The 63438-nt window shown below is 36.0% G+C and overlaps 2 protein-coding genes across 2 annotated transcripts; one reads left to right on the top strand and one right to left on the bottom strand.

The window, feature by feature from the left end:
* Window positions 1-19131: 19131 nt before the first annotated feature.
* LOC106053809 (2,4-dienoyl-CoA reductase [(3E)-enoyl-CoA-producing], mitochondrial-like) lies at window positions 19132-32488 on the bottom strand. Its single transcript, XM_056035842.1, has 7 exons — window positions 32354-32488; window positions 27537-27751; window positions 26248-26305; window positions 24453-24687; window positions 23057-23229; window positions 22420-22566; window positions 19132-21060 (listed from the first exon to the last, which is right to left on the bottom strand). Exons 1-7 carry the CDS (start codon window positions 32438-32440, stop codon window positions 20938-20940), a joined length of 1038 nt encoding a protein of 345 aa, XP_055891817.1. The 5' UTR covers window positions 32441-32488; the 3' UTR covers window positions 19132-20937.
* A 238-nt stretch (window positions 32489-32726) lies between these two features.
* Window positions 32727-37942, top strand: LOC106077343 (bolA-like protein 3). Its single transcript, XM_013238111.2, has 4 exons — window positions 32727-32871; window positions 35226-35412; window positions 36638-36726; window positions 37177-37942. The coding sequence occupies exons 1-4, from the start codon at window positions 32839-32841 to the stop codon at window positions 37240-37242; spliced, it is 375 nt and encodes a 124-aa protein (XP_013093565.1). The 5' UTR covers window positions 32727-32838; the 3' UTR covers window positions 37243-37942.
* The last annotated feature ends 25496 nt before the right edge of the window (window positions 37943-63438 follow it).

The raw sequence follows: 63438 nt of genomic DNA, 5'->3' as shown, positions 1-63438 counted from the left end.
AATTATTCCGTTTGTTAAAAAAAAAAAAGGTAGATAATCTAAGAATTGAGTCAATAGTCTGTTTTCTACCTAAACCTTAATTTAACTAGAGGCGTAATGGCTAACCCTGGAATAGGCTTCGTTGGAGCATTTTAAACACTAGTAGATCAAGAATTTTTGTGTTTGGGGGGGGGGATTTCTTTTTAAAAACCTTAACCTCCAGTACATGCTAACCCTCTGTATAAACACACACACAGAATATATTGTTAAGCGCTTCATACCAGAAGGGAGCGACAGATTATATTATATAGATCTTGAACTAATTTTGTTCACAAACTATGATATATGTATACAAAATTGGACCGTCCCCCCCCCCCCACACACACACAAAGGGTAGATGTAGATGCAATCGCCCCCTCCCCACCCACCGAATCAGTCAACATACCAAAAGTGTTAAGTTATCAATAAGAAAAAGCTTCAGTCAGCTTCTAACTTTTGCCTCTTTCTTTTGAAATCGGTTTTCGTCGTTGAGATCGTCACAGTAGCCGTTGTCACGTTTCTTGTCTTGAAAGTCACGCGTGTATGTCTTGTCATCACAGTCACAGATTACGTTAACACCAACAGCGCCTTTGTTGCAATTTTTAATAAGGCCACAGTCTTGATTGAGTAATAGTTCGTTGTTCTTTTTTACCATGTTAGCATCTGCTTGTCTTTCTTGTTCAGCATGGTATCTATCGGTTCTTCTGTACTAACAAGTAGCGTATGTCATATAGATATGTACCTAATTATGTTAACAAACTGTGATTTCTACAAAAAACATTGTACCCCCCTCCTAATACACACCTAGGGTTACGCTCGGGAGGGGAGGGGGGTTGATGCAATCGCAATATCGGCCAACATACTAGAGAAGGGGGCGCTACAAATTGGTGAAAATATAAATAATTATAGTATATATTATTAACATAAGTAAAGAATTTGTATACAAATTGTGTGATTTCTATATTAAAATTTGCCCTCCCTCCTTTTGAATCGCCCCTCTCTGGATCCCACAGTGCTTTTAAGGCAGATAACACTTTCTACAATGGACTAAATGAATTTCTATAACGGCGAGTGTAAAATGGATTAGTTCGTTGCACCCTAAATATTTGGTTCCTACATTTGCCATTTTTATGAGGTTGTTTTTTATTTAGCAGCTCACTTATGGAAAAGCCTTTCTTTTTGTGTAGTCTATCAGTTCGTCTGTCCGTATGCCTAAAAAGTGCTACTGAAATTACGATTTCATTCGCGTTGAATGTTCGCCCATAGGCAAAACCCACTTATCTTCCTATCAAGCGGGGTTCGAATCCTTCTGAGTTGTGTTTGGTTCCCACCTAAAGGAATCACGGAAACCTCCCAGATTTGCTCCTCCCCCCTTACCAAACAGGTGCACAGAATGGAGAAGAGTGCACTGAGAATGCTGTAAGCATGAAAGATGCCGCAAGGTCATAGCCATGAAAATAAACTGTAGGACATTACAAGGAAGTGCCACGTTTGTGAACGTTTATTTAGACCAATTTACCATTTAAAAAAATAGGAAAGCGTTATATTGTAATTATAATGAATTACACCTTAGTAGGCTACAGAAAGAAAATATTCAAATAGTTTAGTCTTTCGACAATTATATACGTCTATAAAAAGTATGCACTTGGGCGGCGGCTTATACTTTATTCTTACGTTGGCTGCCTGTCCAGGTCTGATTTGTTTTGTTAGCATTTACAAAGGCTAAGAGGGTGGGGCAAATTTTCAAGAAGGAGCGTGCAAAATGAAATTCAACATTGCATAGTAAACACAGGGGCGCCGGGGGGGGGGGGGGGGCTGTGACATCGATTTTGTGGTTCATTTTGTACACCAATGATTTTCAATCCGATAGTCCTTTTTGCTCCTTCACAAAATTCACTAATTCTCAGAGAAAATAGAACACATTGAAAAATACTGTAAAGATAATTTTTTTTGTTATTAAATTAAAACGAAAACCCAAAGAAATGATAATCGATTTTCGTTGGGAAAAGAAGCAAAATGATATTGTTTCTGTAGCTGGAGAGACTATTGAAATAGTGCAAACTTTTTTCTTGGTAACATCCTAGACAATAAATTTTACTGCAAATACCGATTATATCAGCAATAAAAGGCAGCAAAGATTACGATTACTGAAAAAACTGTCCTCGTTTAATGTTAGCGAAAAGGCCTTGGCTATGTTTTATTACGATCACATCGGCAATATTATAAAGTTTTAATATCACTGCCTGTATTATAAAGTTTTAATATCACTGCCTGGTATGGCAATCTGAGCATTAAAAATAAAAATAAACTTCACAGAATCCTAAATGCTGCTGGTAAAGTCATTGGAAAAAAAACAAACCCATCAGTGGCGTAACTAAAGGGGGGGGGAGGGGGGGAGAAATTTAAAATCCCCCCGGGCCCCCACCTAGGGGGGGCCCCCAAATGGGTGTCCGAAATTTATTTGTAAATACATAAATTAATATAGTAAAGTCACTATTGCGGAGCAGGCATGTTTGCGGAACAGCTCGTCGAAATTAGTTAAAATCTACTTTATTTTGAAATGTTCTGCTAAACTACTGTAACGGTACTGCGCATGGTCCATTTCTCTACATTTCCAATATAAGGGTTTTCCTTTCACAGCAGAAAATTAATTTTGACTCCAGGTTAAAGTTGACAGGTGTGGAATCGTCCATTATTTTTCACGTACCAGGAGAACCGCATAGGCCATGGCTTAAGGCTTTTTAAAAGTGATAATGACACATCAGCTGCATGATACACATATTTTTCGGTTTATAAATGGATGAGAAAAAACTTCATTTCATAGCTATCTACCAGGAATTCAATTTTTAAAAAATTAGGAGGTGTTTATCCTGTTTTTACCTTTTTAAAGATAGTCACAATTGTGGAACACTTTAGATGTTATTTATTTGACCTGCGCATTTACTGTCATTTAGCTGAATATTTACATAGTGATTTAGATATCGGAATTTAAATATGATTTTGTATTAGTATACATAAATTTAAAAACATTTAGAGAATAATATTACATATAATATGTAATGTATGACATGGGCGTAGCCAGGATTTTTTTTCGGGGGGGGGGGGGGGGTGGTTTGGGGGGGATTTTTTTTCTCCCCCCCCCCCCACGCGAAATTTTTTTTGCATATGTATTTATATGTGTGTATGTGTATGTACATGATCTTTATTACATTCTGACCCTTCATTCTTTTGGAAGACGTTTATTGTGCCCTAGAATAGTGGAAAAATTGTAGATTCCCCGCCATTATTAGCAATGGGGACTGGGGGAGTGCTAGGAGCTCCCCCAGCGCGGGGCGAAGCCCCGCCGCCAAGCACTATTTCTGATATTAAAAGCCAACAAAATGCATATTCTGAAGTATATACACTGCATTTTTCTGCTATTAAAAAGTTTTATTTCAAAAACCTAATGTGCTATTCTTACTGACTTAGACCCTCCCGCGCCGATCTGCGCATTTGCCGTCAAGCTGTTTCCATAAAAATCTGTCACTGGTAATGTCTAAAGCCTCTTCCCACCTGCCATGAGTACCTCCATGAATGAGTGGCGTCAAGTTGTACTAGGATATCATTGCAACTCTTCTTATGCGTAATTCATTTTGTCGGAGAACATGTCCCGCAAACCTCATGCGTCGCTCTCTCACAATCTTACTAAGGGGTCGACTCCCAGTTCGGCATGGAATTTCCTTGATTTAGACCCGATCTCTATAACTGACTCCTAAAATCTGTCTTAGCCATCTTTGTTGAGCCACATTTAGTGTTTTTCAATTTCGGCAGATGACTATTCACTGCAGTTTATTAATGGAGCCATGCCACTGGTAAAAATGTGTAACCTTTCTTGAATGCGCTCTTGGAATTAGGTTACTGTAGTTTGCTTTAGATTTTATATCGAAAAGAGAAGTTTTATCGTCAAAATATCTGTTGGGGGTTTTCCACCTCAAAATGCTCTTTAGGGGGATCTTAAACTAAAAACCATCTGGAGGGGTTTTAAACTTTAAAAAAAAAGCCATCTGTAGAAGAGGGGTTTAAACTCAAAACCCCCGACTGGATTGGCTACGCTCAAATAATTTTAGTGTGTAATTTGCTTTTTTTTTATATTGAAGAGGTATTTTTAGCATTAAACCCCTCTGAATGTGGGTTTAAACTCAAAACCCCTTTCGGCAACGCTCATAGCATTTTGAGTGCGTAATTTGCTTTTTTTCTTACACTGAAGATGTATTTTTTAGCCTCAAACCCCCTGGCGGGGGGTTAAACTCAAAACCCCTTTGGCTACGCTCATAACATTTTGAGTGCGTAATTAGCTTTTTTTTATGTTGAAGAAGGGGTTTATCGTAAATTTTAGAGGGGGTTTTAGAACTAAAATCTTCCTTAACTGTGCTCTTGGAATTAGGGGATTTTCGTTTGCATTTTTTTGGTTTTGTTTTATAGAAGAGGAGGAGTTAACTGCAAAAACCCCAGGTAGGGGTTTAGAACTCAAAACCCCTGGTAGGGGGTTTTAAATTCAAAACCCCTGGTAGGGTTTTTTAAAACTCGAACCCCTATGGTAGGGGTTTTAAACTCGAACCCCCTGGTAGGGGTTTTTAAACTCGAACCCCCCTGGTAGGAGGTTTTAAACTCAAAACCCCCTGGTTGGGGGTTTTAAACTCAAACCCCTTTGGTTGTGCTGGGGCAAGTGATGGTTTAGTATTAAAATCTCACCTAAAATAAACAAAATCAAAGCAAAAAATCAGTCACTAAATTCCGATCCCCGAAGGGGGGGGATTTCATTTCGGGGGGGGGGGGGGGTTGAACCCCAAACCCCCCCCCCCCCGGCTACGCCCATGATGTATGATAACCAGACGTCCAGCAAAACGAAAAAATCATAATACCATATATAGGCCTATATCATAATATTAATATAACAAAAAAGAATTAAAGAATATTGGGATAAAAAAACTTGTAAGGAAAATATATCAGAGTAGTATGACGTCAATTACAATTAAAGAAGAGGTAAAGAATCAAAAAGTGATAATGTGTGTTTTTAGCTTTAATAAAAATAAAATTAATGTAAAGGATAAGGAGTTCAAGTATTAGAGTAATAAAATATATATAGGCTTTGTTCCGACATTTTTACCGTGTTCCGCAATTGTGACTTCTTTAAAAATCCTGTTCCGTATTGTGACTAACCATATCTCAGTCGAATTGAATGTAAAATTTAAATATCTGTTGAAAAACTAAACAATGCGTCTATTTTTATCGGAAAATGGATGGGCAATGCCTAGATACTTTTAGTTTTTCCATAGGTCTAACCATTACGGAGCAAAAAATTGAAAACTAAAAGTAGCTGCAAACTGTTCCGCAATAGTAACTCTACTCTATATTTGATTGACAAATAGTGTCAACGGGTGTCTTTTTTTTCAACATTTATGGATTAAAAATTTATCACAAAGACTAAACCTAGATCTAGGTCTATCAGTACGTTGACTTTGTTGACATTTTAAAAATATTTTTTCCCACAGAGATCAAAGTTTTTTTTAAAGTTAGTTTCACATTTTAAACTTTGTTGCCACGAATAAAACCGCATGATATACAGCGAATTCCAGGTATCTTGTTACCTTTACTAATAATATATCTAAATGGCGAGTATTTTATGGCTACACTAATTAACCTTGAAGCAAAATTTACAGAATCGAGTATAACAGATCCAAAAGTTATTCTTAATAATGCAAGAATAGTCCATTATTCGGGTTTGGCGTCTATAATTTCAGAATTAAACTTCACACTCGAGTTATTACCCCTCTATTCATCTTTCCTCAATCCAAAGGAAACTCTATTTTTATTTCCATCTAATCCTTTTGCTTTAAGAACAAAACATAAACAACAAACAATAACGTAATATCATATAATATTAGCACATCCGTCCTTTTGAAGTTATTATCACACCCTTCCTTTTAAAGTTCTTAAGAGTGATATCTACCATTTGCGGGGCCCTATGCAAAACGGATCGCGCGGGGCCTAGTCTGGGTAGGGATTAGCATAATGTCAATATTATTTTTTTTTGAATTAGAAAATAGGCCTACTTTCGTCTTTGCAATACATTTTTATCAAATGAAAGCTCGCAATGCCACTTTTATTTATTGGCACCCCAAAATGTCAATTTCGTCTATTCTTCAGGAGATTTGAATAAATTCAAAAAAAGTTCAGGACTTTATCGTATATTTTGCCTTTTCATGAGATTTCCTGGAGGCCCTGGAAAATCAGGAGGTCACGAAAACCCTGTTATTTTATATACGTTATAATGGTTTAATTTAATAATGTACACTTAGAATTAGCGCGTGTCCTATGAAAGCGCGGGGCCCACTGCGACCGCATAGGCTGCAGTGGCCTAATGCCGGCCATGTCTACTAGGAACTTTAACAATTCGTCCACTTCTGGTTGTCTTGACTGGCACATGTTCTCTAGACGTTGGTCTATAACTGTATGTTTCGTTTGTTCCAACAGTTTGCAGTTCATTGTCTCCATCGGTATCATAGTACCCAGAGATGTCTTCATCGAAACTCTTATTCAAAAAGCGTTGATTTCTTCTGTATGTTTTTCCGTTTGTCTTTATGATGTAAGATCTGGGTGCTGAATGTTTTTTATGACAACTGCTTTCTGCCATGTTTGACCTAGACGAACTCTCCGACAGAATAATCTTTAGGTAGTCTTGCTTTTGCATTGTATTTCACTTTGCTTTTCATCTGTCGTTCGTTGAGTAATGTCTCTGCATTTTCAGCTACCGATGGTTTCAATAGTTTGGGATCAGTTCGAATGATTCCCTGAGTCTTCTACTCGTCACCAGTTGTGATGGTGAATACGGCAGTCCACTTATCGGAGTATTTCTATACTCGAGCATAACGAGATATGGATCTTTCCCACTTTTGTATGCTCTGAATCCTTTTGCTTGCGCACAAAACATAAACAACCAACAATGACGTATTACCATATAATATTAGGACAGAATCTTCTTCATGCAGTGGAAAATTAAGAATTTTTTGCCTATCTTGAATTCTGGTCAAAGCTCTTGCTCCCAATTAATATAGTTCGGAAGAAACTACAAAAGTCTGGACTGCATATATGGAAAGCTGCTAAAGAAATTAGTACCCTTTCATGCTTTCTGCAAAATGATGAGAAACTGACAAAAACCCAATCCATCAAAAAAGCAAAAGCAAAAAAAGTGAATACTATGGATTCCCTGTAATCCCTGTGGGAAGCGTGGTCGAGAGGCTAAGTGCGCTTGAACTTGGCTTGTCTTGGCTACCTAGAAGGGGACTCGAGGTTCGACACCCGACTCGGCCAGAGTTGCGTTTACTGAGCGCCTAAAGGCAGAACGGAAAACCAACTCCTAGATTGGACCAAAGCGCTCTGAGCATGCTATAAGCATGAAAGTAACGCTATAATAATAATAATCAAAACAACCAGAAGAAAGAAAAGACTTGATGGGAAGTTGAGTTCTAATGTAGGACTGTCAATAGAACTGCAATTCAAACGTGTTGCGACAGAAGTGCTGGACAGATTTCATATGGAGATGAAGGGCAGATTTCAAAGGCTGGAAAGAAAATGGATACCTTTGGGTTTCTTCTTGAACCAAGACACCTGTTAGGTGAAGACCCGCTTATGACAAACTGTGCTACTTTTCCTGTTTGTATGATGAAATAAATGGAAAATCGCTTTTTCAATGATGTCATTGATGCACGAGCACTTTTCATCAACAAACCAGTAATACAATCACCAATAGACATATTGAGGAAACAGGCTTCATATGGGAATTACGTGTGCTCAAACTTTGCAACCTCCTCCGAATACTGCTAACTCAGGCCACTTCCATTACGTCATGTGAGAGATCATTCTCAAAGATCAAGTTCATCAAAAGCTATCTCAGGAGCACAATGACACAAGAAAGGCTTATCATGGCTTTAATGTCAGTGAAGTCACAAATACTAGAAAGTATCGATGTAGTTGATGTTATAGATGTCTTTGCTGCACAGAATGCACGACGTGAAGCGATATCAATTGAGATTTGTCACTTGTGCATTATTTAACTAATAAACAAAGCTTTTATTCACTAAAAGAGTCTTGATTACTTTTTGTTAAGTTTACTGATATACTGAACCAATTTGATTTGGGGCTTATATATTTTTGCGTACATTATTCCATGTCATATGTCGAAGGTCAAAATGCAAGGGGCCCCCAAAGAGGTCAATCCCCCCGGGCCCCCAAATCCCTAGTTACGCCCCTGAAACCCATTTGGGCAGCTGTTTGAGATAAACATCCAAAAAAAAAAAGCTAAAAAGATTCTAGAAATAAAAATCACCCTTTGGGTCAGGATTTTGTGATTTTACCATCACAAAAGAAATACAAGACACCGATAGCAAAGACAAACAGACACAAAAACTCTTTTGTTCCCCTGGCAATCAAATCATTAAATACAAACAAACTATGTAAACTTTTCACATGTATATTATGAGTGAGTCTGGTGTGAATGTACATTTTGTTTTTTTAGCGGCCCTCAAAAGGACAAAAGACGCTAGTCCGTCCGTCCCGTTTAGATCTCAAAACTAGAAGAGAAAATGAAAATCGGATCATTCAAAGTTCTGATGCAACGGCTACTTTTTTCTTTTCCGAAAGTGAACCATCTAATTTTTAAAATTATATGTGTAAGCAGATTTTTCAAAAAAATTAAACCACTTTTCAATGAAAAAAAACTTCAGGGGAGATAACTTTTTTTTTAAAGGTCATGGACTTCTTCATTAATAAATCAAGCTTCATTCATAGATTCGGGCATTGGTACAAAACAATATGCATCACAATGGTAAAATTGTCAATGGATCATTATAAAATATATTTTCCATTTATTAACCAACAAAACTTGAGAAAGATGGGGGGAAAAAAGTTGGCTTTTAAAATTAGGATAAAGTTTAGATCTATTTGAGAAAAGCTGTCAGTAAATCATCAAAGGCAAAGACACTTTCCCTACTAGTTCATCGTTCACAAAAAAATAGAACAATCTCTTCATTGTGACTGGAACGTGTCTCACAGAGTCAATGGACATTTGATTTCTCTCGGTCCATCAGGCCGCGACTGCTCGTTACTTCAAAAATAGTTTCTTCAAAGCAAAGTTCTCTCATCCTGACGCGGTTTGAGTCGCAGGTTTCACGTCATGATCATTGAACAGGTGGTTATGAAAAAGAAAAGACAAGTTGTTAACTTTCTGTCCAGTAAAGGATTTTACGGTACTTGTCCTGACTGAACATCTTACACGGGTGACCCGACAAAATAGCGCCGACAAAATAGCACGAAATTTCCCGATAAAATAGCGCTAGACAAAATAGCGCGGACTTATATATGATGTGTAATTATTACTAATTTAATGTCCTGATATATGATGTGTAATTATTACTAATTTAATGTCCTGATATATGATGTGTAAGTATTACTAATTTAATGTCCTGATATATGATGTGTAATTATTACTAATTTAATGTCCTGATATATGATGTGTAAGTATTACTAATTTAATGTCATGATATATGATGTGTAAGTATTACTAATTTAATGTCCTGATATATGATGTGTAAGTATTACTAATTTAATGTCCTGATATATGATGTGTAAGTATTACTAATCTAATGTCCTGGACAACATTTCAATTAATGTCTCTATCTTTTTCAATATTAATAGATCTGAAAGCATGCCATATTTGCAGAGAACGAGAGTACTTTAAATTTCATATCATTCTCCTTTGTCACCAATGTTGAAAATGCATAACTTGCTAGGACCTTTGAAGTAGCCAACATCATGGTGACATTTTGTCACAAAAAGGCAATGAAATAGCAGCATACGTAGGCTACAGGTACAGACAAGATAGATACAAGATAGGCCAGATGTTTTAGGGAATTGGTATGACTATTGGGAGGACAACTTTATTGGTCGCCAGAGATAGTTTGTATGTGTGTATAAATCTGACAAGTATCTTTGCCTGTTTTCAAAGTACAGTTTTGGAATGTAAATAAATGATATTTTGAGATTATTCATTTTAGCTTATAATATTTTTTGCTTACTGTTTGCATATTTATGTTTTAAGATATCTAAATTGTTTCCTGCAAAATCACTGAAAAATAATGATAACATTAAAACAAAAACAAAATATTGGTTCTATTCATATTTTACGATATCTCAAGAATTTCTTATAAAATCACTGAAATATATTTTTCAGCACTATTTTGTCGGCGCTATTTAGTTCGCGCTATTTCGGCGCTATTTTGTTTGCGCTATTTTGTCGGCTCTATTTTGTCCGCGCTTTTTTGTCGGGATACCTCTTACAAGTCAATAACCCATTCCTTCAGGTACCCTACATTTGACAATACATTATATTTTTTTTTACTGAGTCTATTATTTAAACCCGAAGATATGAAGGATTAAATTCTATTGCTAAATAATTTGCCATTGCAGTATACGTCAGAGTCAAAGCCGGATATTCGCTTTTTTTTTTCTGGAGGGAGGTCAATGTTTGTCTGGCAGAAGACGCCACATCGAAAAGGAGGATATTCCTGATTTAGCCAGACGTACGGCATATAATCATAAACCTGCCTTCTGATAAATATAAAAAGTTAAGGCTTGGGTTTAGAAGGTAAAATAAGAGTAATAAGAAGTATAAGACATTCAAATGCAAGGATTAAAAAAAAAAAATTCATTTACTTTAGCACATTGGAATGATGGAAAACTTTTAGTTTGCAGTAACAAAATAATTTTTTATCTCTCCTGCCTCAGTCCAGTTTTTAGAAACTAGACCAGGGGTTCTCAACCTGTGGATCGCGACCCCCTTAGGGGTCGATTGACGATTAGCCAGGGGTCGCCTAAGACCATCGAAAATATGGATTGTTTTTGTCTATTCTTCTATTGCTGTGTGGATGGGGGTCGCCGAAGAGTGAGATTGTAAAAAGGGGGTCGTTGAGCTTAAAAGGTTGAGAACCGCTGAACTAGACCATTGCCTCTGCAGACCGGTAGGTCATCTACAGCGTTAGGAAGTCAGATTATCAAATAGCTAACAAATTGTGTCGTAGCACAAAAAAAAAGGTGGTCACCAAGTCAACCGAGCCTCTAAACTGATAGGTTTTGGTTTGTCCTCTCTGTTTCAATTAAAAATAACATGTATGTTTGTGGTGTTGCCGCCATTCCATTGCCCTAGACTGTATTCGTCAGCCAAATGACACAGTTTTACCCGTCGAAACCTAAATTTAGAATCGAACAAAAGGCTGTCACGATTCGCTCGAAGTCAATACACAAGAAAAAGAAAAACAAGATCAAATCAAGGATCAGAAAAGATGCTGGTTACAGGGAAGCGATTGATCTATTTCTGTCTCTGTCTATTTTTAATCTTCTCTGGCGTGAGCTATTTATGTCAAGAACTTGTACGCAGTAGGACACGGGTGGTAGAGTCATAACTATTTTCACGGTTGTTGTGATAACAATTCAAAATTACATCTGACTTTTTTTTTTCATTGCTTATATCAACTCACTTTGTCTGTCTTGTAAAAAGTGTGTACACGTTATTTCTCCCAAACCCATTCTCGGATCAAGCTGAAACTTCGTACAATTATTCATTGACATAGACGAGACATGAATCAATAAAAAAAAGTATTCAATTAGACAATTAATGAGGTTGCGTGTCAATGTGTTATGCGCCAGGAGGCCCATTGACTCCGACTTCAGCCTGCTTTTCTTTCTGGGTGTGCTCCCATAGCCTTTGATCATCCAAGATCATCTGCAAGGCAGCAGGTGTTTATTTTCCGAGTTTTCTCTCCTGGATGAACTGCTATCCCTAGCTAACGAGCTTCATCTACCCGGGTTTAGAGTTAGAGCGCCCTATACTCGCTTTTTGCAATCATTCCCCTGTATTTCTGAGATGTTTTTAGTAAATATTCTAACCACTGGAATACTTCACCTCATCCTCCATGACTGCAAACCAGTTGGTCCACGGCTGTTTATTTGGTATTCACAGCTAACCCATATACATAAGGGTCCTTCCCCTATCCGCCACCTGGGGACGCGCTTGGTAGAAGGTGGTAGCTCCCCCAAGAAAACTATATGGAGAACTCCATGATTTGGAAACCACTGCGCAGTTCATCTCATATAATGGTCTAGTCATATGCAACATAAAAATGAGGACGAAGAAAAAGAAGACAATTTCTGGTAATTTATTATTTTGTTTAATAGCAACAAGGAAAACAAATGCTTCAGTATTCACAGATATGGCTCAATTTGTTGGGTTTAATCTCCTTACATAATTGTTAACGCTATTTCACCCTCACGCATTCTCCAAGTGAATACTTTAAACAATTATTTATTGTACCTAACAAAACATGAATCAATAAACAAAATTAATTAAATAGTCAATTAATGATTGGTAATTAATTGTTGTGTATGGTATTGAACAAGGGAAATAACGCGTACATTATTGGTAGATATAGTTGTCAAAACGGATTGCTTCCCCTTTAAAACCTTTAATTATGTTCAAATAAAAACAGATCATCCCGACTAACGTGCTGTAGAATATTGCATTGCAAGCCTATAATAATACGTGCATGTTCGGACAGGAACTATAGATTAGTCTATTCTAGTTAATTACAATAATAGCATATCCTTATAATTGTCGGTGGAATCATTACTTACTAAGTTGCTACTCATCATATGTTAATTGATTTGAAGGTGTAAAAATTGGCTAAAATTTAGCTACTCAGAATTCAAAAGGTTACACTTTCATGGTCAGCCATCAATTCCTAGGCTAGTCTATTACAACATTAACTTATCGTTCCAATGTACTTCAGTCACCAGAGGCAGCACTAATTCTTCAGTTACTATTTAGATTTTCATTGATTTGATGGTGCAAAAAATGACAAGTATTTGGTTACTCAGAATCCACGGGTTGCATGTGCACCACCTTGCACCAACCTGCGGGCGCTCATGCCCCTTGAGGACACTTTGAAAAAAAAAATACATATGCGTAATTAGGATTTTTTTTTTCGAAAAAAAAATAAAGGGTGGAATTAAGGCGGAGAAAAAATGTTCCATTTTTGTTTATCTTTTCATCCATTAATTATTATGAGCAAAAGTAATCCATTTTACTAAAGTGATCAGCTTCCAAAAGGAGGAATGCAGTGATACAGTTATGACTTAAAGTGACGCACTATAAATATTTCATTACAAAATCTAATTGAAGAAAAAGCAACAAAAAAAATTTAAAAAAATTCAGCCTAATTAGAATAGACGAATACTAAATATAATCATGAATGATTTTTAGATCTTTCGTTGCAGTTGCACTAACCGCATGGCCACCTTTTAACGGGGCCCGAGTTCGGATCCCGACTCAAGCATCTAAAGTCTGAAAGCAGCATGTAAACCTTTTTGCAGACTCCTCCCTCTTTCCATTTATCCCCAAAAAGAATTGGAGCATAACGCACGACAACAACAACAACAACAACAACAAACAACTAATTGAACACTTGTTTATTGGAGGCCAAAACGGCTTGGCTATTTAATGCAGGAGGTGCCACTTCCTTCTTAAATTGGCCAGAACGTACAACATGTCAGAAAGGGAGCACATCTATTTATATCAGTTCTTTATACTATTAGTAGATCTAATTATACAAATATAATATGATCATTTAGGCTTACTGTACCAAATGAGAACCTTTCTAAGGATGAAAAATGTCTTTAATTATCCGATGCTTTGCATGAGATCCTGTTCAGTGGTTCTCGTTTCAATAAGCCTACCTGTACCAGAATGTGTGTCATGTAACGTAAGATAAGTAAGTCGTGTCTGAATCACTGGAGGCGGTCTGGAGGTCATTAAAAGCGCCAACAAATTCTAGCCGTCTGGGAATATTTGTATTGATCGAGAGTGCCGTGGACTGTTTCTACCGATCAATCAATTCATCAATCAGTATTATATACGAGCGCACAAAGTACATCAGTTCTCGCGTGTAATTGTCCTAGAGATATAGTTTTACACCTAATGTATTCACTTTTTTTAAAAACCTAAACTCCCTTTTCAGAACTATCACCCAACACTAATTTATTATTGATTTTCATGTTGTCGTTAATTTCCTTAATTACGCCATGCACTTTTAATACAAAAGAATAGTGTTGTGAGTCGTGATCCCCCCAAAGCCATTTATATATTGGTCGAAAGAGGTAAGAAAGGACGAGAGTGTCAGTAACTGAGGCACATCCTTTGCTTGAGTTAGAATGTGGGCATTGTAAGGACACAATAGCAAGACGCGCTGAAGTTGGGGTCTAATCGGGTATTTCCTGACGCGACAGATCCTTGAAAAAGTGAGAACGGAAATAGAGAGAAAAGTATGAACGGACGAACGGCTTGTAGTATAGAGACCACGAAGACTGTGCTCTTATTTTGTAATACATTGTTGTTCAAGTGAATAGCTGAATTTCTTCACTGTATATATATTGTTTTCTTGTTTCTGTTGGAGGTTGTTTTTTATATTAAAGAACTCGCGTATAACATCCACACTCAACTATAACATTGATCAACCATCAACAGCATCACAATATCCACACTCAACTATAACATTGATCAACCATCAACAACATCACAATATCCACACTGGCTTCTTTTTTTTATTATGTAGGGTGGTAGTTCAGACTTGTATTGGCACCGCGCAAACTAATCTAGATCGATCGAATCAAAATGGTCTTGCTATTTCATTTTAACCATCGAAAGGCAAAATGTTGACATTGTGTATATCCGATTTCATATTATGCAGCTTGCAAAATTCAGATGTGTCGACTACTTTTTGGTGAAAAATTTTCTGCGTATACACAAATCTATTCTGATTCAACTTGTCTGCTCAGAGCTCCTCAAAATGTGTACAATTTTCTTTTATATTCCCGGACATAATGTCAAGATCGTGTGCTGGTCAATACACAGTGAACAATAAAGAGAAATAAACTCTGCCTTGACTCAGTGAGAGCTATTCTTCTAAAAAAGTACGATTTGAAGAAAATGTCCTGCATGCAGTTCCACTCGAATGTTAGCGCGAATGATGAACTACTGTGAAAAGCCATTTCTTCTGAGAAATATGAGATGTAATGTAAGGTCTATGTAAAAAGTCTGTATTACATCTTATGATTGACTGAATGTCCAGTAAATAGAAAAAAAAAAGTAATTTTAGGTCTATGTAATAAGTCTGTATTACACCCTATGATTGACTGAATGTCCAATAAATAGAAGTCCATTTTGTACAGCTTACTGCATGTCGAGTTTGGTCCCCCGGATTGGTTCCGCCTTTTTGTTCTTCTTTGTGGGTGTCTGGTAACCCTTTTGGAAGGACTCAACCCCCTGTCACCTCAGCGTGGCACCTCCGTGGAAACATTTAGTAGTGGAACTAGATAGGCTAAGAATGGGACGCGAACAAGCCCCCTCCGGGATACCTTGGGTGAGCTTTTTTTTTTATCTGTCTCGGGGTGGTGACGGAACAAACAGCCCGTTGACACAAGTCCAAAAAGTCCGTCAGGCCGTTCCACAAAGGTGCCGACATCAGTGTCCCGTGAGTTGGAGTGGAGGTCCCTGCACGGAACAGTAACGGTTACAGTACAGGAATATGAGGCAAACCCCCCTTGGTTAGTGCTGCCCTCGGCCACTTATAGCAAGTGGGAACCAGGAACGAAGCGCGGTGCACTGTGTACGCGGTACGGTCCTCTTACTCGGTCCATGGCCGTCACTGCTGGGAGCACTCAGACAGGACTTTGGCGAAGAACTCCCGTTCCAAGCCTGTTCGTTGGGTAAAAGCCTTTCAAACGATAAACGGGATAATTGCGCCTTCAACGCCGATTCCCTACTGGACTTTGTTGCGTACTTAACTGTCGCAATAATTATAATAACCATATTGAAATAATTTGGCCATAAGGCCTTTTCCCATGAACTACTGGTGTCGTATCCTAGCAATATACTCTATGTGTTACTAGCTCTTCCCTTTCTTTTCCTGGTTGGAAATGTCTTTTGTAGAAACGCGTTTACTCAATTTTATCAGAGTGTTATATAGGCCAACCTGTACTTAGCAAAACAATATCCTAAGGAAAGTCTTCCTATCGAAAATGGTGGGGGAGTGTTATAACATGTATCTCTAGGCCAGCACTAGCAGAGCGTCATTGATTTCTCATCAGCCTTCTCGTCTGGATATGCTAGAGTGCATTTGCATGTGGATGTGTACATGTGTGTGTGTGTGTATATAGATAGCAGTCACTTGCATACTTTGGACTATTGATTATCTTTGTTAAATTTCTCCCAGCAAAAGCAAAACCACCATCTATAAAATTTAAATTAATTTTTCCAAACTAAGCAGTAACGGTAATCCTGTGGGATATCTTTCAATAATACGTTAGTCTTGATATCCATCCTTAGTTGTGCTCAATGGACTGAAAAGTCTTCACTTTCCAGAGACTTAAATGGACGCCAACATTGAAACTAGTCACGAGAAGCTGGAAATGATAACGTTGGCTGAGGCGATGTGGCTGCCTACCAATTGACCCAGACTGTTATTGTATGCTAGTCTCTCTTGGCCAGGATTAAGTTGAAACTGGTGAAAGAAATAGCCAAGGGCTACAACTGCCAGATTGGACTCGAAGTGGGGACGTGAGTACAGTGCACCCAAAGGACATTGTGACATTCAATTAGAAAGAATCAAACACGCGAGGGGGGAGGGGACGGTGAGACATTGAAAGAAAAAACAGATCACGAATTCAACTTAAATGTCCAAGGACAGAGCGTATGTTATGTCATTATTTCAGGTCCACTGTGTCTCTCAGAACGAATCCATTAAACAAATAAACTAGAGTTTTTGTTTGTTACTTATCGCACTTTCAATGCCCCCCCCCACTACAATTAATGTAACATTTATAAAGTATTTGTTTGTCATGTGGACCCAATTCTCTAGTGCGTGATGATGACTACAAAATTGCTTTCTTCTAGCCCGAATGACGACGGATCTAGTGAAGAAAATTGTTTCGTAAAAATGCTGGGACGAAAGAAAACATTTTTGTACTTCCGTGTAAGAGCAAGTTATCTCCCCACACACATGGTCTTTTCATGGTCTTATTGCTGAGTATATTTGTTCAACTTATTGACCAGTGGTCTTCAACATTTTTTGGCCTACCGTCCCATTTTCGTATTTTTTTCTTTTCAAAAATCCACCTGCGCCTTCTCATAGAAAAATTCTAATTAAGAAACGTAAGAAAGATGGCTGCTTGGACGTGCGGTTTGCGCACTGGGCTGTCGTTTGGATTTATCTATTGTCCCGGATTAAAACCCTGCCCGCACCTATCCCCTTCGTCCTGCGGGAGGTTTGGACTAGGAAGTAAACTATCTTCAGCTCTGAAGGAACATCCGAAACATTTTAAAAAACAAAACATAAAAAATTTGAAAAGGCTACTATTTTATTTATTAATTTTCACGCTATCAATAACTAAAAAAAAACAATAACAGATCGTTAATTGTAGAACTATTATACAACAATTATCTGAATAACTTACACAGTGATTTCATACGAAAATTACATCGTCATGAGTCAGTCATGACTTTCTTTCAAATGTTTCATTATCAATATCATCATCAAACTCTATTTGGATGAGGGCTTGAGAGGCTCAAATCCTAAAACCCTGCTGTTTTGAGTAGTACATTGGCCTACATGTCTGCATACAGGTCGAGAATCTGGTTTTACAAACCTGTCGAGGCGGAATCCTGAGAAGAGTCCCTTAGAAATGTATGACTTGAAGACGAAGGTATTTTCCTTGCTACAACAAATCTATTTCTTTGCTTACGTACTTAGGTAGCCAAGTCAAGCCAAGTTCAAACCCTCTTAGCCTCTCGACCACGCTTCCCACATAAATTATATTTGAATGTCAGCTTTAGCGTTTTTTTAAATTAATATTTACATATTAATATATTAACATGTGCAGATAAAATAAACTATGTGCTAAAAAGCCTATTACCTAGTTTGTTTATCAAATGATAAACATTTACGCGCGCAAGAACTTAAGACAACAAATACTTCGCCACCCCTCCGATTACAGTAACAGTAAGAATTTAAACATAAAAAAAGAAGAGATTCCCAAACTCAATTTCTAACGTTGTTTCTGTTCTCAAATTAGAATCAAGCTGTCATTTTCTTCATCAAATTTTTTGTTTTTGTTTGATTTCAGTTCAGCTCGAGTTTCTTCTTTCATCTCTGTGGCCCACATTGACGCCCACTACCGTCCCCTTTTGGCTACCAGCGTCCCCGTTGTAGACCACTGTTATAGACCATTAGATATCAAAGACTATATACTGTGTATTGCATATTAGGCATAAAGTAGCCTAATTAGCTTCCAATTATCCAACTTTAAAAATATATTGTTTATTCTAAAGCCTACATGCAGTTGTGAACAATGGATGAAAGTTTCCCCAGAACAACGACAGGATCTCAATGTGAACAAAATATCAGCGTCATAAGAAGTTTGATAAAACATAGATTCATTCAGTAACCTTGAAACCAAACATTGAATCCACATCAACGCTATTTATTCTTTCACTTTTTTCTCTGTGTGTTGCGTGTTTAAGAAGCGTAGTTCTTTGTTTAGATGTAGGCTTTGACTGTATGCAAACTGCATTGTTTATTATAATTTGAATCAAACAAACTAGTAACCAAAACTCTGAAACTGAGAGTTACTAAAAAACAAGTATATTTTAGACCTTTTTTCAAACTAACAATATTAATCTGTGAAAAAGAGTGACCATGTGGTTAAACAATAAAATGTATAATATATAATTTATAAAAATAAGTCTTTTGTAAGAGAAATAACTGCAAAATTCATGCCCAATATATCTTAATATTGTGAGGTTTATGTCAACTTTTTATGTAAAACAAAACTAATTAATTACCAATGATTAATAAATGATTAATTTTTTATTGATTGATAAATAATTGTGCAAAGTTTCAACTTGAGCTAAGAATGGAAAATGGGAGAGACCACATTTGTAACAGGCAGGCAGAACTAAAAGACAACATGTTAAGCTATATAAATTGTATTTGAATTTTTTGTTTATGACTGGTCAATATTTACACTGTGTAGTCAAAATAAAAGGAAATAAAGCATACAGTATTTAAAAGAATTCAAAAGACAAAATAAAATTATGACAATAAGAAGTTGTCTTTATTTCTATTGGTCACAATTTAAAGCCACCAACTGAAGACTATTCAATGGAATAAGTACATTGTACTTTATACAGGCAAGTCTCTACATTGTACTTTATATAGGCAAGTCTCTGCCTTGTACTTTATATAGGCAAGTCTCTACATTGTACTTTATATAGGCAAGTCTCTACCTTGTAGAACTGATCAAGTTTGTGTACACAAAAATATTTCTGAAACTTTGACAATGGATGAACAAGGTGTGCACAGTCATAGTTCTTTATTTATTGTCAGCAATAGTCTTTGAAATAGTTTCTTTCATTCACATCAGTTTTTTCTCAAATTGGTGGAAAGAAGTGGGGTTAGTATTCCACTCAATAGCATGCCTGACCTCAAACTGTATCAGCTGTGTGGAGAGGGACAGAACTGCTTTGTAGGGAACAACATTCTGACCATAACCAACACCCAGGCTCTCAAAACTCTTATGACACCAGACGAGTTACCTCACAACTTTTAAATATGAGGATATATAAAAACAAAGTATCATTATACAAATACTTTTTAGAATATATCTATACATTTCATTATTGATAATATTTGTGCCATAAAATATTCAATAAAATAATCAAAGATAGTAAAAAATAAATAAGATGCAAAAAGGAAAGTCAAAATTGTTCATGTATCAATATAATTAAAGTGCAGTTTCTTTGAATCTGAACCAATTGTGACATGAGTTCTTCATCTCAAAAAGATCATTAAATCACAATTGTTTTTTATCAATGATGTGGAAAAAAGTTGCCAGAAACCATTAACATTTAGCTTCTAGTATCAAAGTTTCAGGTTTTGATCATAGTAGGGACACTGGACACTAATTTATAAAGTGATTAATTCAGGGGAGAGAATCAGTATAAATCTTCTTAATTTCTTTGGTCAAAAAATTAAAAAAAAGGCAACAACTGATAAAGTCAACATTAAAGAATTTGAATGACCTTTTTTAAAAAAATGATTCAACCTACATATACAAAATGTTAGATGTCAAACTGTCATAGAATCAAGCTTACAACAAAAGAATTTCAAAATGTATTTTTAGTATGAGTTTCTTAAACATGAGGTAGATTTGGGGAAATCTAAGAAAGTATCTCACAAACTACAACTCTTAAAAGCAAACAAAATAATTTTTATGACTATATAATAACTCCATCAATCAAATACTACACAAAAAATAAATGACAAATGTACAATGAATTCAATCTAAACATAATCACAATTATAAGAAATCACAGGCAAATATTGGTTGGCATATAACAGTTTATATCAAAATATAAAAGAAATTGAGATATATGTTATATTAAATTTTAATTATGCAACTTTTCATTAAATCAAGACTCTTTCTTATGTTAGATGACATACATTTTTAACAGATGAAGACTTGACATAGTGTTACATGAAATCACTTTTTACCAGATCAAGATCTAATGTAATTGTTAATGTTACACAACTTAGTAACAACTTCATCCATTTTTCAATTGTTTTCACCAATAAATCTTATTAAGATCATAAATACATCATTATATTTTCTCAATTTCAACAACAACATGTGTGTCATCATCAATTAGATTAAATTCATTCATTCAATCAATTTGGGGGACATAATGTTGTCCACTAATCTTAGGCTTAGGTACAACTATGATCCTTTAACAGATTTAATCATTGCTTCCAAAGTGTCCCATTGCTCATTAGTCAGTGCTTTCAAATCATTAAACATACCAGCACTACAAGGGTACTCACCACCATTCAGTCTTATAACCTGCACAGGAATAAAGATTCATTTAAAAGTTAGAAATACATTCTTTTTTAAATCTAAAAAGGATAAAACTAGTGGTACAGCATGGGTTATGCAATAGAAAGTTCTTTTAAGTCTATGGACAGACCAGATATTTTTACTACAGATTTAAAGACATATCTGAATGAAACCAAATTTAACTAATGACATCAGCATAGGAAAGTATTGTAGCTAGTGTGCAGGCTGCATAAAACCCTGATAAAATATCAGCTACAGAAATTCTTTCTCCAACACGTCTACAACACCATTTTCTGGTAGTAAGAAGAGAGAATCTCCAAAAAGGTAAATAATGATTTGTTTTCGTTCAGATTCATCCAAGTAAAAAAAAAATTATGGGTCAAAATGAAGTCAAATAATCAAGAGGCAGCACTGGCAAATTATAATATCTGAGGGACATTCAAGGTACAGATGGTGCACGGAGATCAGAGATGGACGTGTTCATTTTTTAAGATCATCTTTATGCATCTCTGTTGCTGACTTTTTTTTTCACACTTAAGTTTTTATAATGAGCTGCAATAGTAGGAAGATATTAGACAATCTGAGACTAGATAGTTCAGAAGAATCACATTAGCTGAGACATTTTAAAATGTCTTCTTCAAAAGTTTTTAGTCGATATTCTTACATATGACTCTTGCGAAAAGGTCTACATTTTACAAGGTCTTACTAGAAGATGAAAAGATGTCTACTTTTGTTTAATTTTTGATTAATTGGTAATGGTAGAGTTTTACTAATGTTCAGACATGTTTTGATAACTACAATGAAAATAAAACTTTTTTTTTTCACCCCAGTCCCCCTCACCTTTTTGTGAGAACATCACGCCCCACCTCACTGTTTTTGTGAGGACATCACGCCCCACCTCACTGTTTTTGTGAGGACATCGCGCCCCACCTCACTGTTTTTTTTGTGAGGACATCACGCCCCACCTCACTGTTTTTTGTGAGGACATCACCCCCCACCTCAGTTTTTGTGAGGACATTGCCCCCACCTCACTGTTTTTGTGAGGACATCACGCTCCACCTCACTGTTTTTGTGAGGACATCGCGCCCCACCTCACTGTTTTTGAAGTGCTGGATTAATGCTTGTTAGCAGATTTTTTTTTAACTGACTAGACATTGCAATTGTTATTGACCTTTCTTCTTTAGCTTTTAGTCTAGCTTTTAAAACCAGTAATGCCTTCATAATTCTGATAAAGCATTCTACATGAATACATTTCTATGTCCTTTTTTATGTTCAAAGAACTTTCCACCAATGTGTTAGAAAACAATAAGATTGAAGATTTCACAAAGGTCTTTAGATTTAGTATGTTCATCTTAAGAGAAATACCTGGCCATTTATCCAAGATGAGTAATCACTCAATAAATAACATGCCAGGTTAGAAAATTCTCCAACTTCACCAAGTCTGCCAACTGGAATCTTTTGGATCATTCTGTCTGTGAACTGACCAGTGGGATCAAGTCTACTAAAAGCACCCTGTAATAAAAAAAAATATATATGAATTTCAGTTTACATATGCATCTAAATATGTCGTTATTGGCTAATATAATGTAGTTGTGATATTTATTTTTACACATGAATTGTGTTTATGTTGTCTTGACTCTTTCACTTCCAAACACTTCTGGTAATGCTAGTTTTTCTACTCTATCCTGCTAAGCATTCTATAAATGCCATGCTAAAAAAATACTTGTCATAGGCTATTGTAATTATCTGTTGGTACTGCTAAAGTGGTTTCTTTAAAAAGAGAAAAGCTGGGTTACTAGTCCAATGTCCAGCTGGCTATAACTTAATTCCTGACTTGGTCAAGAAAATAAATGTCTCAAACAGAACTATACGGTACAATGTATTAGTGTTGAGTATGTTCTCAATAATTATCTACTATGACACCAAAAATAATATTTTTGTAACAGAGCATCATCTAATTTCTCTTTAATCTTAGTTTTACAAATTTAGATGTATACTTGACCTTGGTTTCAATGGGTCCTGGAGAGATCACATTGAACCGCATACCATATCGGGCCCATTCTACTGACAATGACTTGGTCAGTGCTTCCACACCAGCCTTAGCACAGGCACTGTGAACAACAAACCCAGAACCACTGTCTGCAAAGTCTGCAGAGACAGCAAGGAAAACTGCACCTAGAACGAAATGCCTATTTGTTAAAACAAAATTACTAACAAATCTAGTACCGTTAGCTCTTTTCTAAATAAAAAGATTAAACATCTACCATTGATTTTTTTGTATTCATTTAAAGTGATACTTTATAAGTGAACTGGCTTGTCCTTCAGGTCACAATAAATATTGAAATAGTTATAAAGAAATTTATTTATTTGATTGTTGCCTCATTTAAGCACTTGCATATTTTTTCTAGTATTGCTAGTAATGCTAATTTTATACAATAACTTTTATGCCTGATATGAATGAGAGAGATGGTACTATTTATAATTTCTGGACCTACATTTTCTATAAAAGTAAAGAGAAGTATACCTTTCAGACTTTGCAATCTATAAGGCAGATGATGTAAAGCTCATCTGTTTCTATAGCAGACGGTTTAACAAGGGTGTCACGTTACCAGCTAATGACCAACTGTCGATACTTTCCCCAACTAATGTTAGGTACCCATCAGAGTAGGGTGGACTCAAGGGCACAGTAAAAAACCCAAAATTCAAAATCCCAGTATTTATCAAGATTCGAATCTGTGACCTCTCAGTTTGGAAACCAAGTGCTTTACCACTCAGCTGCCTTGGCCACTAATTTTCTATAGCTTACTATAAAGAAATAATTGTTAATGTTTCATTTAGGAATTGGTATATTTTTTCTAGTATTGCTAATTAACAGCAATAACTTTTAAGCAGGTTAAGAGTTAGAGGTGTGCTACTGTTTATAACATCAGGGTCTTCAGACTTGTTTTTTTCCTGAAAGTAACTTCTTTTCCTCTTCAAAGAAATGCTATAACATTGAAACATAGACGTTTTAGTTTAAACCAATTTATATTAAATTGTCAAACTTCTCTGATGGACCATTGAGTCTAGCAGAGGTAAAGGTGCCTTGCAAAGGTGATGTCATAAAAGTATGTAAAAACAAAAAGTAAAGCTCATGTCTTTCCTTTCTATTTAAGACACATTAGTTTTGTTTAAAATTGATGGGTTCAAATTTTAATCTCTAACTGGAAGTTGTGTTGCAATATGCTTGGTGTCAACATTCAACTCATTGATAGGATATTGAATTTGTTATCTATTGTAGGCTTTGAAACATTATCAGACTAATTAAACTATTTGCTGGTCATTTTTTTTATTTCCCGTTTGAAACACATAAATCTTCTTTAATCTACATAATATCTTTAAAAAAACATATCAATCACCTTTCTTAGCCTTGATAAGTCGTTTGCCTATATCTAATGTAATGTAGGCTGTTCCATTCAATACAATATTGATCACTGTGGTGAAGGCATTTGGTGATAGACGCTCTGATGGAGTAATGAAGTTACCAGCTGCATTGTTAACAATCATATCAGGGAGACCATACTTAGATTCTATGCTATCAAACACAGATTTAATGGCTGCTGGGTCTCTAACATCTAGCCGGAAATAAGCAACCTGAAAAAAAAGTCTTATGATTTTAATTTTTGTGGTTTCCATAAACTTGAAACAAGATGTATTGAAAGCATGCTAGAGGGTTTTGAGGAGTTGAGATTTGGAGGAAACTTCCCTCTAATTCATTCAGTTCACCTTGTTGGTCTTCTATCCTTATCAATGAGGATGACATTTCTGTGTTTTTGCAAGCAGCTGTTGAAGCCTATTTGAGCAGAGAATATCCAGCTACAACTTGGAATGAATGTAGCGGTGACAGATGTTTGTTTCTGTTTCAATGTTTCTGTTCTACCACTGCTTCATTTGGTTAGTTAGTCTAAGACCAATTCTTAAAGTGCTAAACAAGATGTGTTCAGAGAAAATGTTTGATTTTAATATGATTTAGAATTATTTTCTTTGGCCACCTTGCACTCTTGTCCCTTTGCTTAGATGGCTGAAGAAAACTCTCTTTGCAAGAATCTTATGTGTGGCCTATTCATTAAGATGACATAAGGATGATAAACACATTATAGAAAAACACTCTGTAGTACTTCTGTGTCTGACAGTTCATTTTATTACCATTTGATGATTACAATTTTCCTGCAACAGTTCAAGATGACGTGGTTAGGCTCCCAAGCAAGTCTCTACTGTCCACACCTCATCTTTTATAAACTAATAAATTGCTGCCACATACTCTTCCATACAATACTGTGAAGTTGTCCTAAAATGCACTAGCCTTGACAACTTGCAGGCAGATCTATTTCTTGACTGGTATTTCCAATAGGGGAAGGATCGCAATCCATAGCATTTATCTTCTGTGAGCTGACAGACAAATGACTTAATAACCTGTCTTTTTTTCCTATGTTTAGGGTGACAACAAAGTTTGATCTAGAGCAAAGTCAACAGTAAAACAATTTCCACATTCTTGATGATTAAACCTTTGATCCACCTGGAGTAGAAGAAGCTGACATGAGTTCAGAACATTATATTTACTCCAGCAACTTCATTTTCCCTTAATGCATGACCTCAGAATAGTGGAAAGCATAAGATATTACACAAGATTCAATAGTATGGGATCAGGACAAAACCCTGTTTGACTTCATTGAACTCAAAATGTCTCTTTAACTTGAATGCCATCATGGGTTCCAATACCCAATAGCTGTTCAAGATACGAATGTGATTTCCTGATTTATGATTGTAAAATATATTTTTTCCATACTATACGCACATAGATTTGCTGTTAACATTGCACTATACTTATCAACACAAAATATTTGTGAGAAATAATGAACTTGAATAAGCAAATCCCAATCATGCCTTTATATAAAGGAAAGTGAGTGGCAGCAGGTATTACTAACACTTTGTATTTGACTAGATCTAGAAGCTTTCTAGTCTCAATAGCAAACTTAACTACAAAGATTGTTTTTGAATTGTACAATTTTGGCTCACTTAACATAATCCATTCTACCAGCTTTTTTTCATATATATATATATATATATATATATTTTTTGTTTTTTTTTAATTATTTTTATATAATGAAGATTGACATTACTTAATTTAATATATAAATGTTGATAACTGATTACTTCATTTCCAGATGATTGTGAGATTTCTTCGGAAGTTTTTTCAAGCTGCTCTTGGCTTCTGAAAACATAAAAAAAAATGTTTGGAATATTAACTCTTTCTCTCCATAATTATTTTCCATGTTCAGACAGAATTGTTCATTTAAATTAATTGTCATGAGGCCATCTCATGTCACAAGTATGCAAAAAATTAATAGCATCATATAGAGCCTTTTTTTTTTTTAGCACCCACTCTTTAAAAAAATTGTTTTTGGTAAAAACACATTGAAAATGAAACAAATCTTTATGTTTTCTAAAGGGAAACTATTCAAGATTAAATTATAAGCAATTAAAACATGTTGGGAGGAAAGAAAAAAAACATCTGACTATTTAAACATCAACAATAATAATAATAACAATAATAATAATCTTTATTGTCCGTATGGAAATTTGTCTTACAATTTGTGCATTACACCAAACAAAAAACATTATAACTATAAGAAACCAAAGTGTACATTCACACCAGATTCACTCATAATTTACATGTGACAAAGTTTATATCAGATTGCTCTTATGTAATGAATCGATTGCCAAGAAAAAAAAAGAGTTTTTATGTCTGTTTGTCTTTGCTATCTGTGTCTTGTATCTCTTTTGTGATGGTAAAATCACAAAATCCTGACACAAAGGGTGATTCTTTATTTCGAGGATCTTGTTAGCTTTTTTATAGATGTTTGACTCAAACAACTGCCCAAATTGGGTTTGTTTTTTTCCAATGACTTTACCAGCAGCATTTAAGATTCTGTGAAGTTTATTTTTATTTTTAATGCTCAGATTGCCATACCAGGCAGTGATATTGAAACTTAGAATATTGCAGATGTGAGCATGATAAAACATAGCCAAGGCCTTTTCGCTAACATTAAACGAGGACAGTTTTCTTAGTAATCGTAATCTTTGCTGCCCTTTTTTGCTGATATAATCAGTATTTGCAGTAAAATTTAGTTTATTGTGTTGGATAGTACCAAGGTATTTAAAGGTTTGCACTGTTTCAATAGTCTCTCCAGCTACAGAAACAATATCATTTTCCTTCTTTTCCCAACGAAAATCGATTATCATTTCTTTGTTTTTTTTTACATTTAATAATAAAAAATTATCTTTACAGTATTGATCAGGCTGAAAGAATGGGGTCAAATCAACGATGGTATGGTTTTAGGAGAGAAAGAGTTAAGTGTCATTCATTACTTTAAAACAAGATAGGACATAGTCTAATATTAGTTTAATAGACACAAATTTATAAACAAATGATCTTTATTTACCTGCTTGCAATTATTACTTTGGCACCTAGTTGAGACAGATTCAGAGCAAGCCCTTTTCCTAAACCTGTTGCTCCACCAGTTATAAATGCCAGTTTGTCTTTGAATGTGCCAGGGGGTAACATAAGTGAAGTCTTGGCCGGGAAATATTTGGAATGTTCTACCAAACATGATACTGATGTGCTGAAATGTTGATTTTGAGTTTTGCCTGTATCTACCTGTAGTACAAACATTCAGCTAACACATTTCATATATATCTTAAGCTAATAATATAAATAGCTCAAATAATATTTAAAGAAGTGTCAAATTTAGTTTAAATATAAATGTATATATTGGTACACACACAATTTTTGGTTGGCTACCTGGTTTTGTGGTATGCACTTTAGACTGACATCCCAATGATTCTGAGTTGGAATCATATCAGCCTTTAACCCCTACCATCCTGTAGGATGTTTGAGCTAGGATGTAATATATTCCTTTTATCTGAAGGAATGGCAAAAAGATGTAAAACAAATAATAACACTCAGCAACTTAGTAACTACCAGGGTTGAAGAATGGGCATTTGACAAATCTTGAACTAAATTTAATACCAGGAGTTTTTATAATCAACACTAACTAGATCTATTGAAATCACTTAAAAAAGCAATGACCAAGTCTGTTTAGTAATTTAGTTTAATTGAAAAATTGTAAACTCTTTACACTTTAGGCTATAAGTTTAGATATATAAACTATATAGATATAGTCTAAGTATAATATAGATCTAAATCCTAAATCTAGATCTATTTCCTATGCCTACTATAGGCTACTATAATACATATAATTTATATTATTATATATACTAGACTCTTTATACTATATATGGTCTCAAAGGTTGCCATGGTCAGGGGTGTCAATGGGGATAAGCTCCCATTGTGTATAAAATACTCCTACTGGCATGCGTCTCAAACAGCCTCTGACAACTAAGTCCAGCACCTGGCCTGCTCATGTGGTTTAGATATTAAGCCCAGCCAAACTGCTCTTACTAACAGGTGAAGGGGTGAAGGCCGATACCTGGCGCCACAAAACCGAAAGCTTTGTGCAGATGAAGCTCGTCAGCCTAGTAAGTAAGGAGAGGGGTACTATGACTTCAAACCCCTGCTGCCTTTAGGTACTGAGGCTTCAGGAGACAACCTCGAGGAAAATTCAGGAGTGAAGCCCCTTAGGTGCTGGGAATAGCAACTATGACATTCCTCCAGCAGCTTCTGCTACTATGCTGGTGCCAAATGTAATGCGAAACGTTCCTTTGGATCTCATAAGCAAGGTCGAAAGAGGGACCATGACGCATTGGCTACCCATGACCCTTTTATCTAAGGCCCAGGAATGCGCCCCAGAAACTCTGGTGCTGCTGCAAAGCGGCTAAAACAACACAGAAGACAACAGTTACAGGTTATAAATCCAACTCATATATTTTCTTTTCACCATCTGCGTCTGTACTCGGCAGTGGATTTTCTTTTGTCTCAAATGTGTATCCCATGACCTTTGTGAGTTACCTCCAGCTGTCTTGTTCTGAAGCCACATGCAACCAGGTGCTCTCTTCTATGTCAGCTAAGGCAAGTTGGCGCCTCTTAAAAATGAGCATTTTAGCATGTCTTGTGCCAAAAACACGGAGCACTATTTCCAGACTAAGCACTTCTCATACAAAAAAATTCCTAATAAATAAACTAATTACTTTAAATACACAAATCTATATATATTATTGAAGAGAAATGAATGAACTAATACAATCTTATGGAATTTATTTGAAATATTAACATAAAATTTATTAAAATAAGCCAAGCTAATTTGCATAATTTATGCACATAAATTTTCAAAAATGTTTTTCCAAAACAGAACAGAACTAAAAAGGTAAGAGTTTTTTAAGAAGTTTTAGGACTGAATAAGCCTTAATACTTGTGTTTAGGGAAACGAGGCACATGGAGACCCTTCAGACACTTCTGTCACATTATTTTACTTCTTTTCTCCCAACCCACCCAGGTACCATGGAAACAGACACCATCTTTACCACAGTGACAGCTACCTATTTTTGACCCAGGGATCTTTTTTTGAGTTGTTTTTTTTTGTCAGAAATTTGCCATTATATTTATTAATCTCCCTGACAAACATTTAAACTAAATTGATAGTAAAAAAAAAGAGCATCAAACATTCTAAGGGTTGCTAATCCCTTGGTACACAAATGGGTTTTCTCTATCCAGCTCCTCACTCTTACCTCTAAACCCTGTTACCACGAAAAGACATTGTCAACACATACTAGATCTAGATTTAGTACTAGTGTACACTTAGATCTAAAGCTTTCTGAACCTCAATAATGCACTGATTTTTATTATTATTATATTTCATCAATATCACTGACTGACGTTAAAATTTTCACCTGTCACTAGCTAACTTCAAAAAATCAATACAAACACATTATCGCATAAAAACAGCAAAGGAATTACAGTCTACTAATGTGTAAAAATAGTAAGAACTAATCTGATTTGCTGATACAAAACTGGCTAGCCAATCCTGTGGTTGGAAACATCGCGGCCAATAGATCGGCTGCTTCGTCTTTTTCGCCAAATAGCCTAGGACCGATAGATCGGCCACGCCATCTTAAGAAGGTTAAAGTGTTTCCATGGGGCACCTCTGTTATGTCGACCACCTTTTAGTTCACTAAAAAAAAAACTGCATTTGGCATACGTTTGTCTCCCATACAGTGAAAAGAAAATCTAAATCAACCACCTGCAGACAATGGTTAAATGCTTGCCCTGGGGCTGCACAGCCATGGGAAATACTGCATTCATCACTAATCTTCGGACTCAAAGACAAGCCTAGGCTTATTAATATATTTATAGTATATATATGGCACAAACACATAAAGAAACTAGTTCTAACAGATTATAGATCTACAAATCTGTCAAATCTAGGCTAGATTTAGAATAGGAGTAGCTAGAATGTTAGATATAGATCTAGCTAGATAATACTAATAATACTAATAGTATATTACTATATAATTAATATATAGTTAATATACTTCTTCGTTATTTATACTATAATTATAATATTATTAATATAGACCAGTGTTTCTCAAACTGTGTGCCGTGGCACACTAGTGTGCCGCCAAATATTTGCAGATGTGTCGCGGGAGTTTTCAGAACGCCACACGTGAAGCGTTACACAGGTCAGCCTAATATTAAATGTTTATTTTACGTTGCAACATCACCACTTGTAACGTCCAGTAATAGTAGTCCGCACTCTCCCATTTTCTCTGCCCTGCAAAATCGTATCGCTCCATTTTGGCGGAAAGGGGTGTTAACCATTCAGGTTATGAAATTTTCCAATATACTTATATTATTACAATGACAAAAATGTAGGCCGCCTAAGCAGACGCACAGCAATTTGCAATTTTTGAATTGGTAAGGATAATAATAATCGATGCGTTTCATTTAAATTTTTTAGGTGTATGCTTATAAGAACAAGTTACCACTAAGCGTTATTCATTGTTATCCATGGAGAAATATGTTAGCAAGAATGAAACTACGAAAGCATTAAATGAAAAGCAAGGAACCAAACGAAGGTACAAAGAAGATTACATCGGATATGGTTTCATATCTTCTGGACCTGAAGATGCTCCATTGCCATTCTGTCTGATCTGCAATGCAACTCTATCGAATGAGGCGCTTGTTCCAAGCAAATTGAAGAGACACTTGGAAACAAAACATCCAGCTGTAAAAGCGCTACCGAAGGAATACTTAAAAAAAAAACATCAGGGCTCAACAAAATAAACAAGCCAAGAAACTTACGAACTATCTAAAGCTGCCAGAAAAGGGATTGATTGCAAGTTATAAGGTTGCTCAGTTATTAGCAAAGCGCAAGAACGCGCACACAGAGACTGAATCAGTCATTGCACCAGCTTTAGCAATAGTTGTTGAAACTATTCTAGGACCCGATGCCGCTGAAAAAGTTATTAAAGTTCCTTTGTAAAATGATACTATCTCGCGCAGAATTGAAGACTTATCGTCAGATCTACAAGATCAAATCTGCGATCAAATCAACAAGTTATATCCTGCAATAAGCTTATATCTTCATGGTTTTGTGAATTTGGATTTTCAGTACTAACTGAAATGAAGTCTAAGAAAAGAGAGAGACTTCTTACAATAGACGATGAAATGCAAGTTTGTCTATCGACTTAGGAGCCTCGATTAGATCGCATTTCCTCTCAAAAGCAGGCACGCCTTCCACATCGAATGTAATACTTAAAAACAAGTCAAATAATTTATCATGTTATTATAAAACAACAGTTGCTCTTCGTGGTGTGGTTTTTTACTGTGCCGGCAGACAAAAAAGTTTGAGAAACACTAATATAGACTCTTGTCTCTAGTAGTTAGGAGATCTCAGTACTCAAGACACTCAAGTCAATTCAATCATAGTGACATAGTTAATGATCAATGAATGTCTATTTTCATATTTTATTGTGTGCTGTACTAAATATATCATTTATATTATAATATAAGCTTCTTTTAAGCTCTCAAAATTCCACAATTATTTAATTTAGATTATGATGATAATTATCATCATTATGATTATTTTATCGGATCGGCCAACACTCAGGCACTCACTTGGTCCGACTTGGAGTTGGACTTGGACCGACTTAGTTGACTCACAGTGCAAAGTTCAACTTTAAAAATAAGTCGTCTAAGACCTTAGAAAGATTGGAGTGAACTAGATATCATAAACAAGTTAAAAAGTATACATTAAACTATTTCACATAATTCTAAGATATGCTAATCTCTTAGACTTTTTACCAAAAGTTCTTTATCGTTGAATACACGATTATGATATTGTTGAAATAACCTGGTAGCAGCTGATCGAACACACCGATGGAGAGCCATGTTTGTTTATCAAGTGAACAGTCATTACTCATAAGTTAGTGAGGAGTTTAGTTAAATTTTATTTACCTTTATCTATTATAAATTTATAACAAAATTAGTTTATTCATCTTTATATTTAAATAAAAATTGTTAATATTAATTATATTATAGATAATGTTGTTTTTTTTAAATAAGTAGAATAATCTTAAATTTGTTTTTAAAATATAGGGATCCCAAGGGTCATAACCCTCATACTGGAAGTCTTTCATTTCTACTTTCATTATCTTTAAACTTTCTGAAAGTCTCAATCTAAGCTCCTGTGTAGTGTCGAGTTGAAAGTTTTTTGTTTTTATTATAAGTGACCTTTACCTAAATTATTGTTTTGTTTTTTGTAAATTTCCTAATTATACACTACAGACATGCAAAGACTTTTCTTAATGCTCAGAACACAGGTAAATTTAGTCTTAGTACTCTTAGTCAGTCTTAGTCTTACTTACTCTTACTAGTCTTAGATCTACTCAAATCTACTGACTAGCTAGAATCTAGATCTAACTACTAAGACCAAGATCTAGATCTAGTAAGTTAAAGTCTAAGTACTAGATCTATCATCATAATCATAATCACGATCATCTAAATCTAGATCTACTACTTAAACTTTAACTTACTCATTAACTTTAAGTACTTAATCTGGACCTATATTCTATATAAATAAACTATATTGTAACATCCCTATAATAATTCAGGACAGACTTAACTTTAATTTAATCTAGAAGAGATCTATATTTTTTATATATATTATATGGGACAGCTGTAATATGAATGATTTTGGTGTCAGAAAAAAAAAAGAAAATTGATAAATATTAATCAGAGTCTCTGCTCACTACATTCCCAATGTTTCACTGATACCAATTTCAAGACTAAACCGCTGCACAGAGTATCATGGCATCATTCTCGTTCGAAACACTGGCACCAGCTAGATCTAATCATGGTAAGGCTCAAGTACCTAAAATTTGTTAAGCTTCCCAGGTCCTATAACAGTGCAGACTGTGACAAAGATCACTCCTTGGTATATTGTAAGATCAATCCATTGCCTAATAAAATCCACCATACCAAACATAATGTAGCACCTCAGTCTGATTTAGCTAATGTGCTACCCTGATCTCCAGATGCAGTTTGCAAGACCTTTTGAGCACAACTACAAAAATGCTACTGGAAACACAGTTGCAGAAAAATGGGGACACCATCATTCAAAAGACTTTCCTGGACAAAGCTGAATAATTGGTATGACTCAAAATTAGTTATTAAATACTATCAGAACAAAGAGGAATGCACACATTACAGGCAAGCTGTAGTCCAATCAGCACAGTGAACTTACTCTAAAAGAAGCTAAAGAGACAGCATGGAACTTTGAAATGAATGCTCAGTCAGAGTATTCAACTTGCAGCCCAAACAGGTAACATTAGAGGGATGTATAACAGAATCAAAAAGTATCTCAGACTTTCCTAAAACAAGTCGACACCTCTTAAATTAATCTCTGTAGAAATCATCTCAGACAAGAGCAAATAAATGCACAGATGGGTCAAACACTACACTGAACTCTGTGCAAGAACAAGCTCAAGCTCTGCCTCAGTCATTGAAGCTATCATTGAACTAACCACAATGACAGCTAGATGAAGTACCGACCTTAGTAGAATTCAACAAAGCCATAGACAAGATGGCTGCTGGTAAAGCCCCTGGTTGCGATGGCATCCCACCAGATCTTCAGTACAAAACTACATTAATCCAACCTCTACACGAACAGCTCTGCTAATGTTGTCTAGAAGGTGCTGTGCCACAGGTTCTACAGAATGTGAAGATCATCACCTTTATAAAATCAAAGGTGACAGAAGCAACTGCAAGTTCCTCAAATTTGGCATGCTTCTGAAAGCAGTCCAACTTTTGAGCCAGATGGAGCTGTTACCACTGACAGGAAAAGGGGTGAATTCAAGCAACTGGTGCATAAACTAGAAAACTCTGGGCAGGAGGTGCTCATTATAACGTAAAATGTTTTGGATGTTCCTTCAGAGTTGAAGACAATCTACTTCCTAGTCCAAGCCTCCCGCAGCATGACGGGGATGGCAGCGGGCAGGGTATGAACCCGGGACTATCAAGACAACCAAATGACAGTCCAGTGCGCATACCACACGACCATTAGCCTTGGTTGGCTACCCACCTAAGAGAAGGAAAACTCTGAATCCAAACCTCTGCTGCCTTGCATCTGTACTCAAACATGAGAAAGACTTAGGAAGAGAACCATGAGGAAAAATCAGGAGCTGTTGACCCATAGGCAGCTACAACCTGACAGAACTTACGATGCTACCGATTCCAAATGGAATTTGCTGTTCCTTTGGACACATCAGCTGCTTGGAAAGGGGGAACTGCTGTGTTGGCTACATCATCCCAACCATAAATAATGCCCTGGCTTTTATCTCGTTTAGTTGGAGAAGACACTGCAGCTTCCTTTTGGTGTATAAGCTCTAAAAGAAAAGCATGTTAAGTGAAAAGTGTCTGTTTCTTTTATCAAAAAAACTAATGGCACCTTTACCCACATGACATATGGACGGAAATCTCTCTCCAGAATAGGGCTTTAAAGTCATATGAAAAATTGCTCTACGAGATGAGCCTATAGCTCTTCTATGACTGAAGGAAGCCAAGAAAATCTTCAAATAACACAAATGTATTATTATATTCATTATGTTATCTTATTGATCTTTTTATATTTTTTATGTTGAATCCATATTAATGATTTTATTATTAACTTCTATAGTTTAGATGCATCACAGACATCAATAGGCATGCTCCTTCACTATTCCAGCAGTTCAGAGGATTGAGCTCAGGTCAAGAAAGTTCAACAACAGAGTCATCCAGCTTAACACCTGGTGAAAGTGCCATCAAGTGTAAACTACAAAAAGCTTTTCCAAGTGCCACAGAGATACAAGTCTCTGATGTCTCTGGTGATTATTATTTGTTTACATATATATCAGGAAATAATATAATAGATGCTTCTTCTTCTATGTTCACATTATTATGTTATAATAGATGCTTCTTCTTCTATGTTCACATTATTATGTTTGAGGGTTCAGATGACTAATCTAATAACAGAGATGAAGTGTGCAGTAGTTTCTGCAGCTTTCCATACAGCTTTTCTTCTGTAGCTGTGTTTTGGAGACAGTGTCTTGTTTGGGTTCCTTGATAGACCTAAGAGCTTTAAAGGACATGGTTGTCATTGTCTGGTGATACTCGGAGCTTGGTGGTCTAGTGGTAGAGCACTTAGCCTCTGAACTGAGTTTGAATCTTGGATTTTGAATTTCTGGATTTTAGGATGCCTCTGATCCCACCCATCTCTATTGCGTACCTGACATTAGTTGGGGAAAGTAAAGCCCTTGGTTGTTGTGCTAGCCACAGGACACTTTCAGTAACCCTCAGTCATAGAAACAGATGACATTTATATCATGCATAGGTTTCCATTTCCTGTAGACTGTAAATGGCATCTTGCTGGATTCATCCAGTTGTGGACCTGGATAGGGCAATGACTGAAAGTGAATCCAGTCTCTGTTGGGTTACCTTGGATGAGTTTGTTGTTTTTTGTTATCTGAGGAAGGAACAGTGACATGGCAACCCAGTCCCAGGAGGCCGCCACAGCGCTCCACAAGAGGTTTGTTATCAAAATTGGTCATCCTTACAGTCTTGTGGCAGTTACAGAATAGGACTATAGCCAAATTTCCAGTGGTTGATGCAGACTTCAGTGGCTTACATTGAGTGAAGGATGTTATGGGGACCACTGTTGAACTTTCAGACAGGACTTGGGGCGAAGAGCACCCTATCCTTGTCTGTTGAATAAAATCTTGGATAAAATCCTTCTTGATGGTCTACGAGATAATGGAGCCATTGGTATCAAGGGTGACTGCAAAGCAAAAGCATTTTATTATTTGTGCAAAATAAACTTATCCCTTTGTTTTCGTCTTTAAAAATGAGGAATGTAACTTATTTTTAAAAGTCCTGTTTCGAAAATGTGGATGTATTTCGAAAGAGTTTATTATAAAGTCATAATAAAAAACATTGCAAGTTTATTAATAATACAAGCTTTTTAGTTTTCAACTATTACAAACCATCACCCTCGGCATGTCAATTTTTATTTTCAGTTTATTTAAGAATGCAATTTTTATTTTATTTATGTAGGTGGATGTGGTGCTATGTATCAAATAGCAATAGAATCTCCAGACTTTAAAGGTTTACCGAAAATTCAGCAACACAGATTGGTCAATCAGGTAGGCTTTGTTCTGCTCTATTGGAGGGATTGCTTTGTGTTGTTGACATTGACTTAATGGTCATTTGTTTAGGGCATAAATCAGAAACTATTTTTACAAACATACATGTTCGGGGCCACGAAAGACTTTTTAAAAAATTGTCATTATTATTTTAAAGTTATTTACCAGTAAATGTGAAAATGATTGATTTGGTGGCAAAAAAAATGGCCTTAGGAATTTAGTAAATTTTCAAAATTATGGGGAAAAAAATGTAAAAGCAAAATACGTGAATATGGAGAGCTGTGAATACTTGTTTTATACTGTAATGATTTTTATGTTACCATAAGTTTTTTGAAATACTTAGTAATACAAGTAGCATCCTCTTTTTTTTTTTGAAAGTTTATCAATATTTTTTAATGTCTGTTGTGTCAATAATTGTAATGTCTATATTTCTTTTTTTTTTTCTGCCAGGCTCTAGCTGAAGAGATTAAATCCATGCATGGACTGCAGTTGACTACTAAAGCACCAGACCAATAAAAATGAAATGTTAGAGCTCTGTTAGTTCTATATGTTGTTTCAGCCCTGTGTATGTGTGTGTGTGATACTCTTTATGAACAACCCAGATGTGTTACCTAAACTATTCATAAACTATTCATGTTGTGTTTGAAAACTTTGGTTTTTATTTCTCTATTATAATGGATTTCATTATTTAAAAATTATTTCTACACAGAATAAATTATATGTTCAGATTGAGCGATTAGTTCAGTATTCATTCTTACATTTAAAGTTCTGTTAACTGTGACAGTTTTAATAGAGATGATTTCTATAATGGGATTAGATATTAGTATTATTTCTCTTGCTTAGCTAATGTTGGGAAGATGAAATACAGCAGATTGTAAAGACCAATATGTAACATTTTGTTTGATGTTTTGTTCTCTCAATACTCTGTGATTTTTTATGTATTTGTTTGACATAATAAAACTATTACTATTTGTTTTGGCAAGGGACATAACTTTGTCACATTTATTGCAACATACCTAATTATGTTTCTTTCTTATTTAGCATTTTCACTGAATATTTTACAAATTTCAATACCATGTTGACTATTTATGTCCTACAATATACAGAAGGAAACATCTTTAAGTTATCTAGTTAGTCATTTCAAACAATCGATTTGCCTGCAAACCATTTTTTAAGAAAATCATAAATTGATTAATAAAATATGTACTTAATGATATTTTAAATTTTTCCGTTTTCTTTGTCAAGAGTTCTTTATTTGCCAAATATGAAACATTAATTTAATTTAAAGAAATAAATTTTTAGCCCTTCTATACAAACTAAACATTATTAATTCAAGTATTTGATAACTTCATCAATACTTTGTTAAAAAAATGTTAAGATAAAAGTTATGAAATAAATATTCTGAAATCATTTAAGTCATATAGTATAATTAGGTAATACCATAGTTTATTATCTGTTTTATATGAAGACAATATGTAGTCTATATTATAATAATATGGTACATACTGTCTAGTATATTTAGAAAGTATGTTATCTGTTATATAATACACTAAGGCAGTGATGCCCAACCTAATTCAACCTGAGGGCCATCTTAATTTCGGACACATAACCAAAAAGGTTCAAAAACGAACTGAAATTGGCCTGAAACTATTGGATTAAAGACTTACATTAATTATTGAGACAATAAAAGTTTATCTTTTTTGACACGTGGGAAAGTGGTTTAATTTCTCTACTTAATATGTGAGCAACATTGTATCTAGGTTTAGGCCTACCCCGACTTTTCTTATCGCTTTTTAGTAAATATTCCCATCAATCCTCCAATCTTTAGGCATAGTTAAAGAATCTTTTATTCGTGACTCAAATCAAGAATGCCGTCTTATTTGTTTCATGATGCCGTTATTTGTGTTGTTTTTTAAATAGCCACCATTTCTTTACAAAGCAAATATGGTGGTTTATTATCATGTTCCACAAGAAAGAAAAGATCCGTTCACTTTTCAAAGTACCATTTCATAAACGCACAATGTTATAATTTAATAGTGAAGGCACTAACGTAGGGAAAGATGCATTAAAATTTATTTTTTTTATGAAGGGGGGATTTTCAGCACTTTGTGTCGACGTTTCTGCGGGCCGAATAGAAACCACGTCGGCCCGCGGGCCGTATTGTGGATATCACTGCACTAGTATATCGTTATATTATTATAAAATGGTATATAGTTTATTAAGAAAGTCTACTGCATATTAAGATTGTACACAATGTATCTAAATTTTGATTATATATATATATATATATATATACACAGGGCTTTTTTTTTGTGTCGGTACGTACTAGTACTGCGCACCGGCACCTTTTAGAATAAAAAAATTACTTTTCTTGTATTTTAACGTATATTATTAATTTTTAGTAGTTAAAAGTTAGGCAATCAATCACTGAATACCGGCACCTATTTGTTCATTACAAAAAGCAATGTATGTGTGTAGGCCTATATATATATTATATATATATATATATATATATATATATATATATATATATATATATATATATATATATATCAATAACCAATATTTGTAAAAAGGTTCTCTCAATGAGAAAATGTTACTTTTCAGAGTAGTATAGTAGCTAATATAGATCTAGGTATTTTTTTAGCAGACCCTGAAGTACACGACCTGCTGTTTGTGTGTGCGCCTGCTAGCCCTATCTAAGTGCTAGGATGAATGGAAGCTCTATTTATTTATTTACACTAGACACCAACTGAACGTGACTTTGTCGATGATGGAGTGACTATAGCAAATACATATCTTACAAAGAAATATGTTTAGGAGACTGTTTATGAGGCACTTGAGTGACACATTGTCTGCTGCTGGCAAAATTTATCACATCCTTGCTCGGAAGATTTGCCTCGTTTTTAATTTACAAACACAATTTATTCTTTTGTACCAAAAAAAAAAAAATGACTAGGAAAAAAGAGATATTTTTATTTTCCTTTTGAAAAAAAAATCGTAAATCGTCTGCAGTCTAGTAAACGACGAAATATTGCAATTGTCTCCCCTTTATCAACGTCACTCTGTATCAGTCGAAATAGTTAAGTCTTAGACTACGATTAAAAAACATGTCCAGCGGTGGATGTCTATCAAAAGTTATCACCAGAGTTTATCAGGGGCAGTCAGGGAGTTCTGTGGAGACGGGCGTGACCAGAGTGAGAACTCCCAAGACAGTTTCAATGTAACATAACTCTAACCTTCTTGTTGAGATAGATCTACTTAGCCGTCTTAGCATTCAGCAAGACAACTGCTTTTTTCATGGCAAGGGGATAAATCTTGTAGGTTTATTTACGACAGAATTATTTCCCCTTAAATTTAAATTTTTAGCACCAAGATAACAATCGAGAAGAGATGGAACAGTAGAACTACAATGTCAGGTCAAACGGATGATCAGACTGCCTGTCCCAGAATGCCTTGTTTCTATTTTTAACACTACGCCTGCATCTAGTCGAAACATGATGAAAAAACAAACTTAAAAAGTGTATTGAGCATTTTGCAAACTGGCGCGAAGTCTTCTCAAAAGGGAAGAGGGCGCTCTACGTCCCAAGAGAAAGGGGTGGAGGCCTAAGCTCGTTAATCATTCATTAATTAATCATTGTAGTTATAAATGACATTGCCATTTTTAAAAAAATATTTTTAGAGACGTTGAGTAACCATAAGCTAGAATACAAGTCTTTGTGAAATATGGACATAAACTATACAGTCAAATAAAGTTTCCCTTTCAGATCTTGTGATCCATGGGGCAGATGATGTTAAGCTCATCTGTTTATTTGGCCAACGGTTAACGAGCAGGGTGTCATGTGGCCAGCATAACGACCAACCGCCTTTACTTTCCCCAACTAAAGTCAGGTACCCATTAGAGTTGGATGGACTCAGGTACACCCTCAAAATCCCGGAATTCAAAATCAGTCTTCACCGAGATTCGAACCCAGGACCCCAGGTTCGGAGGCCAAGCGCTTAACCACTCAGCCACAAACAGTCAAATAGATTTGTTTTACTTATACATAACGATACTATAACTAAACAAACCAGACATCGTTGATCTGATCTCTGCACTGACCTCTAGTGCCAATTAGATTTAGACTCCCGTCCATCCTTCGAGACAGATCATGTACCGAATACATTGGTTTAATATCTTTTCAATCGATCTTTAGTACCACAAGAAGTAGTCATGAAAACAAGGGGTGGGGGAGGGAGCTGGTCAGTTCGGACACGCTGTTCATGAATAAGTAACGAGTGGACTAAAGCTCCATAAGTAATTTGTGATTACAACTGGGCCACTCGTGTGATGGGATCCGGTCAAACATCCAAATTAATGACTCGATCTAGTTTGTCGAGATCACCAGAACGATAATAGGCCTACTATTTATTGACCATTTCAGGGCCAGTTTGTACTGAATACATGCATTGGTGTAAGTATGAACTGGTTATGATAGAGTCATTTCATACCTATACTGGAATTTCCCTCTATGCTATAAATCTGTAGGCCTACTAGCTGTATAGTCAGTTTGTAACGAATGGAATACATATGTATTTGCAATCGTATGATCTGTTTAGATATCTACATTAACATAAAACAAGACGTCGTTTTCTAGTTGATCGCTACATGAGATTAGTTTATAGCTTTCTTTACTGTCTATAATAATATCCGTTTGTACTGATATCCTTACCTATAAATCTATATTAAAAACCCATATGGGGACGGTTATTAAAAATAATAAGGAATTGTCTTCAAATCTGACGAGTGAAGTATTTCACATGACCACGCAAATCCAGAAGATGCAAGCTAAAAATCTATTGCCATATTACAAGATCTTCGGGGCTCGCAAAGACCTTCCTTCATGGAACAGTATCAGGGAAAAGAAAAAGAGGCAGACAGAGAAAGCGATGGGAGGACAACATAAAAGAATGGAAGGGTCTACCATTTCTAACTAAGGCAAAGGACAGAGAGGAATGGAGAAAGACCCTCGATGAATCTTGCATGGAGCCCCAACGGTCAACAGACTAAGGGATAGGTAAAGATAAAGTTAAATCCCAAACGAAGAGCTTATAGAGACAGGGTTACTACAGCGATTGGCCCCCACGATGACCAGCTAACTATTGTTAAAAAAAAACGCAAAGTAAAACTATATGGCCATATCACAAGTGTCGGGGCTTATAAAGACCTTCCTTCAGGGAACAGTACCAGGAAAAAAAAAGGGGCAGACAGAGCAAGCGATGGGAAGAAAACATAAAAGAATGGACGGCCTGCCATTGAAAGAGGCTCTATCCAAGGGAAAAAAACAACAACAGAGAAATGGAGATAGATGGTCGACATATCTTGTGTGGTGCCCCAACAGACTGAGGTTTAGGTGAAGGTGAAGAAAGGCTTGCAAGCGGGAAGAGCCGCTGACGTATATCTGTGTGAGAAAGATTGTGTAGATATAAAGCCAAATTTAAATTAATCTTTTATTATATAACTTTGAAAAATTGTAACAGTCAAACTAGTTCTCACAAAGTGGCCAATTAGCTAGTAATTCTTTTCCCAAAGATATGCATCAACTTTCAAATTTCTAGGAAAATCGTTAAAGCAGTTTTTGAGAACCCTGTCCGCCCAGGTTCCACCCATGAATTTACGAGCTGAATAGAGAAATTGTAAAAATATTTTGTTAAACTAGATCAGTGTTTGCCAAACTTTTCCTAAAACGGAGCACCTCCCATATTCTGAGTATTCAGTGTAACACTTTGCTTGTAGTTTGAAGAGATTAATTCACGTGGTGGCCTACGACTTAATTATTCCATAAGTTCGTGGAACATCTCTTCAGGTCTCGCGAGACACTTGGGTTTCGTTGAACACAGTTTGGGAAACACTGATCTAGGGACATCAAAAATGAATTTCTCGATTGATTCAAAATAATTGACGCAATGTCACTCATTATAATCTTTTGTTTTTAAAAAAGTATATTGTATAATTGACTTGTTTTGCTCGTGAATCATGTACGTGATTTTTATAAACCATTTCCACGGACTTCTGACAAAATGGCGGCTCAAGTTTGACTTGTTTTGTTCTTAACAAGAGGACACACGATGAAAAGAAAAGACAAGGGCAGATAATAACAGCTTGTAAATATCTATATTAATGATGATAGACGCATTACAAAGAAGAGACACAATTATCTCTGACCTCAGAATTAATAACAAAGAAACACAAGAGGAAACAACGAAAACAACGTGGGCAAAAGAGAAAAAGTTAATAGCGGAAATGGATTCTGGGGGAAAGTATTTGAATAAGAGGTTATGATTAATGCACGTTTCTGATTGGCTAAGCTGTACAAGAAAAAAGTTTCAAGGCTATTATTCTGTCCATACCAGAGCCAGCCTTTGGTGTAGCCTTCATTTCAATGTTTAAAAAAAATGTTAGCTTAATTGAGACTGGAAAATATGACTGAGTAATTTAAAGATCAAGTTTTCTAATCAGCGAGACTCTGTGATTTAATACAATGGTTGTATTTTCATTTCAAGAGGCAAAGTTTAAAAAAAAATAAAAGCAAACATAAAAATACTTTGAAAAACAAACAAAGCTTTTATAAAGTGTAACTTATACTCAGTTTAGATCAGTGATATACTAGCGTGCACCTACACCGTATAAATCTGTGTGATTAGAACTATTTTTACCAATTGTTTTTGTTTAGCTTTTAGCTTTCTCAATACTCTATGATCCTATCACTTCATTCATGTGTCTGGACCAGTTGTGAAAGGGGGAGGGAAGAAGGGGGGGGGGGGTATCTTGGGGAATGTTGACATGATCGTTTTTTTTTTGAATGCATACACAAATATTCAGGGCTCAAGAAAAAGTCTTCAACGGGACTATTTCAGTTTATACCACCACATCGTCAAGAACGATTTCTTTCCCTTGTTCAAGATAACAAACAAAATAATTAATTACCAACTGTTAATCAACTAATTAGTTATTTTTTTTTTTTAAATTGATTCGTGTGTTGCCAGACAAAAGAAATAATTCTGCAAAATTTCAGCTTAATTCGAGATTGGGTGTGGGAGAAATAACAAGTACAAACTTTTTACCAGACAGATGAGTAAGTTGATATAAGCTTTGTAAAAAAAAAGGCTTAAAGCAAAAAGACAACTTAAATAATTCATTATTGTATCATTCTGTTTGAATGTATGTCACTGGATGTATGTCACTGAATGTATGTATTGTCAAGTCTAGCAAAAAAAAATTTAGAGAATTTTTATGACACACAAAAAACTTCTTACTAATGAGCCGCTTGAAAAACAAAACATTTTAAGAAAATGTGTTCTTTACATAACATGTTCACAATAAGCACTTAAGCGCTTAAGGCTAATTGAGAACGTCCCCCGAGGTTTGTTGAAGTTAAGAACAAGTGTAAACGATCCAGTGAACAATGTGACTAACGTCCGTTTTGCCTTTCCTGTTCTCTTTTACTTGTGTAAAAAGTTTTTTAAAAAATTATTTAATTATTTACGGCTATTTTTTTTTCTTGTCTTTTTTTTTTCAATTTTGTAAGTCCACCATTAGCGACCTTGCAAAGCCAATTAACATTCCCTATTTAACTACCAGTCTCTATTATTATAATCTACACACAAAAGCATCCTTGTTTAAATTTTTGTAATTTTATTAAACAATCTTTTGGCCCTTGACCCAGTGATATTTTTTTTATACAGACATTATGAAATGAAATAATTCTCTGCCTCAATGTGTAGACTTAAAATATGTAATTAAGTTGTAATATGCTTTTCAAAGCGAAGGCACTTCAGAAAACAAGATGCCCGACCACAACAATGAACTAAAGCTGTCTTTTGTCTTTTGTGTATTGTTTCTTTACTGAAAAGCTCAGGGGGGATAAACTTGGGCAAAGTTTGATATCACTTGATGCCCCGAGCGGACCTCACCTCTCGCACATTGCTAGCTACGCCTCTGGTCCCTTGTTCTCTCTTTCCACATTGATATAACCTGTGGAAATATTTCGTAATTCTTTTTTTTTTTTTTTTGGCTATGTTTAAACATTTGAATATTGTAAAATATTTACATAACTTTATTTAGTTGGCTCTTTTCTCTTCAACGGGGACTATAATTACTCTGCTCATTTTTATTTTGTTGTAACAACATTCACATTTCCGTTTTTCAGCAACACATTTCCGTTTCTGCCAGTCCTCGCACATGAATTGTGAATATGGCAAGCAGGCAGCTTCCGCCATTTTGTTGTCTGCTGTTGACGTGGCTACTTCCTCTGCTCTGTCTAACCAGATCTTTTTTTTTTTTTTACTCGCCAGCCTGGCATTTTATTGTTATTTTTCATTACCAGAACAGATGACAGCAGGAGACAAGCCTTGACGAAATTATCTATGATAATTTTTGGTAATTTTCCCCGTGAAGAATAAATGAGAGATAAGTGAAGAATTATTTAGAATAAGGATTTAATGGCTAGACTGGACACATTCAAACAAAGACAAGGCCTTTGGTAGGAGAAACAAGAACAACATTAAAAATACTTTAAAAAATAAAACAATACCTCCTTAATTAGTGTTAGCAATTAGCAACTTAGTGAGCGATTGTTTATCTCTTAAATATATGAAGGCGTGGTGGATGGGCAGTACAGCTCTTGGCTTTTGAACCGGGGTTCGAATCCTAGTAAAGACTTGGATTTTAAATTCCGGGATTCTTGGGCACCTCTGGGTCCACCCAGCCCAAATGGGTACATGACAGTAGTTGAAGAAAGCAAAGGCGGTTGGTTGTTGTGCTGGCCACAAAAACAGATGACCTTTACATCATCTACCTTATAAATTGCAAGGTCTGAAAATGGGAACCCTTTTTATATATAAATATATAAATTTATATTCATTGTGAAAAGTGAAAGAATCAAATATAGCGGTAAAACATTATCTCAGAATGGAGTAGATCAAATATAACAATAGAACTAAATACTCAGGAGGAAAGTGTACTGGAAAGGGGGGGGGAAGAAACACAGAGAGATAGAGAGACAGAAAGAGACAGACAGAGAAAGAGGGAGAGAGAGAGAGAGAGAGAGAGAGAGAGAGAGAGAGAGAGAGAAGGTAGAAAGAAAGAAACCAAACTTAGAATGATTATTGTTGTTTGTCTATATAAAACAAATTTAAACAGTTACGATTGATCGATAAAATAATTGGCCAGGTTTCGATTGATTCATGTGTTTCATTTACAATGAATAATTTGTCAAACTTTGAACTTGATCCGAGAATGGGGGGGGGGGAGAAATGACGTGTACAAGTTTTGTACCAGACAGAGTTAATATAAGCTTTGTAAAAACGCAGTTTCCTGACTATTTGCATATACAAACCATTATGTATAGTCGCTTGAGGATTTCCTTCGGTTCCTTTCCAAAGTGTAGACTAGTCCATCTGATTTCTATTCCACGTATACTACTAATACAAGTTTTGTACCCGAATCAACAATACTTAAGACGATGATGTTTGTGATTATGTGCATAATATAAGGGCAGGAAGAATTACAACTAGCTGGGTCTGAGTTCGAAGTCTCTAGCCGAAATGGTACATTGTTTTATATGTACAAATGTGGTACTATAGTACTTTAAAATAGAAGTTTTTAAGATTATCTAGTGTTAGTTTCCACTTGTTGGCGAAAAGCCTAATGCTCTACATAAGGCTTATCTCCCCTTTGTGAGGGTTGGGGAATATTGGTAAACGTTGGCTTGCATTTGATTTCCATATTTTGTTTAAACATTGACTAATGTTTCAGAATGTAACTATATTCATTCATTGGGAGACATCTCTTGACTAATGTTTCAGAATGTAACTGTATTCATTCATTGGGAGACATCTCTTGACTAATGTTTCAGAATGTAACTATATTCATTCATTGGGAGACATCTCTTGACTAATGTTTCAGAATGTAACTGTATTCATTCATTGGGAGACATCTCTTGACTAATGTTTCAGAATGTAACTATATTCATTCATTGGGAGACATCTCTTGACTAATGTTTCAGAATGTAACTATATTCATTCATTGGGAGACATCTCTTGACTAATGTTTCAGAATGTAACTATATTCATTCATTGGGAGACATCTCTTGACTAATGTTTCAGAATGTAACTATATTCATTCATTGGGAGACATCTCTTGACTAATGTTTCAGAATGTAACTATATTAATTCATTGGGAGACATCTCTTACACCTTACAATTCTTAGAGCCTTAGCCGATACAAAAATAATTTTTGATTCAAAAGTCTTATTCTGTGAGTCATGCTCACTTGCTTGAATTACTTTGACTTGAACAGTGTTTCACAACCTTTTTTCAGTCAAGTTTCTGTCAAGTACGCTTTCAGTTGACCTTTTCATTTGAAGTATCCCCTACTAACAACAAGGCTGCTTTAAAGACACCACCCTCTTCCATTCGGATTGAAAAAAAAAAAGGCTGTCAGGCAGTCAAACAAATGGTAGTTGTTAAAGCGTTTACCATGTTCCATTGTGAGCTGTACCAAGAGCTATGTAAATAGCTAAAGAGGTCTAGGTAGAGAATAGAAAGTGTTATAAATGTTATTTAGAGACATAGATGTGACGTAATGCACCTTGTAGTGATTGAATGGCGCAGCGCAGTGTCAATGTAAAACAGAGTCATGACGTCAGAGATCAAGAGAGAGCGCATCCACGGCTGACGTCTTTGATGTTTGTTAATGTTGAGAGCGTTCAATTTTAAAACTTCACATGATTTCTAGTTTATTTCTGGTGTTTGAAATTAAAAAAGGAAGAAAAACAAAAGAACACATAATCGATTTATAAACCGTATTAATCATTGTAACCAAGAGCAAATCCAGGGCTTTTGTGGGTGGGTGTTTTATTTTTCTTGTTCTTGAAAACAAAGGGCGGGCGAGGAAACAAAATAGAATAGTTTTGAAATATAAACCTCCTTGCGTTTAAAGTAATTTTACCGAAACTTTAGAACTATGTTACAAAACTCGTTCTTGTTACAAAACAATTAGGAGTTTTTCTGCAGTGCAGAGTTATGGTACTTTCATAGGCTTTCAATTATACGTTCAAACTGCAACATTTAAAATAAGTCTTACAATAGGCACTTTGAAATTTAAGTAAGTGTAAACATTAAAAAATCCTACTTAATGTATCAATGGTATAGTAAACTACACATTCTATTTTATTTTTTTTTTGCAATTTAAATATACTGAGAATAGGGACTTGAACCCAAGGCATTTACGTTAACTACAATGACTGTCTTGAATTTTCAGAACTCCAAATGTATCCATTGTATAAAAACAACACAAAACGCTTGCATGATCTGTCGCCTTTTGTTCAACATGCATTCGCACCATTCTTCATTTATGCTGCGAAATTGTGCTTCCAACTTTAGACCAAGTTCTAACATGAAGATAGTTCCAGCTAATAGAAACTGAAAGTAAAGTTTTATAAAATGTATTTATATTTATTTTCTTATTAAAATAAGTGAAATTTGGCCACATTTCTGAAATAGACAAGAACAAGAACAATATTTCATATGATCGGCTTGAAGATATAAGAAACATGGAGAGATATTCCTTTAGTTCAGTGATGCCCAAAATACGGCCCGCGGGCCAGATCCGGTCCACCGAAAAGTCGACATAAATTGCATGTCTCTTGACCTCCACTATGGCCCTCACTTTTGATCTGATTGGTTGCTATCACGTCATTTGTTCTTTTATGAAATGGGACTCTGAATGTAAAATCTACCAGAAAAAGGGAACTTCTCTTTTTTTTTTTTTTTTTTTCGGAACATGATAATAAGCTTACATATTTGTTTTATACAGAAAGTTTAACTATTAAAAAAAACACCATAAAATCGGCATTATGAAACAAATATTCCGGCATTCTTGTTTAAAAAAAGGGATAAACCTCAAATGTGCTATTAATAAATGTAATTACTAGATACACTGGTTTCTAATCAAATAGTTTCAGGTCAATTTCATTTCTTTTTTTACTTTTTGTGGCCCGCGACGCAAGTGTCGGAAATAAAATGGCCCGCAGGTCAGATAGGGGAAACGGAGGGGATCCATGGAAAACTCAAACCATGCTCTTTTCTTTCGTTTCCATTCATATTTCAAAGCCCCGGACCATGGCCCCCCAATATCAACTCTGTCATCATGGCTTCACATAACATTAAACAACGCTATGGCACCCTTGTAATTATGCAGTGGGTACCGAGTCACATAGCACTAGCGGATCCAGAACTTTGGAGTGGGGGGGGGGGCGATTTTTTTCCAAACCCTAACCCTAACGCCCTGTAAACCCTAACCCTATGCATAAACGTGCGTACAGCATATATATATATATATATATATATATATATATATATATATATATATATATATATATATATATATATATATATATATTCGATATATGAGAATAAAATAAGACTGTTTCTCAATCTTCGGCGAAAAAAACAGAAAAAAAAACAGTCTTTCTCTTGCAAGCTTGGGGGTCTGGGAGAGCGCTTTAAGCTTCTTCAGTGGGGTTCGGGGAAAAGCCACGACGCCCAAAAGCGTTTTCTTGCATTTTTCTCTGCAGAAACGCATTCTTCTGACATCTACAGCTCATTATTTATCAGTGGGGTTCGGGGCGAAGCTCCGACGCCAAAATCGTTTTCTTGCATTATTCACGGATGAAAAGCATTTTCCTGACATGTACAGCTCATTACCTATTAGTGGTGTTCGGGGCGAAGCCCCCGACGCCAAAAGCGTTTTCTTGCATTATTCACGGATGAAAAGCATTTTCCTGACATGTACAGCTCATTACCTATTAGTGGTGTTCGGGGCGAAGCCCCCGACGCCAAAAGCGTTTTCTTGCATTATTCACGGCTGAAACGCATTCTCCTGACATGTACAGCTCATTACCTATTAGTGGTGTTCGGGGCGAAGCCCCGACGCCAAAAGCGTTTTCTTGCATTTTTCACGGCTGAAACGCATCCTCCTGACATCTACAGCTCATTATTTATCAATGGAGTTCGGGGCGAAGCCCAGACGCCAAAAGCGTTTTCTTGTATTTTTCACGGCTGAAACGCATCCTCCTGACATCTACAGCTCATTATTTATCAGTGGGATTCGGGGCGAAGCCCAGACGCCAAAAGCGTTTTCTTGTATTTTTCACGGCTGAAACGCATTCTTCTGACATCTACAGCTCATTATGTATTAGTGGGGTTCGGTTCGCCCCGACTCCAAAAGCGTTTTCTTGCATTCTTCACTGCAGAAACGCATTCTCCTGACATCAACAGCTCATTATTTATCTGTGGGATTCGGGGCGAAGCCCCGACGCCAAAAGCGTTTTCTTGCATTTTTCACGGCTGAAACGCATTCTTCTGACATCTACAGCTCATTATGTATTAGTGGGGTTCGGTTCGCCCTGACTCCAAAAGCGTTTTCTTGCATTCTTCACTGCAGTAACGCATTCTCCTGACATCTACAGCTCATTATTCATTCTATTATAAAGTGCCTTTTGAATAATGAGAAAAATATTCTAATATGAATTTATAGTCACTTAATACATTGCAAATAAAACCGATTTGTTCTTTGAAAAGATAAGATATCCCACATATTTAGATTAAGGTTTTCAGGATCGCCGCCGAAAAAAAATAATTCGATTAATAATATTCAATAAAATTGAAGTATAAATTGTGAGTTATAGTCCTAAATTTATTTAACTAGAAAAATATGAGATAGAGTAAAGGTTGGAAAAAGTTGACTAGGAAAAGATTATCTGGCTTTTGAACTCATCTCAACCGTGACTGTTATATTGAAAAATTTCGTTTGAATTATAACCTTTGCCAAAGCAAAGTCTTTCTTAAAATAGTTATGATAAATTCATGTGAAATTACACAAACTCTGTCTGGAAAGGGGAAGGGCGGTAAAATGAAAACGATTAATTCTCGCTCCTTTTTATAATTTCTGCTAATGATTGCATTTTGCATTAAAGAATAGGGGTTGGGCGACTCGAAATAAGAATTTACTTTATAGCATATATAAATTATTAGTGACAGATTTTTTAAATTTTGTAATTTCTTACTATAATACAAAAAGAAAAAGTATTGATTTGTCCGATGGGGGGAAGGGGATTGCATGTATCGCACTTCCACCTGTTTATATTATATAGATATTCGACTAATTTTGTTCACATACTATGATTTCTCCATAAAAACTCGAAAGTTTATGGTGGAGGGGGGGGGCGGATTGATGCCATCGCTGTGGCCAAATTTTGATTCACGGTGCCCCCGCTGCGGGGAAGAAGAGGAAACCGTGCCTCATATTCTGTTTGACTGCCCCAGACTTGCTGATCTCCGTCTCGACAGGTCTGGGAAACCCAAAATTCTCGACCTGTATGGCGACATTTATGCACTACGCAAGACAGCAGGGTTTCTGTCCAGGGCTTTTGCAAGAGAGGATTTGAGCCTCTCAAGCCCTCACTCTAATGGAGTTTGATGATGATGATGATGATTCATAGTTCCAAAAGATTTCTGTCTTTCTTGACCTGTTTATACTGCTCCAACCGCTGACTTTTTATTTTTTTAGATTTAGAGGAATGGTTAGATGAAACACAACAAACGTTTAGCAAAGCGTAGTCAAGCACACCAATTGTGTAGCGGAGCGTAGTCAAATACTCCAAATATTTAGCGGAGCGTAGTCAAACACACCAAATGTTTAGCAAAGCGTAGTCAAACACACCAAATGTTTAGCAAAGCGTAGTCAAACACACCAAATGTTTAGCAAAGCGTAGTCAAACACACCAAATGTTTAGCAAAGCGTAGTCAAACACACCAAATGTTTAGCAAAGCGTAGTCAAACACACCAAATGTTTAGCAAAGCGTAGTCAAACACACCAAATGTTTAATAGATGTGGGTCCACCGCCCTCTCCCTAATTAAATTCTTCAATAGCCCCCACCTCGTTACTCTCGCTCTAGTTATTGTCTACAAGATTTGAACAAATGTACGGGCACAGGACAGGTGAACTTTGTCCAGTAGTGATAGGGTCTATCTCTCCATAGTATCCGTCTCTCAGGTAGACACTTGCCATTTTACTTGGACTGGTTGATTACCTGAGAGACTCAGTACCACGGGGAATTCAAGGAATGATTGAGAATGGGGATTGGGTCTGGAAACTAAGTCTGACTACTTTATGCTAGAGTAATTTGACTTCGCTTTACTAGACTATTGCTGGCAACGCCTTGCTAGACTACGGCTGGCATGGGCGTAGCCGGGGAGAAGGAGTTAGAGTTCATCCCCCCTCAAATTACCCCCCCCCCTTTTCTGCACGGGGTGGTGGAATTTTGTTTTCATTATTTTACTTCAACTTATTTGATGGAAGGAGATTTTAATGTTAAGACATCACTAGCCCCAGCTTTGACTCCAAAAGCAAACTATAGTCACTAAATTCCATGGGCGTAGCAAAGGGGGGTTTTGAGTTTAAAACCACCGCCAGAGAGTTTTAAGGCTAAAATCCCACTCCACTCTTAAAAAAAACCCAACTAAAGCAAACTATAGTCACTAAATTCCATGAGCGTAGCCAATGGGGGTTTTGAGTTTAAAACCACCGCCAGAGGGTTTTCATTAAGTCTTCGATACAAAACCCTCCATGGTATTTTGACACTAAAACCCCCCTTCAATAGAGATAACTAAAGCAAACTATAGTCACCAAGTTCCATTAGCATAGTCTAAGTGGTTTTGAAACTAGAACGCCCATCTTCGATAAAAAAAAGTAAAACCAAACTACAGTCACCGAATTGGGTTGGGTTTAAACCTTCCTGCCAATAAAAAACTAAAGGAAAACAACATTCTCTAAATTTCATAAATGTAGCCAGCGGGGTTTTAAATTACATTAAGGTAGATAGAAAGGGGGTTTGAGTTTTAAAAAGAAAAGCAAAGCTACAATCACTAAATTCTATTAGCTTAGCCAAAATGGGCTGTGTGGTTAACCTCCTCCAAAAAAAAAAACTAAAGAAAATACTAGCAATCGGGTTTCCCTGTCAGAATTTAAGCCACTGACTTAAAAAAAAAAACAAGGTTACAAAGACAGTTTGTGTGGAAACACAAACTTAAAATCGGCCCCCGAAGTGGTCCACCGTGGCAGGCTTCAATATTTTCAGAAAGAACATCCAAATGAAATTATATCAAAGACAAATGAGAGATAAGAATGGAGAAAGAAGGTTGACAGATCTTGTGTAGTGCCCCAATGGTGCTGCAGATCAAAGGATAGGTGCAAGTGAATGCAAAGTTAGATGTGAACCTGGCCTAATTAGTTCCCCTTTCAGACCTTGTGGTCTATAGGGCAGATGATGTAAAGTTCATCTGTTTTTGTGGCCTACGGTTAACGATTGTGTCATGTAGCCAGGTACCCATTAGAGCTGGGTAGACTCAGAGGCGCCCAAGGATTCCGAAGTTAAAAATCCCAGTCTTCACCAGGATTCGAACCGGGGACCCTCGGTTCGGAAGCAAAGCTTTACCGAGACTCTCTCAGGGTGTGAGACCCTTTACATGTTCTAGAAAATGAAGTTTATAAGATTACTTTTCGTTTTAAATTAGGTCTAACTTATAATGCATACTAATTAGCTTTTTCTCTTTAAAAAACTGCTTGCATAAATGATTTAAAAAATTAGATTTTTCGCTTTCAGGAAAAAAGAAAGTAGCCGTTGCATCAGAACTTTGAATGGTCTAAAATATTGTAATGTCGGATTTTCAATATCTTTTCTAGTTTACGAGATGTAAACGGGACGGACGGACAGACGGACAGACATTTCGCACAAAACTAATAGCGTCTTTTCCCCTTTCGGGGGCCGCTAAAAATAAAGCAAGTTAATCATGTCAGGATCATTTAAGGTACCTGAAATAAAACATTACACACATTGATTTGTATTTCTACCAGCTACTGTGCTCCATTATAGAATGCAGTGAATAGCAGATTTGATGTCTGGCCTACAATTTAAAAAAAACAAGTAGCAGGATAGTGCACTGTCGACACCTCAGAATTTGCATTTTTGTAGTTTGAAATACTGAAAATAATAATTGACGACGGAGCTGTGCCCCTGACCCCGCTAGGGTAGCTCACAGACCCAGACAATATAGATATATACATTATAGCCATCTTTGAGTTCATAGGAATGTGTTCATCTTGAACCACGTGTGTATGTGTGTTAGACTATAGCTAGCTACGACTTGTGTGTATGTGTGTTAGACAATAGCTAGCTACGACTTGTGTGTATGTGTGCTAGACTATGGCTTGCTACGACTTGTGTGTATGTGTGTTAGACTATAGCTAGCTACGACTTGTGTGTATGTGTGTTAGACTATGGCTTGCTACGACTTGTGTGTATGTGTGTTAGACTATAGCTAGCTACGACTTGTGTGTATGTGTGTTAGACTATAGCTAGCTACGACTTGTGTGTATGTGTGTTAGACTATAGCTAGCTACGACTTGTGTGTATGTGTGTTAGACTATGGCTAGCTACGACTTGTGTGTATGTGTGTTAGACTATAGCTAGCTACGACTTGTGTGTATGTGTGTTAGACTATGGCTTGCTACGACTTGTGTGTATGTGTGTTAGACTATGGCTAGCTACGACTTGTGTGTATGTGTGTTAGACTATGGCTAGCTACGACTTGTGTGTATGTGTGTTAGACTATGGCTAGCTACGACTTGTGTGTATGTGTGTTAGACTATGGCTAGCTACGACTTGTGTGTATGTGTGTTAGACTATGGCTAGCTACGACTTGTGTGTATGTGTGTTAGACTATGGCTAGCTACGACTTGTCTGTATGTGTGTTAGACTATGGCTAGCTACGACTTGTGTGTATGTGTGTTAGACTATGGCTAGCTACGACTTGTGTGTATGTGTGTTAGACTATGGCTAGCTACGACTTGTCTGTATGTGTGTTAGACTATGGCTAGCTACGACTTGTCTGTATGTGTGTTAGACTATAGCTAGCTACGACTTGTGTGTATGTGTGTTAGACTATGGCTAGCTACGACTTGTGTGTATGTGTGTTAGACTATGGCTAGCTACGACTTGTGTGTATGTGTGTTAGACTATAGCTAGCTACGACTTGTGTGTATGTGTGTTAGACTATAGCTAGCTACGACTTGTGTGGATGTGTGTTAGACTATAGCTAGCTACGACTTGTGTGTATGTGTGTTAGACTATAGCTAGCTACGACTTGTGTGTATGTGTGTTAGACTATAGCTAGCTACGACTTGTGTGTATGTGTGTTAGACTATAGCTAGCTACGACTTGTGTGTATGTGTGTTAGACTATAGCTAGCTACGACTTGTGTGGATGTGTGTTAGACTATAGCTAGCTACGACTTGTGTGTATGTGTGTTAGACTATGGCTAGCTACGACTTGTCTGTATGTGTGCTAGACTATGGCTAGCTACGACTTGTGTGGATGTGTGTTAGACTATGGCTAGCTACGACTTGTGTGTATGTGTGCTAGACTATGGCTAGCTACGACTTGTGTGTATGTGTGTTAGACTATGGCTAGCTACGACTTGTGTGTATGTGTGTTAGATTATGGCTAGCTACGACTTGTGTGTATGTGTGTTAGACTATGGCTAGCTACGACTTGTGTGTATGTGTGTTAGACTATAGCTAGCTACGACTTGTGTGTATGTGTGTTAGACTATGGCTAGCTACGACTTGTGTGTATGTGTGTTAGACTATGGCTAGCTACGACTTGTGTGTATGTGTGTTAGACTATGGCTAGCTACGACTTGTGTGTATGTGTGCTAGACTATGGCTAGCTACGACTTGTGTGTATGTGTGTTAGACTATGGCTAGCTACGACTTGTGTGTATGTGTGTTAGACTATGGCTAGCTACGACTTGTGTGTATGTGTGTTAGACTATGGCTAGCTACGACTTGTGTGTATGTGTGTTAGACTATGGCTAGCTACGACTTGTGTGTATGTGTGTTAGACTATGGCTAGCTACGACTTGTCTGTATGTGTGCTAGACTATGGCTAGCTACGACTTGTGTGTATGTGTGCTAGACTATGGCTAGCTACGACTTGCTAGCAACTGTTTTTGGAAGAAGAAAAATACTGGTAGTAGTAAAAAAAAAAGATGTCAATCATTAGTTAGCTTTACGCCACTAAAGTGTTATATGTACACTACCTCTCCATCCACTCTCATTCACTGCATCCTCTCCCCCTCTTTCTCTTCCTCTGCCTCCTCCATCCCTAGCTCTATCTTTCTTACCACATCTTTCACAAATCTTACCACATCTTACACACATCTTACACACATCTTACCACATCTTACACACATCTTACCAAATCTTACACACATTTTACCATATCTTACAAATATCTAACCACATCTTTCCCAAATCTAACCACATCTTACACACATCTTACCACATCTTACACACATCTTACCACATCTTTCACAAATATTACCACATCTTACACACATCTTACACACATCTTACCACATCTTACACACATCTTACCACATCTTACACACATCTTACCAAAATCTTACACACATCTTACACATATCTAACCACATTTTCCCTAAATCTAACCACATCTTACACACATCTTACCACATCTTACACACATCTTACCACATCTTTCACAAATATTACCACATCTTACACACATCTTACCACATCTTACACACATCTTACCACATCTTACACACATCTTACACACATCTTACACACACCTTACCACATCTTACACACATGTTACACACATCTAACCACATCTTACACACATCTTACCACATCTTACACACATCTTACCACATCTTTCACAAATATTACCACATCTTACACACATCTTACACACATCTTACCACATCTTACACACATCTTACCACATCTTACACACATCTTACCAAAATCTTACACACATCTTACACATATCTAACCACATTTTTCCCAAATCTAACCACATCTTACACACATCTTACCACATCTTACACACATCTTACACACATCTTACCACATCTTTCACAAATATTACCACATCTTACACACATCTTACCACATCTTACACACATCTTACCACATCTTACACACATCTTACACACATCTTACACACACCTTACCACATCTTACACACATGTTACACACATCTTACCACATCTTACACACATCTTATACACATCTTACCACAGAGAAGTTCCTCTCACTCATAGCCACCTCGTCACTTCCATCTTTGCTTCTATACATGGTGCTGCAATATATTGCACTTAAAAGCCAGTATTTTTCCTGTTAGAATGAAGTCTAAAACAAAAACTTGTCCAACTATGACATGGGCTAGTTTATGAATCAGTTTATCCAACATATAAATCATGTTCCACGGTGTCTTCGTCGCCTAATCTCGTAGTGCTATTTGGCTTTACTGTTCTATCATACTCACGCAATTATCGCCTTACAACCAAGGACAGGAGTCTCAGCAAACTCATCCGTCATAGAGTGGTCTCCGCCCCATACCCCAAACATGTCAATACCTTATCCCGTCTGGCCAGACATGAGTATCAACAAATGGTCATCGAAACCTGTCTCTAGGCTTACACACACTCCTATATAAATACACTTCTTCAAATCTCGTGTCAGACAATCCACCGCCCACCCCTTTTTCCACCCAATTTATTTTCGGCCCAAGTCATCTATAACATTTATTTACACTCGAGTGTCAATCAGATGCTAGCAATAAATAAATATTTAGAGCTAAAGAAAAACTTCACATTTTCTGAAGCAGAGATTCCGAAATTAAAAAGAAAAAAGCTACAAAATTGTCGTTTAGGTCTATAGACATCGTGTCTGAAATACTTCTAGGATATAGTGACTCACACGTTGAGAACCACTAGCCATGAACGACCCACAAGTTGAGAACCACTAGCCAATAGCGACTCATTGTATTTTGAATGATGAATTGAAAATCACAGACAGCCAACCCAATAATTCATTGGCAAAGACAATACATGAATCAGTTTAAAAAAAAATCACTTAGTCAATTAATTACTGGAAATTAAATTAATTTTTAAACCGACAAGGAAAAAAAAATCGTCAGTATTAAGAGATATGGTTAAATATTTAGGGCATTGTCCCCTTAGATAATTCTACTAGTTATTTCTCCCACACCCATTTTCGAGTCAAGTTGAAATTTTAAACAACTATTTAATGTAACTAACAAAGCATGAAGCAATTAAAAAATTAACCAATCAGTCAATTAATTATTGGTACTTAATTAATGTGGTTGATACCGAAGAAGGGAAATAACATCTGCATCATTGAGAGATATAGTTGTAAATGCGAAGTTCTACCCATTAGATAAGCTTTTTTTTTTTTTTTTTGATAATTTACTTCCTAAGATTCTGTTTAGGTTCTTTAAGTATTAAAAAAACTCATTTCTATGATAGAAAATGAATTTTCAAAACTATTCTGCTGCGTAGTGTTCAATTATAAAAGTATCTAGAAGAATTAATGAAAAATACTAACTTTGTATTACAGAAAGGTGTTTCTCTCTTTGTCCCGTGTCTAAAATCAACAGCAAGACAATCTTGTAGATTCATCAATTGGCCATTTTGAAATTTGAACCTCGTTGAAATTCAAATGACTTAATTTGGACTGTGTGGTGGTTGATGTATGTGATAAACAGATGACCTACTAAACAAATTGAAGACTTGACTGATTTGGCCCATTTTATCTAGCAGTGCCTACCAGTAATGATCTAAACAAGTCTCTTGCTAAAATTATTGCAATCACTTTATTTTACACGCGCTACACACGCTAGTGTCTTAGCAAGGTGAGGGTCAAGACAAGTGAGTAATAAATTAGTTTTCTTAAAACTTAAAAAATATATTCGTTAAAAAAAAAGATAATTATGCGCTCTGCGTATCCACTTGTTAATAAAGTTGTACATTTTTAATTTCAAGACCTTTGGTATGTCACCGGTTTTCTTGGCTGATTCAGGCAACCCATCACATGCTCTAATAGCACTAGGGAAGAAAGAGCAATTAAATGAATTTATTATTATTTATTTTATTTTATTTGTTATTTATATATTAAATGTCATTGTGCGTATTATATATATTATATTATATATCTTCCAGTAGCGTGATAAGTTTCAGAAAGTTTTATGTCTTATACCGAAGTGAAAACTATTTCTTCAGTATGTAGAGAAATGACTAAATGTGTAGGGTATTGTCCCCCTAGATTATACAAGTTATTTTTCCCACACCTATTCTCGAATCGAGTTGAAAATTGAAACAACTCTTTATTTTACAAAGCATGAACAAATTAAAAAAGAGTGCCGAACCAACAAAAAGCTGCGAGAAGAAGCAGACCTATTGGCAACTGACTCAACCCACCCATGCCACGTATGCGGCCGGCTTTTAAAAGCGAGGATTGGACTTTAAAGTCATCTTCGAGTCCATAGGAAATGAGAAATATGTTCATCTTCGATCAGGAAGGAGGAGCTAGATATGTTTCAGAAGAGTAGCTGACAAGTGTGGATATTATATGATTGTTGGTTTCTATTATGTTTCATAATAATTGTCTTCTCCTTCTTTAGCACTTTTACACTAGAAGGTCAATGGGTTTTGTCAGCGACATGGAATAAGAGAGACGAACACACAACTGGATTGCTCCCTACAATAGGCAACAAATTTCTTTTTGATTGGCCTAGCAAAGTGGCCAGATTTCAGCAGATACATGCGTCATGAAAAATCAATTTGTCATCGTCGCAATCTCGCGTCTCCTCGCGTTAAAAAGTCAAAGGTCACGAGGCTTAACGAGATTGCGGGGGAAAATGATTCACACCCTGTTGAGGGTGGATGGGTCGGTTTGGTGTTTCGATGGCCAGTTCTTTTTGGCCAATTATTTATGGCAGCCACAGCGCGGTTGCGTTTTTGTCAGCAGCTTTTTCAGGCTGCGATTTATTTCAACCATGTAGGTTTCGTCTGTCCCTTTAAGTTTTCTCGCAATGGGACAAACTTACATTAGACAACCAAGGACAACTAGAAAAACTTACAATAGACAACCAAGGACAACTAGAAAAACTTAGAATAGAGAACCAAGGACAACTAGAAAAACTTACAATAGAGAACCAAGGACAACTAGAAAAACTTACAATAGAGAACCAAGGACAACTAGAAAAACTTACAATAGAGAACCAAGGACAACTAGGACAAACTTACAATAGAGAACCAAGGACAACTAGAAAAACTTACAATAGAGAACCAAGGACAACTAGGACAAACTTACAATAGAGAACCAAGGACAACTAGAAAAACTTACAATAGAGAACCAAGGACAATTAGGAAAACATTACAATAGAGAACCAAGGGCAACTAGGACAAACTTACAATAGAGAACCAAGGACAATTAGGAAAACATTACAATAGAGAACCAAGGACAACTAGAAAAACATTACAATAGAGAACCAAGGACAACTAGGACAAACTTACAATAGAGAACCAATGACAACTAGGAAAACTTACAATAGAGAACCAAGGGCAACTAGGACAAACTTACAATAGAGAACCAATGACAACTAGGACAAACTTACAATAGAGAACCAAGGGCAACTAGGACAAACTTACAATAGAGAACCAAGGACAACTAGGAAAACATTACAATAGAGAACCAAGGACAACTAGGACAAACTTACAATAGAGAACCAAGGACAACTAGGAAAACATTACAATGTGCAAGTATTATCAACTGGGATTAGGGGGCGGGGTAGGGAGGGATGAGGGTGTCATAGTTGTTTATGAAGAGTGTTTTCTTTAAGTATGTCACCTACAATCTCTGAGAATCCATATTAACTAATTAACTACAACCTCTGGGAATCCATATTAACTAATTAACTACAACCTCTGGGAATCCATATTAACTAAGTAATTAACCACAAACTTTGTAAAACCAAACAATGAGCTACACCATTCGTTATTTGAACTTTAACCAACGGAAATATATAATCTGACCTTTAACCCCATAGAAAACATAGTGTGAACTTAAAGTTAACTGTAACACAAAATAATAATTAATCTAGACTAGAAAAGAAAATGAAAATCGGATATCATGATATTTTAGACCGTTCAAGTTTCAAATGCAACGGCCGGCTACTTTTTTCTTTTAAAAAATGAATCATTTAATTTTTAAATGAACTATGCACGCCAATTGTTCATAAATATACTTCACCTTTCAATGAAAAACTTCAGGAGAGGTAAGTTGTTAAAAAGGTCATAGACTTCTTCATTAATAACTCAAACTTCATTCATAGATTCGCGCATTGATACAAAACAAAATTTGCATCTAAGGTCACAATGGAAAAAGTATCAATGGCTCATTACAAAATGTATTTTCCATTTATTAACTAACTTATGGAATGTAATAACGATTCAAATTAATTTTGATTTTAATAAAGATTTTTTTTTATACGAACTTCGCTTTAGTTGTATGTTTTTTGTTTGGTTTAAAAAATATTTTTATAACGCGTAGTCTTGACATGTCCTCATTATATACTTGACGACAATCTATATTAAACTAAATAGAGCCAATGATATAGATCTTGATTTACATATAGATGTATTAACAATATGATAAAAATTTACATCTATAAATGATTAAGGCAATAGCTACTGTCTATTTAGAGGTGCATATTTATTTATTAAGCATACGGTTGTTGATTAATATCTAGGTTCAGAGTCAGCACTAAGCAAACACCCACCATTAGTGACATGGTGGGAAAACAATACTTGATTATCTTGAACGAGTGCACCTTTATGCACCATATCACATTAAGAAGCGGATCGGACGCGAACAGCATAGTGTACACTATTACCAAAACTAGACCTAATCCTCGTCATACATATATCTCTCGATCTAGTAATTTTAAGATCAAACGTGTAAAGTAAGAGATAACATAGAATGACGAAAGGGTGCTCTAATGTTATTTATCAACTCTATTCATCAATCCATCTTCTACTGCTAGATCTAGATCTTATAGACTTAATCTAGATTCATGCTCTAAATTTAGTTTCTGTTTACGTAGATCTCAGTGTCTTTATGTCTAAGGCCAAGTAAAGTAAAGTCTACAAGAGAATCATTCAATCTCAAAGTTAATCTCTTTTTATTCTTTTTTATCTTCAATGACACCAAATTTGCTATAAAAAAAAGAAAAGAAATTCGCTCTTTCAATTTCATATCATGAATCGCAAAAATCTTGGTGGAAGACAACGGCCACCCGCTCCATCATAACTATGTCAGGTCGTCGCGAAGTGGGCGACTGCTGTCAATGAAGACAAGAACAGAGCGGTACAAAAACTCGTTCATACTCGGTCAGAATATATCAACTCCACTTGTTGATCAGGAAACATGAATAGGACCAAGATGCCTGTGTGTAGCCGCTGAATGAACTCTTTATGTTGTGTCTGTTCTATTTATGTGAATGTTTCTGTTGTGTTGTCTGTATATGAGAAAAGAGTCCTTGTATTCACAACAAATTTCCATAAGGATCAATAAAGCAGTCTTAGTCTTAATCAATACAAAGTATTTTAATCAGTACCTAGAAAATGTTCATACATAATTCTGAGCAAAGGTAAAAACTTTTTATGTTTTTTAAATGTTAAACATGCCTGAAGATTACATCGTGAATGTGAAGCTTTCATAAAATCCTATGTAAAATTTTAGTATATCTGGGACTTGAACCTGAGGGCCAAGATATCTATGTACAGGATCTAACAATGCTACGAGTATGTTTTATCTTTGTTATCACTGCACTCTATGTCTTTCACTGTTAGGTTTGATGTGGCTGGTGATTACGTTTCTCCCCGTGATGAAGCTGATACCAACAGAAAAGCTGACAACTGACCGATCACATGACCCACGGCGAGTTAATGGCCTGTCCGTCAAAAGTTGAGGAAAGCTCGTTGGGGGTGGGGGGGGGCGATGAGCACGGAGGCGCTGAATTCCATGCCGAGAAAATAGACAAGTCGAGTGAATGTTAGGCTAAATTTGTTAGTCTCTGGCAACCGATGTCACTGGGGCAGTTAAACAAATAAATATAGGCAAGTGAGCTTATTAGACTCATTCCCACTGCATGTCATCTAGATTCAGTCACTGCTACCACGTGGTGTAAGGAACTGGAAAGTTGACTGCGTCGGTACAAACTAGTGAAGAACGAGAAATAGAAGTTTAACCTGAATGTTAATATCTAGAAATAGTTCATAACAAGTTTAACCTGAATGTTAATATTTAGAAATAGTTAAGAACAAGTTTAACCTGGATGTTAATAACTGGAAATAGTTCATAACAAGTTTAACCTGAATGTTAATATCTGGAAATAGTTTATAACAAGTTTAACCTGAATGTTAATATCTGGAAATAGTTCATAACAAGTTTAACCTGGATGTTAATAACTGGAAATAGTTCATAACAAGTTTAACCTGAATGTTAATATCTGGAAATAGTTCATAACAAGTTTAACCTGAATGTTAATATCTAGAAATAGTTTATAACAAGTTTAACCTGGATGTTAATAACTGGAAATAGTTTTTCACAAGTTTAACCTGGATGTTAATAACTGGAAATAGTTCATAACAAGTTTAACCTGGATGTTAATAACTGGAAATAGTTCATAACAAGTTTAACCTGAATGTTAAT

This window comes from Biomphalaria glabrata, chromosome 7 (genome assembly GCF_947242115.1).
Source record: "Biomphalaria glabrata chromosome 7, xgBioGlab47.1, whole genome shotgun sequence".
Lineage (NCBI taxonomy): Eukaryota > Metazoa > Mollusca > Gastropoda > Planorbidae > Biomphalaria > Biomphalaria glabrata.
Note: the sequence above shows the minus strand (reverse complement) of the source record. Positions and strands in the feature narration are given on the sequence as shown.

Bases quoted from the DNA above. Each gene is read 5' to 3' on its own strand.
- LOC106053809 (XM_056035842.1), bottom strand. From the start codon at position 32,440: ATGGCTCTCCATCGGTGTGTTCGATCAGCTGCTACCAGGTTATTTCAA. The intron at 26,306-27,536 runs GTAAATAAAGAT...TTATGTTTTCAG, and splicing joins AAAGTAATAATTGCAAGCAG to AAGCCAAGAGCAGCTTGAAA. The intron at 21,061-22,419 runs GTATTTCTCTTA...ATTCCTGTGCAG, and splicing joins CATCTTGGATAAATGGCCAG to GTTATAAGACTGAATGGTGG.
- LOC106077343 (XM_013238111.2), top strand. From the start codon at position 32,839: ATGCAAAGACTTTTCTTAATGCTCAGAACACAG. The intron at 35,413-36,637 runs GTGATTATTATT...TTATTTATGTAG, and splicing joins ACAAGTCTCTGATGTCTCTG to GTGGATGTGGTGCTATGTAT. The intron at 36,727-37,176 runs GTAGGCTTTGTT...TTTTTCTGCCAG, and splicing joins AACACAGATTGGTCAATCAG to GCTCTAGCTGAAGAGATTAA.